Here is a 50,658-nt window from a genome sequence, read left to right on the forward strand (position 1 = left end):
ATTCTGTCAGTGAGCAATGCCTGAGGCTACCTCATAAATTCGTGTGTGTGTGAGAGGGGGAATAAATGCATTTCATGACAACGGGGAGAAAACAAGCAGGGAAGTTGTAGCTTCAATGCCTTAAGCTTCACCGGTGTGTCTTCACGTGAGATACGAGTCAAGCCAGCATAAGGGTTGATGACAATCAACAGTGTGTGTGTGTGTGTGTGTGTGTGTGTGTGTGTGTGTGTGTAGCTCTTAAACCTCAATTTTAAAAGAAAAACAGAAAGTTGTTGTCATGACTTGTTGATAAGGAATCTATAAAAGTGCAGGGGGGAAAGAAAATACCTGAGCAGGCAAGTGAAAAAAACACACACGCTTTATATGCAATACAGTACAAATAAGGTAAGACTGACCATGTGGACACACTTTTAATAAGGCTCTGAAAACTAGTCCAAAAACATTTTGCAAGTGTGGACGAATAAGAGGGTCCCAAGCATGAGGAGTGAGGCTTGAGCCCATTTCCCCTGCTGAGCTGCGACCGGCAGAAATGGTGGTTTGGTACAATTTAGGCATCACTCGTGTGTCAGTCTCCATCTTTTCTCTCTCTCTCTCTCTCTCACTCAGTATGCACACATATATACAAGCACAGCATGGTCGATCGGTCTTCCTTGTGAATTAAGACACACTCTGCCCCGCCCCCCATCAAGGAAATATTACGAAACCCGGAAAGGGGGGGTGGGTAGGTGGTGGGGGAAGTAAATGGAAAATAAAAATATCAGAACTCCCAGGGGCTAGATGTCCATGCATCACTGCTTTCCATCTAGAACAATTAAGACCACTTCTGGGCCTGGCTTCTGAAAGGGAGGAGGAGGAGAAGGAGAGAATGGCAGGCTGCTCTATAAAGCACTCACAACGGCAGACTGAATTATTACTGTTAACTCTTTACCTTGGGAAAGAATAAGATTGTTCAGCACCACGTTTCGCCTCTTTCAAAAGAAAGACCCAGGGCTGTTCACTGGATCCAAAGCCAGCACGAAGGTAGACCCAGAACGAACCTCAACGCCCCCCACTCCCATAGCCCCAGCTGGGAAACCTCGCCAATTTCGCAGGCTCCCTCTCCTGCCTTCCCCGGAACAGCAAATTGAGATAGTATAGTAGGACCACCAAATTTACAGCTCTCTGTTACAAAAGGGAAAATGAACTTCTCACACCCTTTTGAAATGCTAAAGCTCCCCCCGACGGTTGTGCAGGACCATCATCATTTTTCAAAGCTCTTTTGGATATGTGTCAGAAGGTCTAAGGAAGCGTTTGTGCATTGCTCCCCACTCCAAAGAAAAAGGCAGGCAAGTGGGGGGGGGCGGGGAGACTCTGCCTCCACTCGCACCAAGTCTCACTTGAGCTCCTGGGCGACTGGGTCAATCTGGCAGGGCTGAAAACTGGGGCTTCCCTCCACCAGAGAAAGTGGTCCAAAATAAATCAAGTTATTCCCGAGAATAATTCACTATGATTAATTATCAGGGGCCCATCTTAAAATGTTGGAAGTGAAGTCTTAAACAAAAGCAAAACAAAACAAAACAGGAGGGCATTGTTTTTTGATAACAGGCTGAGTAAGTGCCTCTCTCCCCATACCCACCCCAAACCTCAGGCTTTTAGAAAGGGATTTTGCAGGCTGTTCAATCCTGGGGGGCATATCTACGAAGTGCCAGAGGAAGCCAAGGGCTACTGGAAACAGAAAACCCTGCAAGTTCACAAAAGACCTCTGCCAGGGAGCCGAACATCTGCCTCGCTGAAAGAGCAGGTCCAGAAATGAAGGTCGCAGGAGGGTAGGTGGGGGAGATCTGATGCTGCAGCAAGCCGACCCTTCTTCCTCTGCAGGAGGGAAACGGAGAGGTGCAGCCTTGAAACCGCTCAACGCTCCACCTCTGTTGTACTAGGCCAGAAGCTCTCCTCCGAAGAACAGCTCTTTCTCTCTCTCTCTCCTGCAGCGCAAGTGGGTGAGGGGGCCAAGGCCCTTCAGAATGGAGTCCCACCTGGGCGGCTGGCTGGTCTTTTTGAAGTCCACTTTTCCTGGAATGCCCAGCCAGAGCCCAAACTCATCTCCCTACACCCCAGTTACTTCTGCTGCTGGCACGGTTGTCGAAAAACATTAGTGTCCAAGGAGACCGGTACCTGGAGAGTAAATGGAAGGGGGAGGGGGGAATTTGGAAAGGCGGAGGGAGAAAGGTTAGAAGAGAGCAAAACACGGTGGCAGGTAAATATAAGGCTGGAGGGAAGAGAAAACAAAGCATACCTTTAAATCCCTCTTCGGGCATGCAGACTGCAAAGGAAAGCAAACAGGTCAAGGTACATTCTGAGGTGTGGAGGTTAGGGTCAGAGGAAGCTGCCTTGTACAGTTAGACCCCTGGCCCTTCTAGTTCAATATTGCCTACAGTGGCTCTCCAGGTTTTCAGGCAGGGAGACTCTCCCAGTCCCAACGGGAGATGCCGACTGGGTACTTCGACATGCCAAGCAGGTGCTCTACCGAGCTACAGCTCCCCACAAGCTTCAATAACGTCTTCTTGGCAGCTTTCCCTGGCACTGGGGGGGGGGCGACCAAGGTCTCGTTCCCACCCCTTGACAACCGTGTGAGTCAGTCTCAGACTGGACCCTTTGCTCCAGCTACCACCTCCTGCCTCCCCAGTCCAATAGGTAAAAATGACTGGGCGGGAAGAAGCAGGGATTCTTCCAGAGGAGCGTGCGTGTGCAAACTTCTCCCTACCTTGCATTACATCATCTATTGCTGCATAGTCCACAATTGGTTCATCTGCCTGTCGGAAGAAGGGAAAAAGTGAGACATGAGAAGAGGAGCCCTATTAAGCCAATTTGGCTGATGTGCTTTCAAAAGAGAGACAAGGCCTCCTGCTCCATGTCACCAGACGACATTTCCAGGCCAAACACTCCAGATCCAGAATAAAAGCAAAGAAACAAGGCGGTCCGTCCCCTTTTGGGAACCTGGCCGGAACTGTTCACAGCTGTGGCGACGAGGGCTTTAGGGTGGCTTATCCCTACTGACTTTTTATAAAGGTGTCTGCAATAGCTTCAGACAGGAAAGGGGCTGGTCCACTTAATTATCTCTGTCAACAGGATTTGCAGCAGTTGACCACTAGCCAGCCACCTTTTCCTCCCAGAAGTCAAAACCAGCACTTACTTCCAGTGGCTCTTCTTCAACCATTGTTTTGAAGTTAAAGGAGATCAAGGCAGCCCAAAGATCCAAATGAGTTACAGACCGGGGCAGGCGGGGGAGAAGACAAGTTAAGGTAGTGTGTTCTTGGCTTCCTTTTTGCGGGGGAAGGGGGGATCTGAGCCCAGGCCAAAATAAGGCCTCAGGTGGGCACTATGACCAGTCAGGGATGGATGGATGGATGGATGAATGAATGAATGCAGGAAGGGGTAACTGGTGACCCCCAAAGTGTTGGTCTACAAATCCCATCAGCCCCTGCTCAGCCAGCATGAAAGCATACAAACAGCCCTGCTGGATCAAGCCAATAGCCCATTTTGCCCAGTTTTATGTTCTCACAATGGCTGACCAGATGGACCAATGGGAAACACACAAGCAGAACCCGAGTGCAACAGAAACGCTCTCCTCCTGTGATTCCCAGTAACTAATATTCTGAAGCCCTGTTGCCTCCAGCAGTTGAGACAGAGCATTGCTATTGTGGATAGTAGCCATTGATATGGTCCCTGCCCCTAAACTTCCTAGTGAAAAGTAGGTAGGCTGGAAGTTTTGGGCACAGAGGGAGCCAGATTGCATTGTGGCACACAACCACTGGCCTTGCTACAAATATCTTGGTGGAAGGAGAACCACACCTAGCGGCAAGCAACTCTCCCGGCTTACCTTTAATAAAACAACGGACTCCGGAGTGACTCCGAGGCTGCCAAGCGTCGCCGAGTCGTCGGTGAGTATCGCCCCATCGATCGACAGGTTCTGGTCGAAAGGAGCAACGGAGAAGGCGTGCATGATCTGTGTGCCAAAATGAGGGGCAGGAAGGGCAACCGTTGTGGGCAGCAAAACAAACACAGGTGGCTTTTAAGAAATACGAAACCTCACGGCAAAAAGTTGAGGCGTGCTGCTTCCTCCGTTTCTCTCCCCCTCTTGCCCCAATCTGTCACCTCCGCTTTGTCCCTTTCAGCCCCAACCCACAGCCAAAGGGGCACTCCTCTGCTCCCCACATTCTCACTTCAGGTGGTGGTGGGGGGGGGGAGAGAAGGATCCAATATCTTAAAATAAGATCACAGGTCTTAAAAGAGTGATCAGAATCATCAAGGGGAGCAGCACCCTTTCTCTTTTCCCACTGGACGGCCATCTGTCAGGGATGCTTTAGCTGCAATCCCTTGGAGGTCACGGCCAACTCTACAATTCTATGATTCTGCGGATTCCCCACGCCGACCGCCAGGACTCAGGCAAGCCACCTCCAGGGCTCAGGGCAAAGTCCGCCTCACCTGAATTTTCAGGTCTTTCAACGTCTGGTTCGCCGACACCAGGAGGGCTTTCTCCCCGCGCACCTTCCTGTGCCGCGTGCTCCGGCGGATCCCCTGCTTTTGGTAAACTATGTAGTTTGGGTGCGACATTTTCTGCCGTTTCGTGTTGCTGTTGGCCTGGAAGCAGGAAGGCGGCTCATTGGACTCGACTGCCAGAGCGGCAGGTTTGTTTCCTGACTTAGCAAACAAAATCCCTACTCCCACCCGCCATGTTCTTATCTAAGAGGCTCTAATGAACTGCAGTGCCAGACCTGGGGAACCTGTGTGTAGCTCTTGAGATTCTGTCCACTTCCAAGTCCCATGAACCTTCAGCCAGCTGGAATTGGCCACACATTTTTAAGAACTGAAGAGCCCTGCAGCTGGACCCAGCTAGTTCAGCCTCCTGTTCTCTGTGTGGCCAACCAGGTGCCCATTATGGGAAACCAGGAAGCAGGACCGAAGCACAAGAGCCCTCTCCCCTCCCCAGGTTTCCAGCATCTAGTCTTCAGAAACATTCCTGCTTCTGACTGCGGAGGCCACCCAAGTTGGTGGTCATCCCTGCCTCCTGTGGGAGAGAGTTCCGCAGTTTAAGTACATGCTTTTAAGTCTGGCCTCAAATCGTGTGCTTCGACCACTTGCTTTCAGCGGTTCCAGGGTGCAGAGATGAGGAGCAAGTTCACAATCCACAGAGGCCCAGGAGGAGGAGGAGAAACAAACGACCTTAAAACAAAAAAATGGTGACCAAGGACATACCTGGTTAAAATCTGGATCCTGCTCCCCTTCCAGGCGGGCCTCCTCTCGCTCCTCCTCTGCCTCAGAGCTGCTCATGTTCAGCTCTGGGGCGGCATCCTTCATGACCTGGACATGACATCAGAAGCAAGGGGAAAACAAAGGAAAGGAAAACAGCACACCTGTGAGTCGCCTTTAGAAAAAAGGAAAAGGCACCTGAAGTCAGAGGTTGTCAGGAGTTCACCGCAGCCACAGAAGGCTCAAAAACATGAGAGTTGCGTCATAAGGCTGTTGGTAGATGCTGGTCTCTACCTCAAGATTGGGCAAGGAGAAATCTGTGTATATGTCTCTCTCTCTCTCTCTCTCTCTCTCTCTCTCTCTCTGTGTGTGTGTGTGTGTGTGTGTGTGAAATAGAGAGGATTTGACTAAGTGACGCGGGTTGTGCTGTGGTCTAAACCACAGAGCCTGGGGCTTGCCAATCAGAAGGTCGGCGGTTTGAATCCCCACGGCGGGGTGAGCTCCCATTGCTCGGTCCCTGCTCCTGCCAACCTAGCAGTTTGAAAGCACGTCAAAGTGCAAGTAGATAAAGAGGCACCGCTTGAGCGGGAAGGTAAACGGAGTTTCTGTGCGATGCTCTGGTTCACCAGAAGCGGCTTAGTCATGCTGGCCACTTGATATGGAAGCTGTACACTGGCTCCCTTGGCCTATAGAGCGAGATGAGCATGCAACCCCAGTCATCCGCGCCCGGGTCTAATGGTCAGGGGTACCTTTACCTTTTATGTATTTGACTACAAAATGTGAAGCCTAATCAGCTTTGGGGACTTGCTTTGAGATAAGATCTTGCAACACCAAAGGCCCATTAAGCGCACCTGATCTTCTAGCAATGGCCTGTTCACCCAAATTGACTGCTTTTCTATTCCCCTCCATTGCTTCCACTGTCGCTGTCTTTCAATTCTCTCCCCGTTCCCTAGGTGTTAAAAATACAGGACACAAACGGCATGGAAGCCTAGATCGGATCTTCCCTGCCAAGAGCGACCCTTGGCAACAACCAGCCCGATTGTAGCCGTTCTGTTATGCTGGCCAAGGTGATGCTGTTTGCCCTTCAACATGCTCTGTTCCCCGACACAAACAAACCCCTCTGCCCTTTTGCAACAGCAGCAGCTGCAGAGGAAGAAGATCCTGCATGCAGCCTCTCCAGAAACCTGCTCAACAGGATCTTGTGACCTTCCCACACTAGGACTTAATATTCTGCTGTGATCAGCTGGTTCCCAGCACCTTGGCGGAAACACCAGGACATATGTCAGAAGAGGGGAGAGTCATCATGTATTCCTGAGGTGGGTAGGCATCTTTCAGCAGCTCCCTGAAGTTCCCCCAGGACCATATAAAGCTGGGGAAGGGCTGAGCCTCAGTGTCCCGGGTTCAAACCCTGACAGCATCTCCCATTGAGGCTGGGAAAGACCCTGGAGAGTCATTGCTGCCAGTCAGTGTAAACAATGCTGACCTAGATGACCCCAACGATCTGGCTCAGCGTAAGGTATAAGGAAATTTCCTACTCAAACCAGCCCTTTACTCAGAACCATGAGGACTAGAAATCTGCCTTTGTTTACAAGAGGAGTGCTTTGCATGCAGAAGGCCCCAGAGAAAACTCTCCCCACGTTCTTATAGCTTGAGACTCCATCTCCAACCAAGGAAGCACACAAGCTTGACAAACACCTTTCGTTTGCTTCCCCCTGCTCCCCTGCTCAGCTGTTCAGAGATATACTGCCATTGGCCATGGAGGTTCCATTGCAGCTCAACAGTCCCTCCCCAACGTTTCACCTAAGAAGTTCCTGAAGTCCATATGCCAGTGGCCCCGACAGGATTGTGCTGTAACAGAGAACTCAATGAAGGCTGGGATATCCCAGTTGGTAGAGCATGAGACTCTTAATCTCAGGTTAACTGCTTCAAGCCCCACATTGGGCAAAAGATTCTTGCATTGCAGTGGGTTGGACTAGAGGATTATCGTGGTCCCTTCCAACTATGATTCTATGAAGGCCAGAGAAGGAAGGAGGGATTAGGCCAGAACTATGAAGCAGATGGCGCTGTGGGTTAAACCACAGAGCCTAGGACTTGCTGATCAGAAGGTCAGCAGTTCGAATCCCCGTGACGGGGTGAGCTCCCGTTGCTTGGCCCCAGCTCCTGCCAACCTAGCAGTTCGAAAGCACATCAAAGTGCAAGTAGATAAATGGATACAGCTCCGGCGGGAAGGTAAACGGCGTTTCCATGAGCTGCTCTGGTTTGCCAGAAGCGGCTGAGTCATGCTGGCCACATGACCTGGAAGCTGTACGCCGGCTCCCTTGGCCAATAAAGCGAGATGAGTGCCGCAACCCCAGAGTCGGTCACGACTGGACCTAATGGTCAGGGGTCCCTTTACCTTTACCTTATGAAGCAGAGAGAGACAGAGAGAGAGAGAGTGCACAAAGGAGAATATGCAGGGGTGGGGTGGACAGAGTCTCTCTACCTTTTTGTTGTCCACCACTTTCCGCACGTAGATGGTGGCCTGGGCATATTCCCTCAGGTCCCTCTGCTGCTGGCACAAGAGCCCTTCTCTGCATTCTGAGCACAGCTCTGGAAGGTCGGGGAGCAAAGAAAGGAAAAAGGCCGATGAACTACCAGCGGGGTCTGTTTCTACAAAGACCAAGCACTTTGGGCAATGTCACTAAACCAAGAACAACCACAAGCCTTTATTTACTTACACACACACACACACACACACACACACACACACACACGTACAGATCTTTCAGAGGTAATCTTCATTTCTTCTTCATGTACAGTGGTACCTTGGGTTACATACGCTTCAGGTTACAGACTCCGCTAACCCAGAAATAGTACCTCGGGTTAAGAACTTTGCTTCAGGATGAGAATAGAAATTGTGCTCTGGCGGCGTGGCGGCAGCAGGAGGCCCCATTAGCTAAAGTGGTGCTTCAGGTTAAGAACAGTTTCAGGTTAAGAACGGACCTCCATAAACGAATTAAGTACTTAACCTGAGGTACCACTGTAATTCTTTTTACAGTGGTACCTCTGGATGCGAACAGGATCCGTTCCGGAGCCCCGTTCGCATCCTGAAGCTAACGTAACACGCGCATGACATCATTCTGAGCGTCTGCGCATGCACAAGCTCTGAAACCTGGAAGTAACACGCTCCGTTACTTCTGGGTTGCCACGGAGCGCAACCCAAAAATGTTTTTCCTGAAGCGTATTCATCCCGAGGTATGACTGTATTTATTTCTTTTTTCTTTTGATAAAAGTAATAATCATAAATAAATAGGAATAAAAATGTGCACCCCACCCCAATCCATTCCATTGTAACTATCCAACCTCCCAAAATTTCAACACCTCTTGTGATGGTTTGACCCCTTCCCGTTTTAACAGTACCAATTCTACAAACACCTTCCATAATTTCTCCTGCGTATTCCCCATCTTACCTTAGTGGCACATGCTAATTTATCATTAATAGCTACATCCCACACCTCTTTATACCATTCTTCCATTTTATATTCTACTTGCCCCTTCCACTTCCTAGTTCTCATAATTCATGCAGCTGTCAATAAATTTGTGAGCAAGTCCTTCACAGCCTGCAAACCTTCCACTCCATTGTGAATGGATAATAATGCTACCTTAATATGGCTTACAACACAGACCAATACCAAAATCCTACAGCATACAGTGTATTCTGTATTGTATACAGTGGTACCTCAGGTTAAATACTTAATTCGTTCCGGAGGTCCGTTCTTAACCTGAAACTATTCTTAACCTGAAGCACCACTTTAGCTAAAGGGGCCTCCTGCTGCCGCCGCGGCCCGATTTCTGTTCTTATCCTGAAGCACTATTTCTGGGTTAGCAGAGTGTGTAACCTGAAGCGTATGTAACCTGAAGCATATGTAACCCGAGGTACCACTGTAAATTCAAATTCATGTTATTATTATCCATTACCAGTTGATTCCTGTAATAAAGGAAGTAGAAAAACAAATAATAACGAAAAAGCTGCAATAACAGGAAACCAGCATATTATAATATACCTGGTTCAAATCTGAAGTGGGTTTTGGGTACATGCAGAAATCCCTTTATGACGTCTTGTCATCCTATATTTCATCGATTCTGAATTTGCTTTTCGTTATACTTTTTTGCATTTAAGGTGTCTTCTGTAGTGTTAGTCGCACCAAAAGCTCAATGAAAAATCACTATAAAAAATAAAATTCTAAAGCCGCTAGAAATTTTACAAAAAAACCCTGCTTGCAGCTTATATGTGAAATAGGAACCAGCCGCAAAAATATATATACTCTGGCTCTACGTAAAAGCCTTTGTTCCATCTCCAAAGCACAGGGGTTGGGCGGGAGAAGCTGTCATCTCTGAAGCACAGCAGCTGCCTGAAATAATTTTTGGCCGAACGCTCACATAATGCAAGCTAATAGTCTTGTGCACAACCTCAGCATGGAGCACAGCCCAGGCAGTCGGGCATGTCTGCAGGTCATCTAAAAATAAAAGTGGAATACCTGAGCTTGCAGCCACCTGCAGAAAAAGCGAATGCCAGAACCGAGTGGGAAGAGCGGAACATAGTGTGGAGTTTGCACAAGCCAGTGATTTTTTTAATGTTTATTTTTTGAGGTGGGGGAGATGGAGGAAACTTGCTTGCTTACTCACCAGGTTCGGTGATGAAGAGCGGTGCTTCGGGGCTGGCGTCTGTGGGCTGCCTCCTGATGACTCGAATGGCGTAGTCCACCACGAACAGCTTTTGGATCTTCTCCCACTCGCTGGGCCATATCAGAGCTATACTGTGCAAAGAAGCAGAACATGCTGCCTTACTTGGAAAGGGGAGCGCGGCCTCCCTCTTCCCGCAACAGACCACGTGCATCGAAAGCAGCAGGGAAGGGGACCCCAGTTAAAGAAGTGCTTTCAAAAAGCCTCAGCAAACACCACCCTGGTTATAATAATAATAATAATAATAATAATAATTTTATTTTTTATACCCCGCCCATCTGGCTGGGTTTCCCCAGCCACTCTGGGCGGCTTCCAAAAAACATTAAAATACTTTGATACATCAAACATTAAAAGCTTCCCTAAACAGGGCTGCCTTCAGATGTCTTCTAAAAGTCTGGTAGTTGTTCTTCTCTTTGACATCTGGTGGGAGGGCGTTCCACAGGGCGGGCGCCACTACCGAGAAGGCCCTCTACCTGGTTCCCTGTAACTTGGCTTCTCGCAGTGAGGGAACTGCCAGAAGGCCCTCGGTGCTGGACCTCAATGGGTAGAACGATGGGAGTGGAGACACTCCTTCAGATATACTGGACCGAGGCCGTTTAGGGCTTTAAAGGTCAGTGCCAACACTTTGAATTGTGCTCGGAAACGTACTGGGAGCCAATGTAGGTCTTTCAAGACCGGTGTTATATGGTCTCGGCGGCTGCTCCCAGTCACCGGTCTGGCTGCTGCGTTCTGGATTAGTTGTAGTTTACGGGTCACCTGGTTGGTTGGTTGGTTGAATGAATGAATGAATGAATGCAGGCTGCTTGCCCACGTGAGCCTTCATTCCAGAGGTGGCTGCCTGCTATTTATTCAGAATCTTGAGGACTAGAAACTTGCTTTGTTTTTAAGATCAGCAGCAGAGCACCTGCCTCACAGGTCCCAGGTTCTATTCCACGCAGCATCTGCATGTAGGGGCTGAGGGAGGAAAGGCCCTGCCTCAGACCCTGGATAACCCTGCCTGCCAGTGCAGACAATACTGAACTAGACAGGGCAAGGGATCTGACTCGGTAGAGATGGCAGCTCCCTGAGTTCCTACACTGGGCAGCTGCACGCTGAACTGCAACCCATGCAAATCCTCCTCACTGCCTCACTCCTTACCCCCCGCCCCCAAAATACCTGAAAAAGATGCAACTACTGAACGGAAGCAACTCACAGTTTAGAATCGTCTTTGGTCATGGAGGCAAACGTGAACATCAGGCCGCCATGTGGACAGAGAAGATCCCGGTTCCCAACCGAGGAGACGGGGCTGCAACGTGTAGGCCGCCTGGTTGTAGATCAGAAGAAGAGGCAGAGATGGCAGGCATTGCATAGCAAAAGCCCTTCTGACAAGCAAGAAAGTAGGGTTGCTACTTTCAATTTATTTTAACCAGACTAGAAAGAGGGAGAACGTGTCAGGTGGAAGCAGAGGAGCCTTCCAGCTCTAATAAAAGGGGGAAGGGTCTCTAAGCTCAGTGGCAGAGCCCCTGTTTCCATGCAGAAGGCCCCTGTTTTCAAGGACTAGCAAGAGAGATCTGGGGCTATGAAACAGAAGCTGTTTCACCCACTAGTCATAATGGCACCTGGCTGGTCAGCAGCCAGACTCACTCTCCCTTTGTCTTCTCACCTCACGAATTTCCTCCATTCTTCCACGAAGAACTTTGAGACGACGTACAGCTCGTCCACCTCCTGAAAGACAGTTTGCCAACTTTTGTGAAATTCAGACTTTCAGGGAGTTCCTTCAAGCGCTGCTTCCAAGAGCAGCCTTTCCCCTGCCGGTTTAAAGTTCTGCCCCCGAAACCATTGGTTAAAGGTTGCTGCCCAGAGGAAAGTTTTCAGGAAAAGCCAAGCAGCATTCATCAGGCTTCCTGAGAAGGCTGTAAACAATCACTTGGAACCACGGCCTGTAGTTTGGTTTTGTGGGTTTACTTAGGAGGGGCTGAATGCATGCAGGCAGTGATGCCACCTCTGGGCATTCAATTAGACTAGTCTTACATGCCCTGGAACACTCCAAAAGTTCTCAGCTACAACTTCCATCAACCCAGCCAGGGCTGATAGGAGTTGCAGCCCAAAATATATTAGGGACAAGCTACTTAACCTGGGGTCTTCCTTTGCTCAGAGGACAGCGTATTCAAGGACAGTTACAAACTGTCGATTAATGATCTTCACCACAGGCACTACTGCCCAGACGCAGAAATAGAGAACTGGTTTGGAGGCTGCTGACTGGATCTCTACAATGCGGCTGAGAAGCAGCTCTCAGGAAAAAACCCTTCGGCGCCAGAGACAGAGCTGGCACCCCTGACTGATATACACGCATCCCCCTTGGGGGGTACATTCCTGGACTCTGCACACAGAATTTATTTCATGGTGGTGCACATAAATGCAGTTGTGCACGAGTGGATGCACATAACTGGGGCATGCCTGTATATTATACAGTGGTACCTCGGGTTACATACGCTTCAGGTTACAGACTCTGCTAACCCAGAAATAGTGCTTCAGGTTGAGAACAGAAATCGTGCTCCAGCGGCACGGCAGCAGCAGGAGGCCCCATTAGCTAAAGTGGTGCTTCAGGTTAAGAATAGTTTCAGGTTAAGAACGGACCTCCAGAACGAATTAAGTACTTAACCTGAGGTACCACTGTATGTAGTTTTTAAGTCGATTTAGGTGGTTTTTATTTGGTTCCAAACTGCATTGTTTCGCATCATCTGCAAGCCACCCTAGAAACTTTTGAGTGAATGGCAAATTATAAACCTAAATAATGTCGTATTGTTATGGGTTGTATTCAACTAAGCCCTACTCACAGTAGACCCCCTGAAGTTAATGAACATGAGCCATGTCCATTAAACCAGATATATTTGTAAAAATATTTGCAAACCACTGCGTCTAACTGTGTGGGGGTGGTGGTTTACAGCACGAAAAAGCATAAAACCATACAATAAAAAGCCATGTTAAGAAACAGAACTCGGTTAACCATTGTGGATGACTTCTTAATTGCCTGCATTGGCCTGGCAGGATAGAAGTGGTTTCAGCAGGCGTTTAAAAGTGGACACAGAAGGCAGAAGGCACCCGCTGGATCTCTAGAGGCAGAGAGTTCCACAGGACTGGGCTGGTGTGTCTGCTCTGAGTAGCAACAGAAACAATCCATCATCTACCAGTCGCCATCGTGAAAGCACTTAAGAGGCTTTTGATGATTAAGCAGTCTACATACAACATATAAATGTGTGTACATACATATATTGACAAGAAGGCGACCATAAGTAACCTCTGCCGCTGCAACTATATGCACTCATTCTGAGACACACACAAGCACCCCACCCTGCTACCATGAACACCTGGTCTTCCTACCTCTGGCCAGCTGCTGAGGCAAGGCCGGTTTTTGTCCTGGAAGAGGTTTGGGAGAGATGCCTTCTGCTCGCCAGCCATCATTTTGTGGAGGGCCTCATTCTCTTCCCCTTCCCGTTCCAGAATCTGCAGAAAAACACACACGGGAGTCACTCCCCATCCTGATCGAAAGAAACTGGGGGTGGGGGAGCTATGTTTTTGCTTTACAGCATTGATTCCCAAACTTTTTATTGGGCGGGGGCGGGGTGTCCCTGGTTCCATAAACTCATCCCCAGTGCTGCCTACCCTATAAAAAATCATTACTCAGAACAGTGGTTGGCACGACCGGCGAAGGAACCATTAATTGCACATTCATTCAAAATCCAGCTAAAACTATTTCGTTTAAGGTAATCAACAAAACTGATGGACTTGCTCCAGAGATACCAGTCCGATAGTCATATCCATAGCCAACATATCCCTGCTGCTCCCTTGCCTCTCGCTGACCCCCTAGAAAATCCCAGCACCCCCAAAGACGTGGTACCACCCACTTTGGAAAGCACGGCTTGAAGCCAAGGGTTGTGGCAACAGTGCCTGCGATTCTTTGGCTGCAGGGACTGTGCGGTGGGGAGCAGTCTTAGGAAATATTGAGCTAGGTTGAGCCAACTCAGTAGGTTCTTATGCTCACATCTAAATCAGCGCTTGCTTTATTTCTAAGCACTATAGCTCAGTGGCAGAGGACCTGCAGAAGGCCTGAGGTTCAGTCCCTGGCATCTCCAGGGACAAAAGCCCTGGATACTGCCAGTCAGTGTTGACAATACTGAGGTAGATGAACCAATGAGTCTGCTTAGGGTGGCTTCCTACATAGCACAAACAGACCCAGAACTGTCCTGCAGGCATTGGGCAAACCTCCCCTGCCCCCTCTACGGCTCATTTGCCTGCAAAATTTCCTAGTGTTTGGGATTCTGGGGCATTCTTGGACACAGAGCACACTCCGCCTTAGGCAGGGAAAATGCAACCCAGACACCTTATAGAATCACAGAATTGAAGAGTTGGCAGGTACCCCCTGGGGTCAGCTAGTCCAACCCTCTGCAATGCAGGAATCTCAACTAAAGCATCCATGACAGGTGGCCGTCCAGCCTCTCCTTAAAAACCTCCAATGAAGAGGAATCCGCCACCTTGCACTGAGAACAGGAGTCTTTGCTGTTTGGGAACTCAGGGGCATTCCGGAAGTAGCGCTGCAGCTTCTCCCAGGCTTCTCCGGAGACCACCCTCCTCTCGTTCTCTGATATGCACAGGTTGCCTGCGGGAGGGGAGAAAACCGCCAGAGAAATGCAGTTGACTCGAGCAAAAAGAGGCACATCTCAATTCGAGCCCCCCCCCCTTTAAAACTCCCCTGGGTTAGCCACCAAACGGGAGTCCGAAGGAGTCAAACGGTCCCCAATGGACGTTGCTTTTTAATATGGAACAATTGTGAGGTTCCCTTTTGAGCAGCTTTCGGCTGCATGCTTCCACAGAGTTGGCAGGAATCCCGGGGCAGGTGGGTGAGAACACTTCAGGTCCAAATTGGTCCATTAAAAGACCAAGCACCCCGGAGACCAGTTTTCAAAGCATTAACCCTTCCCCACACATGATTTTTGACAAGCCCCCCAAGGAGGAGGAATTAGTTGCCGGAGAGCAGTGGGGCAGGAGAGGAACCCAGAGAAGCTGCTGTCAATCAGTGTAGACCAGTGTTTCCCAACTCGTGTCTCCAGCTGTTTCCGGACTACAATTCCCATCATCCCTGATAGCTAGGGATGAGGGGAGTTGCAGTCCAAAAACAGCTGGAGACCCAAGTTTGGGGAACACTGGCGTAGACAAAAACAGACAGCTTGTTTTGCTCCTTTAAAAACCAGTCCTTTCTCGGTACCACGAGGGACTGTAATCTTCCTTTGGAAAGCTTTCCTGCCTGAAACCCATGAGAAGCTGCTGCCGGTCTGTGTACACAACACTCGGCTAAGGTGGGCCAACGGTCTGATTCAGTATAAGGCTGCTCCTTGTGGTTTTTAAGGGAAAGTAGCGCCAAAGCAGAAAGCCAGGGCCATCTAACAAAGTTGGTATTTAGGGTGCGGGGACTTCCTATCTGCTTGCAAAGGGAAATGGTGACATGGTGCGTGTTGTCTGCTTAAGAGACGACTGTTACAGGGATTTCTGGGCGATTGGAGGTGAGTGCCAGGGTTAGGCACCCCTCCAAAAAAACCTCACGGATAGTGAGGTGTCGAGGGGACCAGCTGGGCCAATGGCCTGATTCAGTATAAGGCTGCTCCTTGTGGTTTTTAAGGGAAAGTAGCGCCAAAAGCAGAAAGCCAGGGCCATCTAACAAAGTTGGTATTTAGGAAATTCAAGACAGATGAAAGGAAGGCCTTTTCACGCACCAAGTAAGTTCACTATGGAACTCACTGCAGCAAGATGCCGCGATGGCCACCAACTTGAATGGCTTATAAATCAGAGGATCAGGCAAATTCGTGGAGGATAGGGTTATCAATGGCTGTCAGCCACAATGGCTATGCTCTGCCCTCCACAGCCAGAGGCATCAATGCTTCTGAATGCCAGCTCCTGGAAAACACACAAGAGAGTTGCTCTTGTGGCTCAGGGGTCCTGCTTGTGGGCTTCCCAGAATGAGCATTTGGTTGGCCACTGCGTGAGAACAGGATGCTGGACTAGAAGGGCCCCCTTTGGCCTGATCCAGCCTATTCCTAGGTATCCCTTCCCACCTGCTCTTATTCTAACCAGAAAACACATCAGCATCCGAGGCTCACAGAGGAAGGAACCACCACATGAAGCCGCTGGATGCAACCCAAGAGCAGCCTCCCCCTCTTCTTGCCCCCCAGGACTGAGGGCTCCTTGCAGAGTGCACCTATTCCTGCCTCCATTGCAGAGCAGAGAGCCTGCAAAAAAAAAGGCCCATTGCACATTAATAATTTGCTATGTGCTTGGTAAGGAGCCGCATCATCTCAAGAAGACCTTCCGCTTTCCAGCACAGCTCCTTTCTTTGCAGTCTCTAAGGTTACAGGGCAATTAGGGAGACGTAGCTGGCAATTAAGGCGGAGGAGGAGAATACGCTTTTGTTTTACCTCCTGCTCCAGGGGCGACCCAAGCATCAGGAAATGGGTGTGCGCCAAACGCAGGGGCCAACGCAGTCGCTGAGCCTGCAATTGCTTGAGATCTGGGAGAGGAGCACACTACGGGCTTCCTTAGGCTTTGCTAATTGCCAGAAGCAATGGCATATGCGGAGGCGAGCACATGCGCCTTGACTTCTTAAGCAAATTACCTTTCTGAAGGGCATCCTCCAAAACAAACACTCGCACTGAGATTATGTCTTGTTCAACGCAACCCAGCTATAAAAGCGGTAAGGGAGCAGGAGGCATTTGTATGTGAGATTCTCTCATTTTACAGCCACAGAAAATGGCCTGGGCCTACACGAACCTCCCTGGGTGCTAGCATCCTTGGGGGAGCACCTTCTCTCAAAAGAACATGAGCCTTCTGGATCCGGCCAGTGGCCCAGCTAGTCGAGAATCCTGCTCCCTCAGTGGCCAACCAGATCCCTGTGGGGAAACCAGCACACAAGACTGGAGCACAATAGCACTCTCCCCTCCTGCAGTCTACAGAAACTGGGATACAGGAGCACTGCATTCCTGGTGTCAGGGGGAGAGGGCAGCCCAGGATGCGAACTGGAAGTCCTCACACTCCTTTCTGAACACTAAGAATCGGCTCGCTCTCCACCCTGCTGAAACACATGGGTATTTTAGGGAGGCGGGTTTCACCCTTATAGGAAAGCCCTGGACATTGCCTACCCCACTGGAAACTCTTGTTGTATTGGACTAAGTAAGGTGTAGCGGTTCAAGCAGAGGGGCTAGAAATAGGGAAGGGCCTAGGTTCAAATTTGCACTTAGCTGTAGGAAAGCTCATTGTGTTTCCTTGGGGCAGTCTCTTTCTTTCAGCCTTGCAAGGCTGTGGTGATGAGAACATTGCAAAGAGGTGGGTGGAGAACTACACACACCACCCAAAGCTTATCTGAAGAAAGGTAGGAAATAAATACAGTACATAGTGGGGCATATATGTTAAGATGAGTTTGCTGAAATTTCAGCAGCTGGCACTTGCTTTGCATTTTTTATTTTAGAAGTGGGGTTTTTTAAATTGCATTTTCATGCTGTCCACTGCTCTGCGCTCCCATCAGAGTAAGGGCAGTACAGAAATGGAATCAATCATTCAAGCAGACATTTGAGAAGCAGCCCCAGCCCTCACCATGGGGGCAGATGATGTCCTCGTTGAACTTCAAGTCCTCTTCCTCCTGCTTCTCGGCGATGGATTCATCTGGAAAGCAAGGAGAGGATGCCATAGAGTGAGAACACGGAAAAAAACCAGGCCTCTTCTGCAATGATTCTGTATTCCGTTTGTGGAATGCTCTTCCTAGAGAGGTTCGTCTGCTGCCTTCATTACAAATCTTTAGTTTCCAGATGAAAACATCCCTCTTCAAACATGCCTTTGGGCTGTTAAGCAATCTAAGGCCTTTACTGTTTTTTATTATTCTTACACATTTTATGTTCTTATGTTGTAAATTGCCCTGTGATCTTTGGATGAAAGGCAATATATAAATTTAATTAACCACAACAGCACACCACAGCAGATGCTGAGGTTTACATTACTGTGTGCTCCCAATGGCCTCCTCAGCTGAAAGGAATGGATTCAGGTGAACAGGGCATGCTTCCTGGTGTTTAGAGACCTTTGCCACACAACTCCTAAGACACAGGTGGCCCCTCAACTGCTCCTGTCTCTGAACTGTCTCTACTCCAGCTGGTCATTGTAAGGACCGCCATTTTGGTGCCTCCGGTTCGCGCATTTACCCTTTTCCCTCCCTGTCCCTTTCTCCTTTTGTGCTGTGTCTTTTAGAATGTACTTGTGATGCTGAGGGCCAACTTCTTTGCTATCAGTCTTGTGAAAGAGGTGAAGAGATTTGATATCCACAGTGAGTCACGCATTAGGGGACCGATCAAGGAACTGACTTTACAATCCTATTTAGGCCATGCATAAGAACCGCAGTTTGTTTTTGTTTCTTTCCATAAAATTTTATTGAAACTTTTTCATTGTAAAAAACCAAACTAATCTGAATAAAAATTAAAAAGAGGAGGGAGGGAGGGAGGGAAGGAAGGAAGGAAGGAAGGAAGGAAGGAAGGAAGGAAGGAAAAAAAGTATATACAAAGTCCTCTCTCAAAGTTAGGTTTTTTTTGTTTTTTTATTAGGGCTGATTTAAATGAAAACAAAAAGAGAAAAATAAAATAAAGCCAAATCTTCTCCCAAAGGTTGATCTTAACTCTTGTGTCACACAGAAAGGGGGGAGCACTAAGTAAAACTAATTGCTGGACAACAATGCTTAGAGCAAGCGTAGGCAACCTAAGGCCTGGGGGCCAGATGCGGTCCAATCGCCGTCTCAATCTGGCCCACGTATGGTCCGGGAATCAGCGTGTTTTTACATGAGTAGAATGTGTGCTTTTATTTAAAATGCATCTCTGGGTTATTTATGGGGCCTGCCTGGTGTTTTTACATGAATAGAACGTGTGCTTCTATTTAAAATGCATCTCTGGGTTGTCTGTGGGTCATAGGAATTTGTTCTTTTTTTCCTCTCTTCAAAATATAGTCCGGCCCAAGGCTGAAAAAGGTTGCTGAACCCTGGCTTAGAGTGTTGGGACTATGACCTGGGGAGAGACCACACTTAAATCCCTAACCAGAATGCGGCAGCTAGACTGGTGACTGGGAGTGGCCGCCGGGACCACATAACACCGGTTCTGAGAGATCTGCATTGGCTCCCAGTACGTTTCCGAGTACGATTCAAAGTGTTGGTGCTGACCTTTAAAGCCCTAAACGGCCTCGGTCCTGTATACCTGAAGGAGCGTCTCCACCCCCATCGTTCAGCCCAGACACTGAGGTCCAGCTCCGAGGGCCTTCTGGCGGTTCCCTCATTGCGAGAAGTGAGGCTACAGGGAACCAGACAGAGGGCCTTCTCGGTAGTGGCGCCCGCCCTGTGGAACGCCCTCCCATCATATGTCAAAGAGATAAATAATTACCTGACATTCAGAAGACATCTTAAGGCAGCCCTGTTCAGGGAAGTTTTTAATATGTAACGCTGTACTGTTTTTAACACTGATTGGGAGCCGCCCAGAGTGGCTGGGGAAACTCAGCCAGATGGGCGGGGTATAAATAATAAATTATTATTATTATTATTATTATTATTATTATTATTATTATTATTATTATTACTAAGTTGGCCATGGAACTCACTGGGCAGGACCTTGGGCCATTTGCTGCCACTCAGCCTAACTTACCTCCCAGGGCTGCTGGGAGGATGAAATGAGGGCGGAGTGGGGAGAACCATGTATGGCACCTTGAAGCTCCTCACAGAAAAGGGTGAGATATAAACGCAATAAAATGAATTGCATAAATAAGGCCTACAGCTTACACTGGGGTTTCGTTCCAGGGATCTGTGCTCAAAGGCAAAATTAGGCAAAGTCAGAATGACCCCTGGAACCACCCCTGCGGCCTCAGATCTTGCAAGATTTCTTAACCGTTCTGCAAGATATTGCCGGAACATAACGCAGGGCCTTGTGTGATTGTCCAAGAACCCTGTAAAGCAGGGCAAAGGGCTTTAAAAGCTGCTTCTGCAAAGGAAAATCCTTTGGATGGCTCTGCAAGATCTTGCAAGAGGCTCCAGAGCCCAGCAAGCAAGGGTCTCCACTATTTACTTACTTACTTACTTACTTACTTACTTACTTACTTACTTACAATCTGCCTAAAGTTGCAATCAAATAAGAAGAGTATGTGTAACTTGTGGGCCTAGTGTAAATAAAAATTCATAGAATCACAGAGCTGGAAAGGACCACGAGGATCATCTAAGTCCAACTCTCTGCAGCGCAGGAATCTTCCACCCAAAATGGGGCTTGAACCCGTGACCCTGTGATTAAGGGTTTCATGCTCTACCAAGAATAATAATGATTCGTCCTTGAGGGGGTTCCACGTTCCAGATTTCACCAGCTCAAGAGTACAGGATCAACTGTGGAGCCCCTCGTGCGCTGAGGCCCTTCGGGCAAACCCTTTCCTCGGGATTTAACAGCATCCGAGTCCAGCCATCATCCCTTTGCGATGGGAAGGCAGGCAGGACTTTGCCCCGATGCTAGGCAGGGAGGCTGCAAAGACGTGTGTGTCCGTAAAAGGGTGAGTGGGGAGGCAGAGGCAGGAGGTTACCTTTGCTTTTGGCATCACCGTTCATCCTGCCGTTGCTCTGATCGGCATCCTCGTCTGGGTCATCCAGCTGCTCCAGGGCCAGCTGGCGCCAACTCCGCAATGACGATTTCCCAACCCAAAACCCGTCATTCCTGAAAGGAGACAAAGAGGCAACACACTGTGAAGATCTTTTTCTTTAATACAAACTTCACTGATTTTTTTTAAAACAATTACCAAGCACAAAGTGTTCAAGCACGTATGCAGTCATCCGCTTGACACCGAAACAGACTTGGGAAATCCTTTACAGACTGAGCTCCCATCCACTGGGATAATTTCTCCATAGTGGCCATTGTGACGGAGACGGAAGGGAGTTTACTGTACTATTGTACAAAACCCCGCTATAAATCAAAGCCGTACCGAGTCAAACTCATATTTCATTTTTATTCCACTTATCATAACTGGACTTTGTGGTTCTGCGGCTGTGTGTCTGGCATGGCACCAATGGCTGGAATGTCAAACCACCACTGAGAAGGACTGGAGTTCAAATCTTGCACATGAAGAGATTATCTATTACAGTGGTACCTCTGGTTGTGAACGGGATCTGTTCCGGAGGCCCGTTCACAACATGAAAAGAGCGCAACCTGCAGCGGCACATCTGCACACGCGCGGGTTGCAATTCGCTGCTTCTGCTCATGCGGCGAAACCCGGAAGTAACCTTTTCCAGTACTTCCGGGTTGCTGCGGGACATAACCTGAAAGAATGTACCAGTGGTACCTCGGGTTACATACGCTTCAGGTTACAGACTCCGCTAACCCAGAAATAGTACCTCAGGGTAAGAACTTTGCTTCAGGATGAGAACAGAAATTGTGCTTCGGTGGCGTGGCAGCAGCAGGAGGCCCCATTAGCTAAAGTGGTGCTTCAGGTTAAGAACAGTTTCAGGTTAAGAACGGACCTCCGGAACGAATTAAGTACTTAACCCGAGGTACCACTGTAACGTGAAGCGGATGTAACATGAGGTCTTGCAAAGACATTTAATTTCCCCCAGCTACATTTAAATATTAAACAGCCTAGAAATGCTTTTAAATAAAATGAATGCAGCTATTGATTTCCAAGCCACTTGCTCTCTTTTCAAAAATGTCTCCAGCAAAGTATGCCCCCCCCCCACCGACAGCCACTCTCTGCACACTTGAAAAGGGAACTTGCTTACCCTTTGACGGTCACCTTCAGCAAGTTGGAGACAGTTTTGTAGTCCTCATTCAGCTGGTTCTTCAGCCGCAGGACTCGGCACCTCTCCACCACACAGTCCCTGCAGAGTGCTTTGACTGAGGAGGAAGACACGAGCAAAAATACCGCCATCATCCTCAGTACAATATCCCTTGCTGTGCATTCTGGACAAGGTGTCCTTCCATAGGGCAGGGCTTAGATCTAAAGCAGCTGAGACAATGATGCAGCTTTCCTCCATCCGAAGACCTGCTTCATCCAGCTTCCTTTCCCCTCTTCACGCTGCCATCTGGGCATGTTTATCAGACCCTGATTTTAACAAGCAGTTAACCTTTCTCCTGCCTGTAGAACAGGAGACATAGGGACATAGGAAATTGCCCTGTACCAAGCCAGACCATTGCTCCATCTAGCTCAGTCCTGTCTACACTGACTGGCAGCAGTGGCTCTCTAGGGCTTTTGGCAGAGTGTCTCTCCCAGCCCTACCCAGAGATGGGGATCGAACATGGGCCTTCTTCTTGCCCGGCAGATGCTACACCACTGAGCTACCAGTGCCCCTTCCACATCCCATGGAGGAGAACTCTGTTTATGACTACCCAAACTAACGCTTTCAGCGTAGCAGCACCAGCACTTGGGAACATTGTAGGCAAGCACGTCTAGTGTCAATATTTTAACGTTTGCTGCAAAGCTTGTATTGCCAAGTGCGGTTAGAGAGTTAGTCTGATTCTGCATGGGTCATTTTTTCCTGTTATCTCTGGGGCACCTCCAACTAAGTTTTACTCCAGGCAAACCTATCGAAATGAATGGACCTAACTTAGCTGTAGCCATTAATGTCAGTAAAAGGTAAAAGTAAAGGTACCCCTGCCCGTACGGGCCAGTCTTGACAGACTCTAGGGTTGTGCGCCCATCTCACTCAAGAGGCCGGGGGCCAGCGCTGTCCACAGACACTTCCGGGTCACGTGGCCAGCGTGACATCGCTGCTCTGGCGAGCCAGAGCCGCACACGGAAACGCCATTTACCTTCCCGCTAGTAAGCGGTCCCTATTTACCTACTTGCACCCGGGAGTGCTTTCGAACTGCTAGGTTGGCAGGCGCTGGGACCGAACAACGGGAGCGCACCCCGCCACGGGGATTCGAACCGCCGACCTTTCGATCGGCAAGCCCTAGGCACTGAGGCTTTTACCCACAGCGCCACCCGCGTCCCCTATATTGTCAGTAGCTCTACGTAAAATAGGACTAACACTGGACAGAACTCTTTGAGATGCTTTAACACTCTTGCATGCAATTAAAAAAAAACCAAGTTGGCAGCTTATAAATGCTATTATAACTAAGTGGCAATTAAAGACACGCACACCAGCCAGTTCCTGTCTGGAGGAGAGGGATGGCTAAGCGCTTTATGGAAAGGGGAAACCTCAGTCTGAGAGTGTCAGCTTCACTCTCAGCCTTTGCGAATCAGCTTCTCTTGGGTTTAACAGCTTTCATCTCGAGATTCAGCCCTGAGAACAGCAGCTGGCAGGAACGAACTTGGGAGGGGGAGAGGCATAATTGAGAGGAAGGTGAGTTTACCAGCCAGGGCAGCAAAGAGCTCTCCCAGCTGCAGAAAGGCATGGGACCAGAAGAAAGTGTGGCATAGGCATTTGGAGGTTAACACATGTGCTGCAAAATAGATTTTGCTGGCACTCTGCCACTTGGAAGGCAGTATCAAGAGGAGGAGGTTTCAAGGGTGTGTGGTTGTTGTTGTTGTTAACCCGTCCATTCACCTCCTCTCTTTCCAAATAGTATGCACTTTTTATCACCTGCAATCACTTGGCTTAATTTGCCCCATTTAAACACTGTTGTTTTGCCCCAGCCACAGGATAGATTCCATAAGGAACAAGTGGCTCCCGTTGCTCACATCTCCTTTCCAGGAAACACTGTGCTCCTTGGTAGCTGCCTGCCAAGCTAAGGAAATTGCAACAGCCGGTGGAGTGTGGAGTGGTTCGAGTGTGGGAATAGCAGGACCTTAGAGGAGAGGGTTCAAATCCCACCCCCTCAGCCATGAAACTTACTGGGTGAGCTCTGGGGCCAGTCACTGCCTCTCAGCCTAACCTACCTCACAGGGTTGTGGTGAGCATTAAATGCCACCTTGAGCTCCCTGGAAAAGCTGGTGGGATATAAATTCAATAAACAAACAATCAAAAGTTATGGAACTCTAGTAAGAGCATAAAAGCCCTGCTGGATGAAGCCAATGGCCCGTCCAGTCCAGTCTCTTATTCTCAACCAGGTGCTCGTTATTGGAGACCTGCAAGGAGAAGAATTCTCCCCTCCTGCAGCTTCCAGTAACCGGCATTGAGATGGATTTACTGCCTCCAACCGTGAAGACAGAGCAGAGCCGTCGTGACTGGTCGCTCCTCTAACAAGGCAGGGTCTTTTGCGGGAGGCAAAGGTGGCGAGGAGCTAAGCCATGGGTAGGCAAACTAAGGCCCAAGGCTGGATCCGGCCCAATCACCTTTTAAATCCGGCCCATGGAGGGTCTGGGAATCAGCATGTTTTTACATGAGTAGAATGTGTCCTTTTATTCAAAATGCATCTCTGGGTTTATTTGTGGGGCCTGCCTGGTGTTTTAACATGAGTCGAATGTGTGCTTTTATTTCAAATGCATCTCTTTGTGGGGCATAGGAATTCGTTCATATTTTTTTTTCAAAATATAGTCCAGCCCCCCACAAGGTCTGAGGGACAGTGGACTAGCCCCCGGCTGAAAAAGTTTGCTGACCCCTAAGCTAAGCTCTCCTGGGACATGATCCCTTCTGGGGTTTGGCTTACCTGTCAGCCTGGGTCCTCCTCCATATCTCTTGTAGAAGTAGTCCGCGACATATTCAGAGACCCTTTTGACGGTGGGTATTTTGTCCGGGTGCAACTTTCCGTGAGAGCACAGGCAGGCCGTGTTATCGATGGGCTTGGGGGGAGTCGACTCATCCAGCCACTGCTGCAGCCATTCAAGAGACACGAAGTCATAGGGGCAGCCTGGAAGGAGGAGGAGGACAGGAGGGCTGGGGTGGGGCATCAGCGCCACAAGCCCTGTTTGCTTGGGCTCACCAAAAGTGTCTGCCTTGACCGGTGAAGCTTCACGATCACACATTCCATCCCCTGGCCAGCAAAACTCAAAATCTAAACAATCTAATCTTCAACTTGGCAAGAAACAAACAAACTGGGTTGTATCCAAGTCTGCCCTACTCAGAGTAGACCCGTTGAAATAATTTATAGTTGTGATTCCTGCATTGGAGGGGGTTGGACTAGATGACCCTTGGGTCCCTTTCCAACTGTACAATTCTATGAGTCCATTAATTTATATCCCTCCCTCTCTCCCTAAGTAGTCTAGGGTGGAAAACAGATGTAGCATTTGAAACAAAAGCGTAGCAAGCACTTTGAAAACAGAATGAAAACTATTACAGATAACATCTAAAATAAGTTAGTTTTTAAAAAACCCTAAAAGCAATTTGAAAGAGTTAAGAACATCCTTCCATCCAATGATCCAAGGGTTGCCTGGAATAGTATTATGAAGCCACGGAAAACACCTGGGTAAACAGGAATGTTTAAAAATTCCTCCTGGAAGGGAGTAATGATGGAGGCAGGCACACCTTGCTAGGGAGGGAGCTGCACAACCGGGGAACCACCACTAAAAAGGCCATATTGTGGGTCAGCACCAACCAGGCAGCTCTGGAAATTAGTGGACCCAAGTTAGTCTTGTCAGTTAATGTCTACGGGCCTCCTCTGCTTAACGCTAACACAGACTGTGAGAGTATAACACTTGTAAAATAGGACAACAACCTGAACTTCAGAAAATTAACTCCAGCACCCCACCCTCAGAAGCTCCTCCAGCTATTTGGGGGGTAAAGCAAGAAAGGGGCTTAGGCCACTGAAAATGTTGCTGCATGGTGATGTGTTCTCTCTCTCTCTCGCTCTCTCTCTCTCTCTCTCTCTCTCACACACACACACACACACACTCCCAGAGCAAACAGAGGCTCCATCAGCCCAACCACATCCCAGCTGCTCACTTTCTCCCCTGCGCTGAGCCAAAATGAGGATGAACAACCTCAGCTCATGGATGCATGAAGGAGCAAGCCATGCGTGCGACTGCTCCCTTAATGTAAGGTAACTCCATGCAGGTGGAAAACTAGTGCAATTATAGTGAAGGTTTATAGTGAAGGTATTATAGTGAAGTGCAATTATAGTGAAGGTTTATAGTGAAGGTATTATAGTGAAGTGCAATTATAGTGAAGGAAAGTAGTGCAATTATAGTGAGGAGTGCTAGACACACTCTTTCCAATATAATAATAATAATAATAATAATAATAATATTTTATTTATATCCCGCCCTCCCCAGCCGAAGCCGGGCTCAGGGCGGCTAACAACAATAAAACAATACAAAAGTACAACACAAACAACACTCTAAAATCATTCATTATAAAATTAATTAAATTCAAGCCACTGGCCACCATTGGGCCAGAGCTCCGCGAAGATTGCCGAGGGAGGGAGTCAGGCTGTGCCCTGGCCAAAGGCCTGGCGGAACAGCTCTGTCTTGCAGGCCCTGCGGAAAGATGTCAAGTCCCGCAGGGCCCTGGTCTCTTGTGACAGAGTGTTCCACCAGATCGGAGCCACAGCCGGAAAAGCCCTGGCTCTAGTTGAGGCCAGCCTAACTTCTCTGTGGCCTGGGACCTTAAAGATGTTTTTATTTGAAGACCGTAAGTTTCTCTGTGGGGCATACCAGGAGATATACTTGGTCCTGGTTTGTGTTTTTTTAAGAGTCATTTGTTAAAGGACACCAACACCACCCCAGCCTTGCCCACAGTGGAACAGTTCGTTCTGCCACATGTCATCATTTATCTCATTTCATTTATAGCCTACCTATCTCTCCCAGAAGCTCAAGGTGGCAATGCATAGTTCTCCTCCTCTCCATTTTCTCCCCGCAAGGTAGGGCTCAGCTGAGAGGCACCAAGTGAGCTTCATGGCTGAAGGGGGCGGGGATTTGAACCCTGGTCTCTCCCAGGTCCTACTCTGACACTCCAACCACTACACCACACTGGCTCTCAATAAAGTAAAGTAAAATTATCTGAAGACCTGTGGCATGCGCACGAAAGCTTATACCCAGAACAAACTTAGTTGGTCTCTAAGGTGCTACTGGACAATTACTTTTTTATTTTATTTATTATGACTGAGTCAGACCAACACCTGAATCTAAAATTATTTTGTTATTGATTTGCCCTTCCTGATAAAGCAGCTCAGAGCAGCAAACACTTCAGTAAACAGAGCCGTGGCCATGTTTCTTAATATTTTAAGTCACTGCAGATCGTAAAACACCCTAGGTTGACAGAAGAACAGGTAGACAAATATCTTGGGGCCCAGCAACAGTTTAGCTGTACTGTACAGAACATTAGACTATCTGGAAAAACCAAAAAGGAAACTTGGCTAGCACCCAATGTCCATGCAACACGTTGTTCCAATATTTCCTCTTGGGATTTAAGACTAAGGCGGCTGGCCAACTGCTTCTAAGTTTTGCCAGCAGTGATTATCTTTACCAAGAGATGCAGAAACGACTTTAATTTTCCAGGCCGGAACTAGACGCCACAGGATTTGATAAAAGTAATATAATTATTGCTAATTAGGAAGGCTTCATTAGAGATCCAAACAATGGGAGCGGGGGGAATGCAAGGCAAATTTTAAATGCTTTCACATGTTTAGATGTTTTTAGACATGGCCGAGAGAGAGAGAGCACAGCTGATGTGAATTTGGGAAGATAATTCTTGCAAAGCTTCCACTGATGTCTGCTTGCACTGTGTGGGTGCGGGAGCAGGGATGGAAGGCACTCTGATGGAGCCTCAGGAGGCTTACTCGTCACCCCACCCTCCAAACCTCGCCTACAACAGTCTTATCCTTAACATGCAATACTGCAAATATTTATTTTTTTAAAAGACAAATGGAAGATCTTACAGACCAGCTTTGGCAGGCAACTTCTGGTAGAGCTCCTTCACCTCCTCGTGCTTGATCTTGCCCCTGGCCACGCTCTGCTTGCGCATCTCGGCCATCTCTGTGCACCACTCCTCAAACTTGCTGTTGTCCCTCTCTACGAGCTCTTGCAAAAACGCTGGCCGATTGGGGGGAGGGGGACAAGAAACAGAATTAGGACTGAGAACGGAGCCCGGCCCTCATCCCCCACAAAAGAAAGAGGAAGCCCTTTGCTACACCCCTAAAGGCCTTGACTGAGAGTCATTCCCACAGGCATCCATTCACCCCAGGGGAAACATCTTGTTTCATCAAATTCATATGTTGCTCGATTCCAAAAGAAACCGAAAAAGCAGTTTAACAAAACAGATTTTAAAAAATCAAACTATAAATAAGGATTAACAACAGTAATTGCAGACTTTTGAACAAACGTTCATAGAACTATAGAATAAAAACAGATTAAAACCTGCACCAACTCTCTAAACATCTGGGTAGGCTTTCTCTCAACAGAGATGTTTTTTGCAGGTGCCAAAAATAGTACAGTGAAGGCAGCTCTCCGATATCAATAGGCAGGGAGTTCCAGAGTGCAGGTGCTCCCACATTGAAATATTGAGTTCTTATAAATGCAGAACAGATATTACGTTGCAACTGCAGTAGTGCCCGTTCTGCCGACCCATTTGAGAGACGACCCCCAAAATAAGAATATCAGAAGAGTCTGGCCGCAGCTGGAGCAAGCCAAAATGGACCCACCTCTTCCACCATCCTGGTGGCACGGTGGCCAACACAAAATTATTATTATTTATTCATTTTATACACCGCCCTATACCTGGAGGCCTATGCCCTATGCCCTTATGGGACCCATGTGCAACAGTACGCTCTCCACTTATGAGCCACAGCAAATGGCATTCAGAGGCAATTTGCCCCCAATAATAACGCCCCCCCTGAGCCAATGTTTTCTTGAGAGTAATTTACAGGTTTCCACCAAAGGAGGATTAAGCTCATGTAAGGTTTCTGATGAAACCACCAAGCTGACTTGCCACCTCCTCAACCAATATAAAACATCTCTTGGGGGGAACAATGTGTAGAGGACATTTGCCATTACTTACGACAACATCCACTATATACAGACCCAAGAAATTGATTCATAACAGCCCTTTTCACACAAAGGAAACAAATCTAACCAGGGTGGTCAGTGTGAAATAGCTGCAGAGTGATACTGATGACTCTGTTACTTATAAGGCGGCTCTCTATGCCCTAACAGCTAGGAAGAAAGAACTGGATGGGCAAGTGATCAACTGAAATGGGGACTCAGATAAATTTATACAGTGGACGCTCGGGTTGCGAACATGATCCGTGCGGGAGGCACATTCGCAACCCGCAGTGTTCGCAACCTGCAGCACTGCGTCTGCGCACACGCAGGTTGCGATTCGGCGCTTCTGCGCATGCACTGAAACCCGGAAGTAACCCGTTCCGCTACTTCTGGGTTCGGCGCACTGCGCAACCCGAAAACGCGCAACCTGAAGCATCTGTAACCCGAGGTATGACTGTATAAAAACACCCAGCATTCCCCCTTTGACTCAGCAAGCTACCTATTTGAGGGAAGAAAGAAAACATCACCACCTGTGCCCAACATTTGCTGAGTGGACAGAAGGTGGCTTGCTTAGCTTAACATGTGCCCCACAACGGGTTTGCCTGCACACACACGCGCCAGGCAAATGCCACACCCTGGGTGCACAGAGGGGGAAAGAATGGACAACACACAAGCACACAAAACTCCAACTCCAGCCTTACCTGGAATTTCAACACTCAGCGATTTCTCCCGGGTCTGAAGCCTGTACACCAGCATGTAGGCGTTCCGAGAGCGGTAAACCCCCTTCCCACATTTGAGCTTCCGAGTCTGAGATTTAGAAGGCTCTAGTGGGGAGAGAGAAGCCAAGCACAAGAGAAGCCCTGAGACATCTGCTCTCTCTCTCCTGTCACGGAAGCAGAACCTGGAACACTCTTCCCTCTCAACTCGCTGATCTGTGATGGGGCCTTTTCAGTGGTGGCTCCTGGGTTGCTGAGCGTTCCATCCTAGCAAGGCATTGCCCTGCATCTCACCCCATCCAGAGTGCTTCATCTGCCAGGTTCAATGCAGCTAACCTTTGGCCAGACCCTCCCACCCCACTTCTGCAGCTTTGCCAGAGCGCCAAATTTATTTGGGTGGATCCCCATGTACCCCCCCATTAACATGTTTACTTTTTAATGGATGCCCCATTCATATCACCTGCCAGGCACATGAGGAAGGAAGACAGCACAGAGCAAGGAGCCAAGACTGAAGGTGGTTACCTCCAAAGGGCCACACGAGAGCCAGCAATTTGGAGCTATCAGATACACACTGCTTAGCACACATAAGCCTCACCAAACGTGGGTTGCATAAACACGTTAATGGAGCCGTTTCTTCTGGGGATAATTATGCCAAGGCACAAGAAGCTTTATTGCTGATGGAAACGGCAACTGACTAGTTAACCCATTGCTGGTCCCAATACACCAGGCATACCCAGCTTTTGCCCCTTTGGATGTTGCTGAAACTACAACTCCCATCAGCCCGAGTCAGCACAGCTAGGAATGATGGGAGTTGTAATTCAGCAACATCCAAAGGGCCAAAGGAACCCCACAGTGTGTCAATCCAGGAGTGCTCACAGGACAGAGACAGGCAGTCTTCTCTATTCTGTGGCCCTCTAGATGGTGCTGAGCGACGATTCTCTCAATTCCCTGGCCTTGGGGAATCATTAAATTCGTCATCTAATACAAAATGCCTCTAGGCACCTTACACACACACCATTAAAAATGACCATCGGGTCTAATTCAATAACATCCAAAGAAGATATAACACAGAAACATAATCATGTTCCCTCAAATACCTCAGAGAGCAGATATGCTGAAACAACATTAACGATGGCACAAGGCAGGCCTTACTAGGGAGAGCATTCCAAAGACCAAAAAGAGGGGCCCGTAACCAAAAAGGCCCTGTCGCTTGCTGACACCCTCCAAACCACTCTCAGGGAAGCGCCTCAGGCAATGAATGCAGGACCCAGGCAAATGCAAGCCAGGACGCAGACATCAAGGTCCCTTGCTTTATTGATTGAATCTGGGATTTGGTGAACCGAGCCTGAAAACATAGAGGCAGTCAGGGCAACTGCACCAGATTTGGACACTTGGAGGGACAGAGGCTGTCTCCCCACCATGGCTGCTCCAAATGGTTTGACTCCTAACTGCTTATAGGAGCCAGGGCCTCCTCTGCGTGTTTTCGGCGAGGTCTTACCTAAGTCTTCTTCTGCCCCCAGCTGCAGCTTCTTGCCCTCCATCTTCTCTATCTCTTCATCGTTGAACCGGTACCACTCTCCCGTCTGAGGGTCCTTCACGTGGGCAATGTAGTGGCCGGAGTAGGCGCTCACGCCACGGTGGATGAGGACTGCACTCAGCTCATAGACAAAGATGCTGGCTGGAAGGAGGGTCACAGAATCAGAGAACTGTAGCATTGGAAGGGACCCACGGGTCATCTAGTCCAACCCCCTGCAAGGCATAGGGTTGGCAGAGAGAATAGCCCCTACAGCGTTTATGGCGTTACCGGCTTTGTCATTGTAATCTTCTGGGAGGCAGAGATCAGCCTTTTTGTCCCCAACCCCTTGGGCCATGGTTGGTGTACATTGGGACTGGCAGAATAGAAAGCAGGGAGCTCAACAGCAGGGTGGTGACAGAGTGACCTACTTTTGCCTCTGCCCTCCTCCTTTTTGAGTTCTAGATGGGGAAACACTGAGTTTGAAGATGCTGACAGTAAGTGCCACAAACCTGGACTGGTAGTAAATAAGAAGGAAGGCAAGGCAGGGCCTGGTGAAGGGCAGTGAGACCGCTGGGGCAGTGCCCTGTTTGGCCTAATAGACCAACACCAACTGCCATCCCTTCATGCCCAAACACAAGCTGCTACTTGGCTACGTAAGATCATAACCTCACCTTTGTCTTCCATGTAGGGCTCCATGTCCAGCAATTCTGAGAACTCGATGTAGGCGTTCAGCTTCTTCTTGTGGCCTGTTTGCCTAAGGAAGCAAGGGAAGAAAGAGCAAACGGTAAGGCCAAGTTTGGCAACTCACAACGCACCTGTGGCACCCCACTTAACACCTTTTCCCAGGATGATGAGGGAATGTTAGTGAGCAGTCTTCGGGTTAAGTCCATCAACCAGCTACAAATCCACCGAACAGTTATCTTGTCCCGTTCAGTTTGATCTGCGGCACTGTTATAGATGTCGCATAATATCCATTCCGCCTTGGTAAGAAATCAATCTTTTCGTGTTGCAGCACCTATGCTGACAGCAGACAGGAGCCTTTTCTGTACTCTTTTCAGCAACTGCTGAAACCATTTTTGTTTAGGCAAGCCTACCCAGATGTTTACAAAGCTGGTGCAAGTTTTAATTCCTTGCTATTTCCCTTGTTATTTTTCTTACTGATTTTTCTTGTTGATAATTTCGTTTGTTTTATCTCTTTTTGTAAACTGCTCTGAAGTGCTTCTTGTATTTTGTGAAATAAAATAAATTGGGGGGGTGTAAGTGTAAGCCTGCCTCCTTCCAGTATAGAGGGATCTGACCACAGCAGCTCTGAAGGCTCCCACCCTGGGGTGATGGGACAAGAAGAGATACTTGCCTGTCAAACACGAAGCGCATGAGCTGCAGGTTGAGGGTGCATGGGAGGCTGAGGAGACGGATCCTGCGGGTGGCGTTCTGCTTGCTCTGGCAGGTCTCACAGAAGTAGCGGTTGTCCCCTTCCAACTTTTCTTCCTAGCCAAGCAAGAGACAAATGGAACAAAAGTCACCTGGATGCCCCTGAGGCAGGCTATAAGTTCACCTAGGTGGAAACAGACCCTTTGGCATCAAATCCACTCTTCAGCTCCTGAATCCATGCATGGAAAGAGTGTCAAGGATGCCTATGGGTCTTCCTTCAGTGGTATTCTGAGAACAGCCTCTATGGCAGGAGACCGGAATTTGGGGGCTGTCACTTGATACGCAGAAGCTGAAACCAAACTGTCTACATCTGGAGACAGTAAACAAAGGAGGACCCTTCTTATCTCCTTTTTCAGAAAATATCCTAATCAATTTATTCTCTTTGCATATGACTTTGAGGCTTTTTTAAAATAATCAAGCAGTGTATAAATTTCATGGAATAAACTTTTTATATATTAAATTTATATATATTATATATATTAAATTTCAAACAAAAAATAAACATCCGCTTATTAATATTCACATTTGAACCTATTAAAATAGTATTTATAATGTTGCTAATTTGACAGAGACCACACTTAAGATTATCCTTCTGAGGCAGCCTGTTGGAATTAATTTTTATAAAAGCTCCATAGGCACAAAAATCCCCAAAGGACCAACAAACTAAAGGACATATGTAGAAATTAGGGCCAACTAGAATCAATCCCCTCTAAGCAGATCCCACCCAAACTAAGTCTGAGATAAAGCAAAGAGCAGTGGAAAGGAAATTGGCCTCAAACCATAATAGGCTGGAGGATGAAAACTCCCAAGGAAGAGTTGATACCTTCAGAAACTCTGTGATGCAGTCCGACAGTTGCTTGTGGCCCTGGATGTTCAACTCAAGCTCATAAAATTTTGATATAAGTTTGGACTCTCTGCCACACTGGTTGCAGCTGGGGAAGAGGAAAAAACACCGCTGAAGACTACCTCAAGAAGAATTTCTTCTTCAGAAATCACGGATATCATTATTTATTAAATTTATTGGTCACCTTTTTTCCCATGGCAGCTCAAAGAAACTTACAGTATTTTAAGCAAAAACCAAACATATATATATATATGTATATATACACAATAAGCCAACTTAAAAAAATAAAAAATAAAATTCTGTTTTCCAAAAACTACTATACAGTGGTACCTCAGGTTACATACGCTTCAGGTTACATACACTTCAGGTTACAGATTCCGCTATCCCAGAAATAGTGCTTCAGGTTAAGAACTTTGCTTCAGGATGAGAACAGATATCGTGCTCCAGCGGCGCGGCAGCAGCAGGAGGCCCCATTAGCTAAAGTGGTGCTTCAGGTTAAGAACAGTTTCAGGTTAAGAACATACCTTCAGAATGAATTAAGTTCTTAACCCGAGGTACCACTGTACAAACATCCTATCCACGCAAAAAGGCCGTATGTATCATTAAAACCCAAAGGCCTGGTTAAAAAGGAATGTTTTTGCATGGAGCCTGGCACAGTGGTGCCAGGCAAGCTTCCCTGGGGAAAATGTTCCACAAATGGGGAGCCACCACTGAAAAGGACCTGATCTCATGTTGCCACCCTCTGGACCTCCCATGGAGTAGGGACATGGAGAAGGGCCTAGGAAGACGATAGTAGGGTCTTGGTTGGTTCATATGTGGGGAGATAGTCCTTGAGGTACTGGGGTCCTAAGCCACACAAGAATTTATAGGTCAAAATCAGCACTTTGAATTGGGAATACACAAAGCTAATGCACCAAAAGACTAAGAAGAGGAGAAACTTACACTGTGACGTAGGCATACTCTCCGCAAAATTGCTTCTGGACAATGTCTCGCACATCTGGGTTTTTCTGTGAGGTTAGGGTATCCTCCAACAGGGACATGAACAGCTTGGAAAACTCCTGAGCATCCTAGGAGAACAGTACAGTTGCAAAGGCAGCATTGATAACACAGGTAAATTAACAAACTAACAAAATAAATGAAGAGGGTGCTTAGCTCTTTTGTTATATGTTATATCTCTTTTAAAGAGGAGGCAAAGCAACCACCACTACCCCTCACTGCATCGATTCGGGGATGGCACTGCGCCTCAGCCATGTACAAGGAAATTAAGAATGGAATAGGGCTATCCTCTTCGGTGGCTAAACATCCCTGGTTCACTTCAGCTCAGGGAACTGCGGCTTAGCATTACAGAGGGCAAGCGGATTGATGTGCAGCTGCTTCCGCAGAAAAGAGCAAGGCAAAACACGCGCTCACACGCACGCACCCGAACGTTACCTGTTGCTGACCTGTGTCCAAACCCAGCGCTTTAACAAACCCTGATGGATCGATATAGCGCCTCTTGCTATTCTGCAGCAAAGCAAACAAGTACTGGAGGTGCTCACAAATCGTCTGAGGCTCATAATCTATTAAAAGGCAAGAGGATTCCTTCAGAGATTTACCCACCATGACGCATATATTGACAATGGTCACCCCTCCTCTGCATACACTGTTATAAAAGACCTCCCCCTTCCCCACTTTGCTACACATTGGGACAGATATACACAGCATATCATCTGCCGGCAACTGAAAAACTAACAAGATGTGCCATTCTGAATAACAATTTAAAAAACCAAACCCTTTCAGAAAGGGAAGGTTTCCTCTTCATTTAGATTTCCTTTCTGTCAAGGTTTGTTTGCAACTCTGCTGCTGCTTAGATACTCTGGTGCCCATGAGAATCCACTGTGGTCTCTAGAGGATAATGCACTGCCTCTGCTCAGGATATACAACATTACCTTCAGCAAAACTCTCCTCTCTCAAACTCTATCCCTTATCTGTAAAATGGGAACAAGTGCCCAAGCAGCGCTGCTATATTGAGAGGACCACAAAAGCCAATAGCTATGTAAGTAGATAAAACATCAGGGCACAGTAGCAGCCTCCAAGCAGACGGAGCCTTGTCAGAGCAAATCAAAAGCCACCTGCCCATGTGATAGTGAGCAGTGGGAAAAGTCTGACCAACTTACCCTTGTTTGATGCGGTGGCCTCTGCTGTCACGTACTCAGGGCGGGCAATTGGACACAAGTAGAGCGCCTGGCGGAGCTCCAAATTCAAGAACCACATCTGCAGAAAAGTGTTGACGTAGCAGGTGGCACCCAGGTTTGTGAGACCCACAAAGGCATTCTGTGAGGGGAAGGGGAAACACACAACAGAGGTATCACCAAGCAGGTCACAAGGGCAGCCCTTTGCCAACCTGCTGCCCCTCAGATGTTTTGGACGCCAACTCCCATCAGTCCCAGCATCACACAGCCAATACTGGCTGGAGTTAATGGGAGTTGTGGTCCAAAACATCTGGACGGCACCCAGCAGGCGAACCACCAAGAGGTTACCTCCACAACGTTACCAAGAGCCTCCAGAAGATGGTGGCCGGGAGGTCCTTTCAAGACAATATATCCTGCCTTTAGTGCACTTGACCTGTGTAATAGTTTTTTGTTTTGGGGGTTGAATTTGTAGGACTTCACAGTAGGGTTGGGGAACATCTGTGGTCCTCCAACAGCCGCAGTAAGCATAGCCAGTTGTCAGAGATGACTGGAGATGACTACAGTATGGTAGGCAAACTAAGGCCCGGGGGCCGGATGCGGCCCAATCGCCTTCTAAATCCAGCCCGTGGAGGGTCCGGGAAACAGTGTTTTTTTAATATATATATATATATATATATAAAGATTTTCAAATTTAATACAATAAAAAAGAATCAAAAAGGAAAAAGCAAAAAAGATTAAAAACACATAAAGTTCACAATACCTATTTTTCAATAACATATTTCCCTGACCTCCTCATACCTCCCTTTCTTGTATTCCAGTTCAAATTGTTAATTCAGCAAATCCTTATCCATAATTTTTAACCTATTTCTATACTTAATTTAACATATTATTATTTTACTTTTTCTCTTTCATCCATTTCCTCAATTTATTTTTGCTAACCTTATTTTCATTTAATTTAGTTCATTTTAAAAAACCAATTTTACCTTATCCAAACTTAAACATCAATACTTATACATCAATACACATTCTTAAAACATTCTTTCTAAAGTCGACCCAAATTCCCTTCCATGAATTTCCCAATTTTCATACACATTACAAAAACAAAATAAAAACAAAACACATTATAATTATGTACCCTTTGGATTCCCAAACCCCACCCCACCCTTTCCCGGTTTCAGTCCCCAACAAATGTCCATCAGTCTTAATCTAGTATTAGCCTGGAGATCTCACATCCGAGGCTCTTAATTCTCTCTCAATTGCTCTCTGCCAGTTTTTTTGATTGTCCTTAAAATTAAACACCAAATCTCGGAGAAGCTCTGGCCCTTCAGGATCCATGTTTCTTCCAACCAGTCCTCCATACTTAAAAGTGAAGCCCAAATCTTGTTACTTACTCCTTTCAAGTCCAAATGTCCCCGAGGCTCCAACCTCCACCTTAAGCAAATTTGTAATCCTTAGGTCTTCAGATCTCCACATAAGGAGATCTCTCCTTTTTTCAATGTCCAATTCAGGCCAGATTTTCCACATCAAGTTCTTATTTTCCTTCATTACCATCATGTCAGACCTCAAGTCCTCCTTCATCATCTGCAGAATTACAGCTCCTCCTTCCTTTTCTTCAGGGACAACATATGTCTCCTTCTCCAAATTCTCAAAGTTGTCAAGTTTCACTTTCTGTTCAGTTGAATAAACTTCCTGATTCAAATCCTTATCAGATTCAATGATATTGTTTACAGTTGAGTCCAGAGTTGTAACATTTATAGCCAAAACATCAATTTGGCCTTGTAACTTTCCCAAGAGAACAAAGACTCTGTCCAATTCAGCCTGAATTCTCCCCCTTCCAGCCATTCTTGTAATGTCCCAAAACCCCCTCTAGAGGGATTTTGGTTTCTTAATATTCATTCCAGTTCAAATCCAAAAATCCAGTTAGTTTGTATCAGTTCTTCCTTGTTTTCAACAAATTGTAACAAAATTGTAACAGATATAACCAGCAGAAGCAACAGAAACAAAGTTCTCTTTTTCCGTCTTGACAGCTAATTTGACAGCTGTCAAACTCTTTAGTACCTCATCAACAGGCTCTCTTGCGGAACACTCCCGGGTCCGGGAGGGTGGCACTTCAGTTCCCAAAATTAGCTCTTTATCCTCCAGCAAGATTTCTTATACTGCCAAACCGTGAAATTAAAGTCTTTTACCAAAGAAGGAAAAAAGAGGTTCTCTCGACCTTAGTTAGCAGGTCCTTGCTTTAACTTGTTTACAAGACGGGGAGGCAGACTTCCTTTTTACACCTTCCCCGACTGTGCCTAATTCTTAAAAAAAAAAATTCTTTACAGTTCCAATTTCCGTAATACTCACGGGTTGTTACTTTTAGAATCCAATTGTTCACAAGAAGAAGTCAGCGCTCTCCGACCATGGCAATGTGGCTTCACTCCGCAGGAGAAGCAGTCAACTCTCAGCACCGCACTGCTCACCCCGTCCCCTGTTCCGAAGCCTTTAAAAAGGCTCCTTCGCAGGTCGGGGGGCGCAAATGGTGCCCGCCGAGCCACCAGGTTCACAGGCTTCACCGCCTGTGATTTTTGAGGGTCCCCGCGTCGCCGCAGCAGCCAGACCCAATCCTGCGGAGCCGATTCCCTCCGGAGCTCAGAGGGAATCCGCCATTAGTCGATGGCGCTAACCCGGAAGTCCGGAATCAGTGTGTTTTTACATGAGTAGAATGTGTCCTTTTATTTAAAATGCATCTCTGGGTTATTTGTGGGGCATAGGAATTCATTCATTCTCCCCTGACTTTCCATAAAATGCCTGATATGTCTAACATTTAAACAAACATAGCAGAATAAAAGAAAAGTCAATAAAATCCAAACCATGTAGCTATTAAAAAAATACTAATGAGGAAGAAATACCAAAATATATTTTTACAAGCTTCCCGGTACATGGGAGGGCTCATCCAAGGGTATTTTTCTCTGCAAGAGATGAAACAGTCAGATAAAGCTCTGCTTGCAGTACTCAGTCCCTCTTATTGACAGCTACTTCACGGAACTGGCAAAGGAACTTTACAGCTACCACTAAGAAACCTCTATCAGTTCTGACAAAACAGCCAGGACCACAAAGGAAATTTCAAGCCTTCCAATTCTATAAACCAGAATCAAGTTGAGGGTGCATCTTGGGGGAAATAATCCTCCTTCACACAGGCTTCAGGGCCAGCACATGAACCCTGGAGTACCAGGAGACCATAGTAGCGTTACCTTTTTTCTCCTCTCGAAATTTGGATCGTCAATATTGTGAAAGGTGTTTTCATCTATCTCCCCCAGCCAGATGTGCTCACCAATTCCTACCAGGCAGTTTGGGTTTCCTCGGCAGTTTCGCCTGCAAAAGCAGAAAGCAGCAGGATCTGAACCCAATATTCTGACCTCATCACATTGCTATCATCTAAAGCTAACCGAGACTACTTATGTCCTGATGCCACCTGTGTGACTTCCAGCACACCTCTCCAGCAATTAGTCGCAAGTGCAGCTTACAAGCCCCACCAACCACATAGGAGCCCTGAGGTAACTGCAGGTAGAGTGCCAGTGTTGATGATGCTCCCCAACACATTTCCTCCTCCCCCCTACGAATTTCAACAAAAAGGACAACTTCTGCACATTCCCCGCATTGCCTAGCTGTCAGTTTCTGTGCTGCTTTTGCTGAAAAGTGCTTATAAATCAGAATTGCTAAAAGGGGTTATTATTTTTTAGCATTTCTATCATGTCTTTTCTCCAGAGAACTCAAAGTGGTGTAAATGGTTCTCTCTATCCTCTTTAGTCCCCACAACAACCCTGTGAGGTAAGTTAAGCTGAAAGGAACGGACTGGCCCCCAAGGCCACCTAGTGAGCTTCATGAATGAGTGGGGATTTGAACCCTGGTCCCTCAGGTCTTAGTTTGACATAGTACTATACCACACAGGTTTAAATGACACGGAGGTTGCAAGCATATCAGTTTCAGATGAAACCACTTGCCTCCTGTATCAGGCAAAAGAGAGGTTTACGGGCACAACAAGCCCCTTCCATAACAACCTTCAATAAACATCTGACCTGTGCTTTTTATTTAAATTAGCATGGAAGTTAAAGACAAACCATGTGTAACTGTACCTCCTTCCATTCCCATCTAGTCACCCAGATGCTTAATAGATCATCTGCTTTTAATTATATGGTGCACATGAACTTACACAAAAGACAAAAGCCCCACCCTTGAGTTCACAATTGAAAACAGGGGAAAGGAGGGATTAGAGGAGAGGAAAGAGTTCAGAATAGGTACAGTGTTGGGGTTCCTCACACACCAACAATCTCAGTGAGGGTCCCTGACCATGAAGAAGCAGAAAATGAGAACTATACAGCTTAGTATTGCCTACTCTGACTGGCTGCAACGGCTCCCCAGGGTTTCAGTCTTTTCCCATGTTCTACTGGGGTGGCAACTGAACCCAGAACTTTCTACGTGCAAAGCAGGTGTTTCACCACTGAGCTGCACAGCCCTTCCTAAGAACTTCTAGAATACCCAGAGAGTCGCTTTGAGTAGCCACGGCAAAAAAGCAACTAATACATTTAATAAAAACAAATAAAATGGTGGGTGGGGGAGAACAGGTGGGGCTTGTGTGCCATAGGGAGCTGCCTTCTCTCGAGTCGCCACGTTGGTCCACCTACCTCAATACTGCCTACACTGACTGGCAGGAGTGGATCTCCAGGTTTTCCGTTAGGGAGCCTCTTTTTAGCCCTATTTAGCGGGTACTGAACCTGGGGGCTCCTGCATGCAGTGCAGGTGCCCTGCCATTGACTTGCAGTACAAAAGGCTGATTTCCAGGGCGACGCCGACGCCGCCCTGTGGTTCCCCCGGGGCCCCAGCCCAGCCTGCCGGCCCCTGAGGCTTACCTGCAGGCTCCGCGCTGACAGGGCTCCAGGCCGACGCGGTAGGCCGCCTCGATGTGCTCCTGGGTCACGGCCTCGGGGGGCACCGTCTCCGTCCAGCGCCAGGCCGCCTTCTCCAGTTGCAGCCGAGGAGCCATCCCACGGCTCCACGACCCCTCAGAGGGGGGCGGAAAAAGGAGAGGCAAGAGGGAGGGAGGGAGGGAAAGAGGGAGGGCGACCAGGAAGCGGAAGCGGACTGGACGCCCCAGGAAGTGGAACCGGCCTCTCCCTGAGCGACGCGAAAGGCCCAAAGCAGGGCGGGGTGCCGGGGAAGCTGTTAGCCGCGCCTCGGCGCTTGGCTGTGACGTCAGACGCAGACGCGACGGCATAGCCGCGCCGCAACGAAGGGGTGGAGTGGGGGGGGAGAGCGGCGCATCTTCGCGGGGATTGGCTACTTCCAATCCGGTCGGGGGCGGGTTACTTTCTTTGATTGATCTCCCTCTTGCTCCTCCCCGTCGCTTCCTTTTTTCTTGGCTCCGCCCACTTTTCGAGGCGGGGTTTCTTTCCCCCAACCCACCTCGTAGTAACAAGCAGTGACGTAGGCACGAGGAGCAGGGGAGCGGCTTTTTAAAAAACAACAACGAAGGAAAATACACAAACACACACGATCGAAGGCCGTTGATTTTTCCGCGCGTGCGCAGTCGCGTCCATCTCCCCGGGACGACCTATTAATACCCACAATGCATTGCGGTTTCCTCAGAAAGCCCTGGCTCCCTTTGAAGGGATTAAAAGGAAGAAAGCAAAATAACAATAAAAACCACACTCTTGTACAAGGGAAAATAAGAAAAAAAGAGAATACTGGAAATTACTGAAGGAAACAGTGAACCATTCCCCAAAACAAACCACTACCATGATGGCAGCCATTTTGGTCCTGTTCTCCTTTCCAGGACCTATTGGCCATTTAGCATCACTCGATTCCTTACTGCATCCCACACTGCCGATGACTGTTATACGCAAATTTGGGGTTGGCTTTTGCATCTCAAACACCCACCAAGGGATTCGGTGTCCCTGTTGGAGAAATTTGCCCCAGGGATCTTCCCCAGAGGTAGCCAATTGCTCTGTGAGAAGAAGGGAATCTTGACACCAAGATCAGGCAAAACCACAAGTTGTTTATTCTCAAGACAGCGCTGCACCGGCAACTCCCCAGCTCATGCTACAAAGAGGGAGGGCACCGTCCTGTTTACATCAAAAGTTTACAAAAAAAATACCCTAAAGCCCATCCAAATTCCCTTCCTACAATCTCCTATTGGTTAGGAAATTGCAGTTTACAGGTCCTCCTATTACATATGTACCCCCACTGTACACCCCATGTTCATGCTGATTAGCTTCAGCTCCACCCGGGGCAGTTTGACTAATATTCATAGCCCTTTTAAGCATGTGCAATAGCTTTCTAACTGTTCTCCATTTCCCCTCGTGATTCTGAGTCACCTCCACACTAATCCCTTATAGGGCATTGTTGTTGTTGTTTAGTCGTTTAGTCGTGTCCGCCTCTTTGTGACCCCCTGGACCAGAGCACGCCAGGCACCTCTGTCCTCCACTACCTCCCGCAGTTTGGTCAAACTCATGCTGGTAACCTCGAAAACACTATCCAACCATCTCGTCCTCTGTCGCCCCCTTCTCCTTGTGCCCTCCATCTTTCCCAGCATCAGTGTCTTCTGCAGGGAGTCTTCTCTTCTCATGAGGTGGCCAAAGTACTGGAGCCTCAGCTTCACGATCTGTCCTTCCAGTGAGCACTCAGGGCTGATTTCCTTAAGAATGGATGCGTTTGATCTTCTTGCAGTCCATGGGACTCTCAAGAGTCTTCTCCAGCACCATAATTCAAAAGCATCAATTCTTCGGCGATCAGCCTTCTTTATGGTCCAGCTCTCACTTCCATACATCACTACTGGGAAAACCATGGCTTTAACTATACGGACCTTTGTTGGCAAGGTGACGTCTCTACTTCTCAAGATGCTGTCTAGGCCTGTCATTGCCCTTCTCCCAAGAAGCAGGCGTCTTTTAATTTCGTGGCTGCTGTCACCATCTGCAGTGATCTTATAGGGCATTACCTTTTGGCTACTCAGTAATTTCTATACTTAACATATTACGTATTACCACAAGTTTCCTTTTTCTTTGCAATGCAAGCAGTTACAACAGCAAGGGGAGGCATGGTCGTTTCTGCTGTTACGGTAAAATCTGGGTGCGAGGCTGCTCTGCCACCCAGCTCGTCGGACTAAGTCCGCGGGTCCCTGCGGAGGAAAATGAGCTCAGCCGGAGACAGGAGCAAGCTGCAGAAGATCCAAGTTTATTGCGCAACAGGTTCAAGGCGAGATTGAACAGCGAGAATGGGGTGACATGAACTTTTGAAACTTCCCTCCATGCCCCAGAATACAGTGCAAAACACATCCCAGTTACATCATGAATACATTGAAGAGGTTGGGTTACACAGGATAAACATATGGAGGAGGGAGGGGGGAATATGCAGAGCTGGAGATATGTGCAGATAAGCACATCCTGAGTACCAGTGATGAGAAGACAATGGTCCATGTACTGGCATTGCCTGGAGGAAAGGCTTGGCAGAGTGATTTGACAGGATTAGGGTCTTGATACCTTGCTTGAGGGATTATGGAGGACAGGCGAGGTGTCATGGAGTCCTAGAGAAATTGAGCAAATTGGCACATTGATTTTCTATGAATTTTATAGATTTTAGTCCCTTTTGACATTGACAATTGGAAATAAATGGATATATTGTAGCGAATAAGAAGGTGAAGAAGACATGCCCCCCTTCCGTATCACTGCTAAGCTTTTTCTTAGCCATTTATCCCACATCTCCTAAGTCTGTTATTGTTCAGAGAAGAATTAATGGAGGCAGGAACCAGTAGAAGAACATGGTACCCCAAGAGTGTCTCTCATTGTGCCTCTCAGCAAGCTTGGGTGCAAAGCAGCAGTCAGTCACAGCTCCGGGTCTCTCAGTGCAGCCTCCTGCCGCCATCACTGCATGGAGTTTGGCCTACTTCCTCGTATCCAGAACACCTTTTGATTTCAAAAAGGACACATTTTCCTGTCCACTCTTTGCAGCAGAGCAGAAGGATAGCTTTCTGCATTGCCAATTGACGTTCATAGCCCCCGTTGCAGACCCTCCAAGTGCCCCTAATTTCCCGCTGTTACCAGAGAATTGGCCATTATGTTCTTACAGTGGTACCTTGGTTCTCAAACTTAATCCATTCCAGAAGTCCATTCCAAAACCAAAGCCTTCCCAAAACAAGGTGCATTTTCCCATAGAAAGTAGTCATATCTCAGGTTGAATGTGCTGCGGGATGAGCGCGTTCGAGTTGTGCTCCGTGGCAACCCAGAAGTAACGTAGCACGTTACTTCCGGGTTTCGCTGCTTGCGCATGCGCAGATGCTCAAAATGACGTCACGCGCATCTGCAGAAGTGGCAAAAAGCGACGCGTGCGTGCGCAGACGTGCCGTCGCTGGTTACGTTTGCTTCTAGATGCGAACGGGGCTCCAGAACGGATCCCGTTCACATCTAGAGGTACCACTTTAATGCAAAGTGGACGAATCCATTCCAGACTTTTAAAAACCGCTAAACAGCAATTTAACATGAATCTTACTATTTAACTAGACCATTGATCCATAAAATGAAAGCAATAAACAATGTACTGCAGTCACACAACCAATCAGTAGCTAAACTGGGTTCCACACAGTCACAAAAACAAAACGGGAAAAAACACAAAAACAAAAACGCAAAATAAATAGCAAAAACAGACAGACCTCAGTGTAACACTCAAAACAGAAGTGTGGCACTCAAAATGGAAGCGTGGCACTCACAGTGGAAGTGTAGCATTCAAAATGGAGCATGTTTGACTTCCAAAACAAGTTCGCAAACCAGAACACTTACTTCTGGGTTTGCAGTGTTTGGGTTCAAAGTAGGTTTGCAAACTTTACCTTGGTCTAAGAATGGAATCCAAATGGTGGAAGGGCAGCGGCAGTGGCAGGCCTCATTAGGGAAAGCGCACCTCAGTTTAAGAACAGTTTTGGTTTAAGAACGGTTTTGGTTTAAGAACAGACTTCTGGAATGGATTAAGTTTGTAAACCGAGGTACCACTGTACTTGCCAGACTGTATTTGCAGGGAGGTGAAAGCCCCTACAGTTCAAAGACAATTGGAAAACTTTTCCCATTTCCTCCTTGCAGAGTGAAATAAATGGAAAAAGCGGGTCCCGGTAAAAGGGTTCAGCTTCTTAAGGAAGACTGGACCTTCGGTTTAGTGCAGCTTACGGGACTCACCGAGTGGGTGGCTCGATTCGGGGGCGGCCTGTGGGACGTTTAAACAAGCCCTGTCTGCAGCTTGTGGCCCATGGTCCGCAGGTTGCCGACCCCTGCTCTAGCCGGTAGGGTTTGAGAGACAGAGACCAGACCAGGATTTATGAAAAGCAAAGCGGCTATAAGCCTGACCTTTATTACAAAATAAAGACTGTTGGCAACAGGGTTCCCACTCACGTAACAGGCAACGGAGGAGAACCCAGTACAAAAGAAGATTCTTACATTTATAACTTTTAATTTCCATACAGAACAATAAAAAACAAGAGACATCAGACGAGGCGCGGCATGAGGGATTAAACAGGTAAATGGTATGTTGTTAATCGCTGTGTTTGTTGACACTTATTTCGTGTCATTGTTTGGCAGGCAGTGTACACAAAGGCTGGTTCCTGTTTTTCCAGCAATCTTGTTAATGGCCATGTATTTCCTTTATTTACAGGAATACTTTGGCACTACCTGGAGCGGATTAATAAAGGGAATTTAAGACTGGATTTGGAAAAGACAGGATTTGGGTATTTTCCTGCCTTTCACATAGGTGTGACAGAATAGTCTTGTATGTCCTTTTATTTGAATAAAAGCATTTGCTTAAACTGTGTATTTGTGTGTCTTCATTGTAGACTCAGTAGGTGGCGCTGGGTGACTTTCTGACAGGTTTTGCATTCTTATAAAGTCCTAAAATATGACTTTTTCACAGTATAAAACATAACTAAAACATAACATAACAATATTTGGCAACCAATAAAAATACAGTCATGCCTTGTTTTGCGTTAGGTTCATGTTGCATCTTTTCGGCTTGCGAAAGCAGCAAACTCGGAAGTGTAAACTTCCAGGTTTTGCCATACATGTGCGTGCAGAAGCGTTCTGTGCGCTTCGCACATGCGCAGAAGCGCTTTATCACGCCATGTGCATTCGCAGAAGCGGTGCTCTAGTTACGGACTTTGCGGGGTTCAAACAGCACCCCGGAACGGTTTGAGTCTGTAACTGGAGGTACTACTGTACACATAAGAAATACATTGGCATATGAGAAACGTGAAGATCGATACTGAAGCTCAGCAGCCCATACAAAGACACAGAAGAAACATCAGATACCAAGAAACAATGAGAGGAAATAAAAATACATAGTTGCTATAAAAGTATAAATCAGTGTATTGTGCAAGGTCACAACGTTTACAACGTAGGATAAAGACAGGTACAGTAGTACCTCTAGTTATGAACTTAATTCGTTCCGGAGGTCCGTTCTTAACCTGAAACTGTTCTTAACTAGAGGTGTGCTTTCGCTAATGGGGCCTCTTGCTGCCGCTGCACTGCCAGACACAATTTCCGTTCTCATCCTGGGACAAAGTTCTCAACTCGAGGTAACTCTTCCAGGTTAGCGGAGTTTGTAACCTGAGGCGTTTGTAACTCGAGGTACCATTGTAGTAGGAACTGGGAGCTTTATTTGCAGTTTTATTATGCCAGTAACAATCATCCCCTCATTGGTGGTTTATTTTTCTTATAACAAGAGAAGGACGTATTTGAGGTCAATTTGGGAGAGTCAAAATGGCTTCAGGATTGCTCTCCTGTACTATTTCAGACACGTGGTTTATATACTTGTGCATGTGTTTGACTTCTACATTTATTAACATTGATTCTACATTTGAGACCTTAGAATTCTTATAATAATGTGTACCACCCCCTCTGGGTGCACACACTCATAGGTACATAAACCATATTCTAAAATGGTATAGATGAGCAATCCTGAAGCCATTTTAAGTCTCTTAAATGACCTAAAATTATTTCACTGAAGTAGAAGGAAGGAGAGGGGGGAAATACGTTTCCATAATTATATTTTCACTTGTAAAGTAGTAGATTTTTTAAACTGAAACTGCTTGAAATTTAGGGGTTTACCCCTCCCTGTGAAACCAAACTGGCAGGTACCTGTTAAACTGAGCAGACTGTCATTAGAGCATCTTCTTCTGTGTAACAATAGGTGTGAGTTTGTAAAAGGGGACCAAGGTAATTACAAAAAGTGAGGCAATCTGCAAACATTTCCATATATCTTGGCCAATGGGATAAAAGCCACATCCTCTTATTTCTGTTGGAGACCTCCTCTTTCCGTGACATACCGTATTTTTTGCACCATAACACTCACTTTTTTCCTCCTAGAAAGTAAGGGGAACTGTCTGTGCGTGTTATGGAGGGAATGCCTACGGGTGGCATGCCTATGGATTTTCCTCCTCTAAAAACTACGTGCGTGTTATGGTCGGGTGCGTGTTATAGAGCGAAAAATACGGTATGTATGATGCCTTTCGGTGGTCCTCAGCTAAGGGGCTGGGCAAACTCTTCAAGAGTCTTTAAAAATCCTTGCAAATATTTGTTCAGGGTCTCTCTCACCTCCTTGCAAGGAGGGGGAAGGCACCTGTTGCAACAGAAAAATAAATATCTGCCTTGCTCTCACTGGATCCTACCTATTCTCTGACCAGACACAAACTTGGAGGACCCAGAATCCCTTAAAATAGGAGTTAGGCCATTAAAGACACACATCCCCTTGTAGCACCCTGCTTGTGGTTAACGCTTAGCTGGAATGAAATATTCAACACAGCAATAGAGAAATTAAAATAAGAATTTATTTGTCAGACAAATAAATGATAGGCACAGTGGTATATGGTTACCAAAGCTCTGCCTGCTCTCCAGCCCTGATGGCCAGCACTTATATTTCCTCAACCCAGCCCCCTTGCTCCTCCTTTGGCTGCCTCTGTCCAATCAGCCTGGTTGAAATTCCTATTGGCTGTTTGCTAGAACCAATCATAAAAGATACACCCATTTCCTATTACCTTTTATGGGAGACAAAGAGCTATATTTCCTTCTATCCATAAATGGCAGACAAGTAGCCATATATCTTACATTTGCCTCGACAAGGCACCTTAATTACCAGATCACCTTTTGCCCCTGTTGGCCCTGTTGCCCCTGCATTCCAAAACAAATGGCTAAAACAGATGGCTCGTGGTATTAAGTTCTATCTAAACAGAGATCTTACTATTTACCAACTCTTAATTAGTGTTTTTGCAGCTTGATTGTATTCTGTAATATGTAGGGTCAGTGTAACCTTTGCTCCCAGCCTGTATTTCCCTTTTACAACCTTGAGAAACCTGTCTCCTGCTACTGCTATAAATCAGGGGGGCCCTTGTCCAGGAGGATAAACAACTGCCAAAGTCCTTAGCCAGCTGGTTTTCTGCCTGGCATGAAACATTTGCAAATCTTTAAGCTCATTTTAAAATACAGGCCTTGATCAGATGCCTCACCCTAAATTCTGTAACATGGGGACAGTCTTAGATTTACAGATGATGCCCAGGTTTCTGATTTGATCCTGGAATGTCCTGCTTTTCCTTAGGATATGGGTAGGCAAACTAAGGCCCGGGGGCCAGATCTGGCCCAATCACCTTCTAAATCCGGCCCGCAGATGGTCCAGGAATCAGCGTGTTTTTACATGAGTAGAATGTGCCCTTTTATTTAAAATGCATCTCTGGGTTATTTGTGGGGCCTGCCTGGTGTTTTTACTTGAGTAGAATGTGCGCTTTTATTTAAAATGCATCTCTGGGTTATTTGTGGGTCATAGGAATTTGTTCATCCCCCCCAAAAAAAATATAGTCTGGCCCCCCACAAGGTCTGAGGGACAATGGACTGCCCCCCTGGTGAAAAAGTTTGCTGACCCCTGCCTTAGGACGTCCCTATTTCCATTGGAGAAATATTGAGGGGTATGGTAGGACATCCCTATTTTCATCAGAGACATGTTGGAGGGTACTGAGTTTTCCAACCCCCAAAACATCTGTATATGGAAGCTTTTAAAATATTTGATGTTTTATTATGTTTTTATATACGTTGGAAGCCACCAAGAGTGGCTGGGGCAACCCAGTCAATTGAATGGGGTATGTTGGGGGGTATGCTATTGTTTCTCAATGGGGCAGCACCTAGCTAACCTGGCCAGACTGAGCTAAACCAGTAATTTCTTGTCTGACACTTCTGAAGCTCATATTTTCCCTTCAGATCCCGAATATCATCTAAAGCCTACTGTTATTCATGTCTACCATTCACTAACAGACTCAGATACCCGAGATCTATGACATTATGTTGAAACTATGTGGACAGAAAGCTTTTCCAGAAAGGGAAATTCTTAGGTGGAAGTAAAAAAGAAAAGGGGAAAAGTGTGTTTTCCTTCATTAAAATATTTATCTCCCGCCTTCCAGCCCCATGAGCTGAAGCAAAATTCACTGAAGGAAAGAGGAATGCTGACAAAAATGCACTGTGACAGTTGTAAGGAGAAAATGCCTGAGGAGAATAAGGGAGAAAGGAGAAAGCTCAAGGGAGAAGTTTTTCTGAAGTAAAAAAGAGAGAAATCAAAAGCTTGAGGGAAGGAGAGGGAGCCATAAGTTGTATCTGACTGAAGGGAAAATCTAAAGAAAGAAAAGGTTGAGGATATGGAACTGAGGGGAAGAACTGGAAAAGGTAATTTTTGTGTGTGTGGGCAGTGCCAGATTTACGTATAAGCTAAACAAACTATATCTTAGGCCTCCCAAAATTTCACTATTAATACACTTCTTTTTAATTGTTTTTCAGCTCAACAATTGCTTCTGTTATAAGAAGAAAGCCAGCTCCTTTTCCCTTATGGGTTATCCAAGAGCCCTTATAGAGTCCTTAAGTGGGTTCCCTATTGGTAGGAGAAAATAACAGAGGCCAACCAGAGAATATTGAAAAGCGAAGCAGCTAGTAAGCTTGATCTTTATTCAACTGTTGCAACAGGGTCTTCATTCACCACTTGCAGGAGGGAGCAGGAACCCAGAACAATGGTGTGCAAACCCTTATATAGACTTTTGAAATTGCCCACCCTGTAGCTCAAGACTACCCCCCAAAAACATCATACATACATCACAGAAGGAGGCGGTCTACAGCAGAAATCCTGTTGGCCAGGATATCTGTTAATGGTCACTGATTGCTTTACCTGGACAGCCTGGCCATTCTTTTGTGATATGTTATACTTTAATTGCTCCCCTGTACTTATGTATGTGTTTGGCTTGAACGTTTATTTTATATTTGGCACCTCAGAATTCTTATAACACCTAGATCTCTATTTTTGGAGAGAGGGTGTTATGGGGTTGGGGGCAGATGAGATGGAGCAGCTTGGCAGTGGGTGTGTCGTATGCAGAAAGCCTCCCCTTAAATACCCATGACCCACCTTCTTCAGTTACTAGTTACTTGGGTTTGGGGCTAAAGTCCATTATGAGTCAGAGAAAAATGTGTGTAGGCAGGAACCAGTCAAAGCACGGCAGATCTTAATTTTCCTGTTGCGACGGAGTTTCTCACCTTAGAATCATAGAATCATCGAATCATAGAGTTGGAAGAGACCACAAGGGCCATCGAGTCCAACCCCCTGCCAAGCAGGAAACACCATCAGAGCACTCCTGACATATGATTGTCAAGCCTCTGCTTAAAGACCTCCAAAGAAGGAGACTCCACCACACTCCTTGGCAGCAAATTCCACTGTCGAACAGCTCTTACTGTCAGGAAGTTCTTCCTAATGTTTAGGTGGAATCTTCTTTCTTGTAGTTTGGATCCGTGTCCGCTTCTCTGGAGCAGCAGAAAACAACCTTTCTCCCTCCTCTATGTGACATCCTTTTATATATTTGAACATGGCTATCATATCACCCCTTAACCTCCTCTTCTCCAGGCTAAACATGCCCAGCTCCCTTAGCCGTTCCTCATAAGGCATCGTTTCCAGGCCTTTGACCATTTTGGTTGCCCTCCTCTGGACACGTTCCAGTTTGTCAGTATAACCTTACATGTTACATGGAGGTGAGGAGCCAAGACAAGTGTGTGTAACAACTTTTTAAAAAAGAAATATTTATTAAAGTTTTACAAAACCATAAATACAAAAACATATAATAAAAGAAAAAAGAAA

At 47.1% G+C, this 50,658-nt stretch overlaps 1 protein-coding gene across 4 annotated transcripts; it reads right to left on the minus strand.

The window, feature by feature from the left end:
• Positions 1-340: 340 nt before the first annotated feature.
• USP48 (ubiquitin specific peptidase 48) lies at positions 341-40,843 on the minus strand. Of its 4 annotated transcripts, none has more exons than XM_053401198.1 (27): positions 40,389-40,839; positions 38,733-38,853; positions 35,485-35,641; positions 34,760-34,887; positions 34,271-34,395; positions 33,308-33,416; positions 32,408-32,541; positions 31,725-31,807; positions 31,036-31,215; positions 29,523-29,645; positions 27,724-27,873; positions 24,555-24,755; positions 21,743-21,857; positions 20,557-20,687; positions 17,566-17,634; positions 14,436-14,584; positions 13,309-13,431; positions 11,591-11,652; positions 11,141-11,251; positions 9,892-10,022; positions 7,709-7,815; positions 5,233-5,337; positions 4,462-4,617; positions 3,857-3,982; positions 2,741-2,789; positions 2,273-2,299; positions 341-2,151 (listed from the first exon to the last, which is right to left on the minus strand). In XM_053401198.1, the coding sequence occupies exons 1-27, from the start codon at positions 40,751-40,753 to the stop codon at positions 2,129-2,131; spliced, it is 3,360 nt and encodes a 1,119-aa protein (XP_053257173.1). In that variant the 5' UTR covers positions 40,754-40,839; the 3' UTR covers positions 341-2,128. The 4 variants fall into 4 exon arrangements, with proteins under 4 accessions (XP_053257173.1, XP_053257174.1, XP_053257176.1 ...); XM_053401199.1 differs by having other exon boundaries at positions 14,460-14,584; positions 40,389-40,836; XM_053401201.1 differs by lacking the exons at positions 35,485-35,641; positions 38,733-38,853; positions 40,389-40,839 and having other exon boundaries at positions 34,749-34,825.
• Between the last annotated feature and the right edge of the window lie 9,815 nt (positions 40,844-50,658).

The sequence above is a fragment of the Podarcis raffonei genome, chromosome 8 (genome assembly GCF_027172205.1).
Source record: "Podarcis raffonei isolate rPodRaf1 chromosome 8, rPodRaf1.pri, whole genome shotgun sequence".
In the NCBI taxonomy this organism is placed as follows: Eukaryota; Metazoa; Chordata; class Lepidosauria; order Squamata; family Lacertidae; genus Podarcis; species Podarcis raffonei.

What these genes read in the sequence shown, in the direction of transcription:
- USP48 (XM_053401198.1), bottom strand. Translation starts at nt 40,753, where the DNA reads ATGCCGTCGCGTCTGCGTCTGACGTCACAGCCAAGCGCCGAGGCGCGG. An exon ending in GCATCACAGAGTTTCTGAAG is followed by an intron (nt 32,542 to 33,307) that starts GTATCAACTCTT and finishes TTGCTTGGCTAG; the next exon opens with GAAGAAAAGTTGGAAGGGGA. An exon ending in GGGGGCAGAAGAAGACTTAG is followed by an intron (nt 29,646 to 31,035) that starts GTAAGACCTCGC and finishes TCTCCCCACTAG; the next exon opens with AGCCTTCTAAATCTCAGACT.